General features: G+C 51.4%; 2 protein-coding genes across 2 annotated transcripts; one reads left to right on the forward strand and one right to left on the reverse strand.

The window, feature by feature from the left end:
* The first annotated feature begins 583 nt into the window (after positions 1-583).
* VSX2 (visual system homeobox 2) lies at positions 584-23587 on the forward strand. Its single transcript, XM_061367370.1, has 5 exons — positions 584-1078; positions 2322-2406; positions 5292-5415; positions 20690-20870; positions 21906-23587. Exons 1-5 carry the CDS (start codon positions 649-651, stop codon positions 22235-22237), a joined length of 1152 nt encoding a protein of 383 aa, XP_061223354.1. The 5' UTR covers positions 584-648; the 3' UTR covers positions 22238-23587.
* Positions 23588-28714: 5127 nt separating this feature from the next.
* On the reverse strand, positions 28715-43531 carry ABCD4 (ATP binding cassette subfamily D member 4). The gene is made up of 19 exons (XM_061367369.1): positions 43470-43531; positions 43223-43347; positions 42973-43100; positions 42631-42770; positions 39563-39679; positions 39150-39275; positions 38261-38311; positions 35995-36089; positions 34915-35036; positions 33982-34073; positions 33719-33808; positions 33242-33450; positions 32887-32978; positions 32649-32685; positions 31459-31508; positions 31132-31184; positions 30695-30771; positions 29531-29646; positions 28715-29373 (listed from the first exon to the last, which is right to left on the reverse strand). Exons 1-19 carry the CDS (start codon positions 43514-43516, stop codon positions 29278-29280), a joined length of 1863 nt encoding a protein of 620 aa, XP_061223353.1. The 5' UTR covers positions 43517-43531; the 3' UTR covers positions 28715-29277.
* Positions 43532-50894: the final 7363 nt, after the last annotated feature.

Here is a 50894-nt window from a genome sequence, read left to right on the forward strand (position 1 = left end):
GAAGCCATGCTCGTGGGCAGGAGTGTATAGAGAGTCCAAGACACTTATGTCACCACCCCTGATGGTGTGAAGCCGGATGTTCCTCCAACACCCAGTGCTGCCAGGTCTACATTTTGAAGGAACGCTGCTCGGGTTTAATCTTTGTTTCCTCTGTGCACTCTTGTTTCTCTGCTGCCCATGTATTTACCTCAGGACATAGATGAGCAAGAAAGCTGGGGATGCCAGCATTTCCCTACACAGCTGCTTTGACCATCTTTCATCCAGGCTGGTGCCCTGAGCTGTGCAAGGCCAGGCTGGAGACGGGTTTAAGAAAGCCGCGGGTGCCTCGGTCCTCCCCAACCCCACCTCCCCCCTCACGCTGGAGAAGAAGCGGGGCCGGGACCTGCCCCGCCGGGGCGGCCCTTCTCGGCGCAGGGACGCGCGGCAGCCCCAACCCGCTGATGGGCACAGGCACCGGCCTCAGCCCACCGAGCACCGGCCCCGCCGCCGCCGGTGCCGACTTTTTGGCATCCCTAATCGCGGCTGGCCCCTGTGATTGGCTGCGCGGCTCTGACCCCGCTCGGGCTCCCGGCTGGGCGGATAAAAGGGGCCTGAGCCGGGGGCTCCCAGGCATTCCCGGAGCGGGCACCAGGGACCGCCGGCCGCAGCATGACGGGCAAAGCGGGCGCGGCGCTGGCCCCAAGCCTGCCCGGTAAACCCAAGCTCGACGGCGCGCCCGCCGCCCCGCCGCCTCCTCCGCCGCCCCCCGCGGCAGGGTCCAAGCCTAGCTCCGGGCCCACCCCTCCCCGCTGCACCGGCTTCGGCATCCAGGAGATCCTGGGCTTGAACAAGGAGCCGCCGTCGCATCCTCGGGCCTCCCTGGACTCGCTGCCCGCCGGGCACCTGCTGGCGGCCCGGTCCGTGCTCAGCCCCGCCGGGGTGGGCGGTGTGAGCATGGGGCTGCTGGGGGCCGGCGGCATTCCCGGCTTCTACACCCAGCCGACTTTCCTGGAGGTGCTCTCCGACCCCCAGAGCGTCCACCTGCAGCCCCTGGCCCGGGCCCCCGGGCAGCTGGACAGCAGCCAGACGGCCAGCTCAGGTAGGCACGTTCCCGGTCCCCGGGGACCCGCCGCGCCCCGTCAGCACCGCCAGCCGCTCCCGGCAGCCTCCGGCGCCCGGTGTCCTCCCCGGGAGGACCCATGCCCGGCTGCGGGAGGACGATTTCGTTTCGGTCTCAAAGAGGAGAAGTGCGGGCGGCTGGAAACCGTATTCCCTCGCTGTCCGGGGCTGCAGCTGCTGCATGATGGCGTGGCCGTGGGTGCCCGGCCCGCGGATGCGCGGAGCTCGGCGGAGCGCTTCTCCCGCGGCCCCAACTCGTTGCCGGGAAATAAGGGGCCGCTCGGCACCCCTTTCCTAGACGGCAGCAGCCGCCTGCAACCCTGCCCGCAAGCCCCACTCCCAGGCCGCTTTGGGTCCCACCCGGCGCGGCAGGCAGCAGCGCCTGGCTCCGGGCCCGGCCTCGGCCCCGGGGGACATCCTCAGCTGCCTCCCGGGAGCGGCCGGAGCCTTCCGACGCGGTGCCCAGCCCGGGCGGTGCCCGCCGCCGCCAGCAGCACGGCCTGCCGAGCAGCCCGGCGCCGAGGTAGGGCCAGTGGCGGGGCGCCGCGGGCAGGAACGGGGCCAGAGCCCGGGGCCAGCCTGGGACACCGCGGGGCACAGCGGCGGGCATCGAAATGAAGGTCCTGGTTCTGTCACCCGGAGGCTCCTTCGGGGCTTCCTGCCCCTAACACACCCCGCCCGCGCACCCCCGGAGAGTGGGGAATGGGGACAGACAGCAGCTTGTCCCGGGAGGTTTTTTCCTTCTTTTTTTTCCCGTAGCTCCATAAACCTTAATTTCTCTCTCCCCGCTCCCGTGTTTCTGCGGGGCAATCCGGGATCCCCGGGCTGGGGCAGGCGGTCGCGGTGCCCGGCCACGGGGAGGGAGCTCCAGCTTTCCCCTTTTCCTACGGTTTTCTTGAGCTTCCCGGGTCTGCATTTTAGCAGCGAGACAACAGCAGCCCCAGCAAACGACTCCGGGGAAGAGAGGGGAGTGCGAGAGCCCTGTCCCGGCCCGGAGCCTTCCCTGGCGAGGGCGGATGACCCCGAAGTGGGACCAACATGGGGAGCAGCGCTGGGGCCGGGGCTGGGGCCGCGCCGGGTTGGAAAGAGCGGCCGGCGGCCGGCCCCGTCCGCGGCATCATCGCAACGAAACCTTCGGCCAGAGCCGCCGGAGGGAGCGGAGCCGCCGGGCCCGGCCGTACCCGGGGGCCCCAAGCCCACGGCCGCTGCCTGTCTCTCCGCAGATTCCGAGGATGTCTCCTCCAGCGACCGCAAAATGTCCAAATCCTCCATAAACCAGAGCAAGAAACGAAAGAAGCGGCGGCACAGGTAAGCGAGCGGCCTCTACACTGCCGGGTCCCGCCATCCTCTCCAAGACACCGGGTAGCGGTGAGCCCCGCCGCCTTCCCGCCCCGCTCCGGCCCCGAGTGAAATAGCCCTCCCGCACCTGCCGCCGGAGCGCCCCGGCTTCTTCCCTCGGCCTTTTCCTTTCTTAGTTTCTCCCGGTCCAGAACAGACCGGCTCTGGGCAGCGCCTTTAGGGAGCGGGGCATCGGCTACAGGTGTCTCTTTGTCTAATTTTTCTGGCTGCCGATCCAGGTATCCCGAGCCGCAAACCTGAGCAGCCCGGGAGCCTCTGGGCGGGATGCGGATCACCGGTGTCTGGGGCGGTGGGGGGGGGAATCGTCAAACCTGTCCCCTGCTCCCCATATAACAATCTTAATATTGCCTGTCAGAGAGACAGAATTTCTATCAACGATTTAATTATTTTATTACTTATAAATAAATGTTTTACCAAAAGATTAAGTGGTTGTGAATCAGATGCAGCCTGCAGAGAAGCCAAAGAAGGCTAGAGAATTGGTTAAGGAAACGAAGATCCTCTTTGGATTTCGTTTCCCTCGGGACAGGGCAGAATCCTAGACTTTGCCTGACTTCCCCCACAGCTAGAACGGAGTTACAGTGTCTTATATACATAAACGAAAAATGCCGTGCTGGATTCTGGCACTGCTGCGGCTGGAGAGTCAGGACAAAGGAAGGCCAGACACCAGCCACCGAGGGTATTTAGGAATAATTAAATCAATCCTTCCAGGGTGCAGGAAGGGTGGATTAAAAGATGCCCCAGTGAAAGCTCAGCAGGATGCAGGGTGGAAGGAAACCTAGTGTCCCGGGAGACATCCTCCTTGTGATCTACAGAACGCTTGGTCTGCAGGGCTCATCCCAAATCCGGGGTCGCTCCGCAGGCAGATGCTCCCAGTTTGGGTGCTCTGCGGTAAATAGGGCTTCGTGTTCTTCGTGGGCAGGACAGGGCTGGGTGAAAACACATCAGAGGCTGGTGGAGGGGTCGCGGTCTGGAAGGCAGAGAGGAAAGGAAATCCAGATCTGTTTTCTTCTCAGTTCTAGACAGAAACAGACCTGCAACATCTAGCTGTAATTGTATATTCTGTGCTAAATGGTTAAGACCTCTAGTTGTACCAAGAAAGGGCTGGGACGTGACAGGCCAATAGTCTGAAAATAGCTGCAGGATAGAAACAGCAAAAGGGACAGCGGACTGTGGATCGCAAAAGAGACAGGGACTGAGGTGCTGAAAGGGGGAAACTTCAGCTTCACCCTGCTGCCGGTGAGCCTTGCCGGGCTTCAGTGCTCTTCTCTGAGGAGGGCGAAGGGGAATGCTTGAAATCCAAACGGGATCGAAATTGGGATGATTTTTCCTCTGGTCCCAGATAAAGAAAATACACTCGTTAATGTGCCTCTGCTGTCCCTAGAGTTCACAGATCTGTCGGAGCCAGAGGAAAACTGTTTGAAAAGAGAACGGATTTAGGAGTGAATTCAAAGAAGTGTCTGCTGCAGGCAGGTCCCTTGCATTTGCATGCTGCTTTTGTTAGTAATGTAATCGACCTGGTGGAATTGTTTGGATTCTGAATGGCGGGGGTTATTTCTGTTTATGCCCTCTGGAACTGCAGGGCTTTTCTGAAATTCGGATGCATTTTAGAAACAGGATTTTTCCCCGCTCTTTCCTTCCCCCTTCTGGGAGCTATATATTCTTCAGTCGGATAATCTATTTATATACGTTCTTTGAACAAAGGCTGCAATTCGTTGTTGTTCGGTTTGGTTTGGTTGTTTTTCTGTTTGATTGTTTGGGTTTTTTGGTTTTGTTTGGTTTCTCCGACCTCTGCCCTCAGGAGTGTTGCTGGCTCTTTTATCAAAAATTGCGTTTTGTGAACGGGGGCGGGGGCTGTGTAGGATGGGATTTTTAGCTCTCGGTGGAGTGGAAGCGGTTCGAGACCTCTCATCCATCCCCTGGAGAAGGGTTTTCATCTGTCTCGGCTTTCCAGCTGCTGGGTTTTCAATTTGGTTGTCCTGAGCTGAAAACTGGTTGTGCAGGCGCGGGTTGGGCTGCTGCCCGCCCGGGGCGGTCCAGAAGGATTTTCAGAGGATAATGGGGTAACGCAAACTGGCAGGGAGCAGCTAGTGGGATATCTGTGTGGAAGCAACCAGGGTCAAGGCAGAGGAAAGGAGCTGGCTCTGGCTCTCACAGGGACGGACTGGTGAAAAGCAGTGGGGAGAAGAGTGGTTAAGACCTTTGGAGGATTCAGCAGAGGACCAGGGCTCCAGGGGGGGATAATCTTCTCGTGGAGATTGAAGAGGCTAAGGACCAGCAGCTGGAAAGGGCTCAGTGTCTCTCCAGATGGGATGCTGAGATGCTGCTTTATCTCAATGTGACTACCAAAGGGTTAAGAAACCTCTGGATGCAAGATGGGGGGGGGGGGGGGGGGGCGGGGATGTGGTGGTGGTGTTAAGCCAGGCCAGGGGTGGCTGTACCGTTGTAGGGGGGTGAGGGACAGGGACATCCCCAGGATCCTCACAAGAGGCAGCAGAGTTAGGGGTGTAAAACCAGCTGTCACCGGTGCTGGCTGCAGGTGCTGCTGCTGGAGAGGGACTGTCTCCAGAGGCAAATCCCTAAAAGGGAAGGTGATTTGTAACTGTTTAAAGTGCTGTCTTCTGACATTTTCTCTTTCTGCTTTCACCTTGGCACCTGACCTTTTGCGCACAGAAACGGGGGCAGTGGGGGTGCGTGTGTGTGTGGGGGGGTGTGTGTGGGAAGCTATGCATTAAGTTACCCAGGTTTCTGTAGCTTCTATGTCCATTTCTCTGACTCTTCATCATCTTTGCTGCTGCTTCTTATGTTTTTTGATCAAAGAGTTTTACTCCCCTTAGGACAATCTTCACATCCTACCAATTGGAGGAGCTGGAAAAGGCCTTCAATGAGGCCCACTATCCTGATGTATATGCTAGAGAGATGCTGGCCATGAAAACAGAATTGCCAGAAGACAGAATACAGGTAATCATATTTCTTGGACCCCCTTATCCTGCTCCTCTCAGCCATATTCATCCCTCCCTGAAGATAAGGTAGTGACACAAGAAAGCTGATACTGCTCTGAATAGGCCCCACCAGGCTGTCCACTCCCCTGCTCTTGATGGGTAGGCAGCCAGATCAGCTGTTCTTGGCAGTTTTATGTTCGATGTTTGTATGTCAACATGTGCTGTGCATGGCATGTTGTATCAGTGACCGTGTGTATGGAACGGAGAGAATCCTAAATCATTGAAGGGGAGCTGGTGTGCAAGGAAAGACCGCAGCATTTCGAGGTCTTGGTGGCATAGGCAAGAAGAGAGCCCTCTGCAGATCAGGTCTGGGTGCGCAGTGTGGGAGGGAAAGAGCTCATTTCTCCTTTGGGCAGAGACAGCACAGAGATGCTGTAGGCAGGTCTTACCGCCCTGGGTAGGACGGCAGTGTGGCAGTGACATGGTGAGGTGTTTGCACCATCTCGGCACTTTTGCTGCACTTGCCTCCTCAAGTGAAGCTTCCCTGAAAGTTTCTGGGGATAAGTTTTTGTTAATGACTTTTAATGCTTGAAGTTTAACTGCATGCCAGTCCTGTCATGCCCCTGTGAGGAGGTAGATGGAAGTGGTAGTATCTCACTGGTGAATCCTCTGGTGGTAAGGAACAGCCTCAGGCACTGGACAATCATTACAGCCCCAAAAGCTGAAGACTTAGAGCTGTTGTGGAAGGCACGATTGCTTGGACAGATGTTCACAAGGGTGGACTCCAACAGCTTCTGCTGACTTCCTCCTCCCCTTGCCCTGCTCCCTCCAGTTTGCTGCACAAAACTCAGGGCTGTAAAGGCCAAGCCTTGTGCCCTTTTATTCTGTGCAGATGATGTTTCTTGGCTGGCTGGGGCTTAAACTGGCCTGGAGCCCTGTGCAGTGGCAGGGGCTGCCTCCATGGCTGGTACATAGCAGTTTCTATGAGAAGAATTGGTCTGAGTGCCAGGTGGTGTTGAGAGGGTCCAGGTTTCCCTGGTTCCTCCTTCTACTCAGTCCCTCATGCATGCCCAGCACCCACCAGTCTGTTCCTTCAGTCTGTGCTCTTTCTTTGCTAAAGAGGTGGCCCAGGAGGCTGCTTCTTCCTGAGTTTGGAAACTCTGAGGGCATTCAGAAAGATGATGCTGATGCTGGAAGCTGCTGAGGCATGACCCTGTGTGGGGACAGGGAGATCATCCTGAACAAAAGTGCAGCCCTTTTCCCTCTCAGTCCAGAGCCCCCCTCACCATCTGCATTCTTGTGCTTAATGGAGTGACATTTTTATAAGACCAAGTTGTGCTTCTCCCGTTGCACTGGCAAGACTCCTGTTGACCTAACAGCTTGTAGATAACCTGCCTGCTGACAGGTTTTCCAGTGGTCCTCACAAATAACGGCCCATCATCTGAAGTCCTACCTGATGCATTAGGATCTTGCACTGAGCAACGTGACCTGTTGTTTTGCCTCTAGAGAGAGTAAGCTGGCTGAATGGTCACTTCTCCACTTGTGACCCTGTAGGACATTAAGTCAAGAGGAGAGAGACCTGTCAGGAGTTTAGTGTTTCTTGCACCCACCATCTGATGCTGGACTGAAAAGAAGATCCTTTGATTTCCTATGAAGGACCTTTCCGAGGAAGAGGTTAATCTAGTGGTAGAGTATATGTTGAACTGCAGAGGCACCATTTTCCTGGCCACAGCTGAGGGTGTTCACTATGGGTGAGGTGGAGGGAGATGTTATGACAAAAAAGCAGAGCTGGACGTTACGTGTACGGTTTCAGCATCTGGAGCATCCTTCTAGTGCTGAGACACAGTGTTTTATCTGATCTGGAAGTGAAACAGTGGCTAATATATCTTAGCTATCACTGACTTTCTGCCAACTTGTCATTCTGCAACTGGCTAATGAACGTCTGCCTACTCTTCTTGTACTGCAGAGTTTTTAAACAGGAGTGCTCCTTACTGTGACCTCTCTGCCTTAGAGATCAGGTTAGACTTGGACAGCAGAAGCACTCTGTGGTGTGGCTGTTTTGAACATTAAGTGTTGCTAATGACATCTGTATTCCAGAACAAAGTGCTTGTGAGTAATACTTTTGCTTATCATGAAAGGCTAAATAATGGGAAACAGCAACAATCATTTGTTGTGTGAGAGCATGAGCACCCTGCGGGAGTGAATGAACATCAGGGCCATGTAGGAGTTCCAAGCACCACTGATCTTTTCAATGGGTCACCATCCAATTGTCCCTTACCACATATTCTGTGAAGATTCCTTGTTCATACCTTTTTTTCTTCGGCGTGTCACAAGCTATGACAAGATGATTCCCAACCTTGGATATGCTTCTTGATATTTCACCTCTTGTTACTTTTCAACTTTAGCCCCTTTTGTATGCGCCTAATTCTTTCCCCCTTGTTATGGTGTTCGTACTCTTTAAATAAATCTAAGCTATTTCTTCTCCTGGCTGTCACTTCTGGTTTTCATCATCACTTAAGCAAGCTGTGAAGATCTTTCCTTAAATTATTCTTCATAAATCACACACCAGTCTCTTAATTGTGTGGTTGTTCTGTGAAGACCATCCTGCCTGTCAGCCTTCCTGGAGATAAGGGACCACATGCCCACAGCTGCACACTGGGTTCAGCAGGACCTCTGAGTCCTTGCAGAAACAGCCTCAGATTAGCACCAGTTTACTTGCCTCCATATTTATTCTATTTCTCTAATTCAGTCTCTTCAAGCTTTTTTTAGACAGTTTCCTTTTTTTTTTATCCTGAGGATTTTCCCTTCAGTGTTCTGGTTTTATGCCATTTTATTAACCTTGGCTAACAAGCATAATAACATCCCTAACATGTCTGACACTGGCAAGGGATGGATGTTAGAGTCTGAGAGCAGGAAAGACATCTAGTGATACTTACTGAATACTTGGACAACCTCCTGGGATTTGGAACATGTAAACATCTTTGTATCTTGCAGAAAGAATTTCTGCAGCAAAACTACAGAAAGTAGTTACGAGTGAAGTAACTCTTGCTTAGAATCTATTACCATCACTTAATGCTCCTCATGTAATCTTTGTGCCCCTTCTTGCATGAGTTTCTAACTGCTCAAGAGAGCTCTGTATTTTTGCATTTTAGAATCATAGAATCAATTAGGTTGGAAAAGACCTTTAAGATCATCGAGTTCAACCATTACCCCAAGACTGCCAAGACCACCACTAAACCATATAAACCATTATCATTTTCATTGTAGCTTGCAGTTTCTCCCATCTTTCAACATTTTTTCCCTCTTGTAGGTCATTAATGAAAGTGTTTTCTAAGATTGTTGTGATCATCTCTTGTTGTGGGCTTTCACTGCGTTTCACGTGGGTTCCCACTGGATCCACATCTAAAAGTGATATCTATCCCTTATTTTCATTCATGGGCTTATTTCTCAGGAGGTAGTAGTCAAAAAGAAAGTAATTCACCTATGAAATTCAGTATGAAAGTGAAATTCAAAGAGTGCGTTTGAGAGAATGATATATAGAAACTGTTTGCATGTAAAACCTTTATCAGAACACTACGAATAGCTATCAGAGGCCAAGAAAGTTATTGGTTTGAGAGAACATTGAATTTGGGGAAAAATATTCAAATCCTCTGTTTAAAGACAAGATGAACACGTTTGGTTTTCTTTCAAGGCAGGTCTCTTTCATGTTACATGCATCTTCCTCCTGTGTTGGTAGGAGGAAGGAATATAAGCATCCTCCTGTTGGGAAAAGAATTTAGTTTTCCTAGTGAGACCCTTGGTGTAAGTCAGATCAGATGCCACTGTGGCTATTTTGAAAGATACTTGAAAAAAACTCCATTAATCAGTATATTTGAAAGAATATTCAGAAGGGTTGAAGTGCTGCTATTAGAATAAACCTAGACCATTCTGTAAAATCCGGGAGAGGTAAGTAGATTCCTTTGGGGAAATATATCCTTAATAGACAACTTAAAGTATTCCAAATGGCCTCAAGCTGATAAATATTCTGACACCTGACTTAGATCAGTGTGTTTCTCATAACAGATAACTCTGAAATGCAATGTGTAGATTTTGCATAAGTTATCTCTATTGAATTTATTAATATATGACCATTCTGAACTTTAAATGGCAGTATCTACAATAGCAAAGTTCAGTAACAGTTTGATTTGGGATTATTGAAATGACCGTGTGTGTTTATCATTACAGTTCATCTCCTACCAACCAAACAAATCAGTTCAGTATTTCAAAGAGATAAGATCCTGACTGCCGTTGTAGGGACACTAGAGTCACCTTCTAAGGGAACTAATCAGTCAAAAAAGAGAATAAAAGTGCTAAAAAATCATCCGTTCTTACTATTAAATGATTGCATGGTAATTACGTGGATGAACAATTTTAGGACAAATAAAACCGCTCACGTAAGCAAAAGGAACCCTGAGGAGACACTGGTGTTATGCGTGAGGAGTGGGGATTGTCTGTATCCAGCAAGCTTTGTCAGGCAGCCAAGAGGTCAATTTTGGCTAAAGCCAAAACAATTAGAACTCTAATTGAAAGTGTATTGTTTTAGATGCTTTCAGTACCACTCTGTAGCCCTTTAGGAGTTGAATGGGGATGGAGGAATCGGGATGGGTGGTCATTTGGAAAGAAGCATTTGTACCAACAATATTTTTCCAGAACAAGAGGCTTACTTTGGTTTTGCAAAAATGGTCTGTATTTAGAAGTGAACATAATTTGGAAAGGCCTGAAGAACCTGCATCGAACTGATGAGGGGCTCAGAATAGAACTCATAGAGTCCCCTCAAGAAACATGATAGAAAGTGTGAAGGAAAATGTTTGGTTTATGCAGCTTTAGCAGCCCTGGCTTCTCCCCCATCCATCAGCTTTTGCTGCTTGCTGCAGAGTGTTGAACTGTAGTCCTAATCCCATGGTGCAAGTGTGGAACGGGGATGATTGCTCCATGCAATTGCTGACCTTTCCTTAATCTGTGCCTGGAATGGCTGCCAAGGGATTTCTTAGTGCTGCAGGAAGTAGTGGTGATGTTGGTTTTTATATGTTTGTGCTTGTCACTATTGCTCTCAGTAAGAGAGGAACTGTATATTCTTGCTAAAACTTCGGATGACTCTCTCACTTAGAAGAGAGAAAGGCCAGCATGAGGCACAGTGCCAGTGGGATCCCACCTGTATCTCCGTACAGCTTGTTAAGGACATCATGTAGCTTGAGGGAAATCACCAGAGTGATTAGTATGATTGGAGGTAGATTACCAAGGTGACGGGGAAGCTGAAAGTGTTGCTGCTGTATGAGCCAACCATCTGAATTTCTTAATGTGTCTTTTAAGAACCCTGCAAGTAGTTAATTGTGAGCAGCTAGTGCTAGCTACCTTTGCCAGTAGTTCTGTGCACTGGGGCAAGCCACAGGGCTGTGGTACCAGATAAGTGTCATTAACTTCCCCTACGCTTTTAGGAATGTAGGAAGTGTACAAGGGAGAGTAATAAAACTAATCAAACTTACTGGCTTAGTGAGAATATTATTATGAGTGCTTCTCATGGCGTATGGTGCATCTCTGCCTCCGTGTCTCTAACTGGTATGTGAGGAGTTCATCCACTTTGCTGCCTCTTCAATAACGTGCTTGTTCAGTTGATCTAAATTCATATTAATTTCCATTTTTCAATTAAGAGTTGTTTAATTTGGCCCTTTCTCTAATGGAATGTTTTCATTACCCTTTATCTATGGCCCATTTTTAGTCCATGTGCTAGAACTTTATTTACAAGTTAATTACTAGAGCTGCAAACAGAGGGACTGGGTGATGGGCAAGAGTAAGGGCATAGGCAAGGCTTCCCGAAGGGATTACTGTCTGACAGCCTTGCAACCCACGCCTTTGGACAGAGGAAGAAAGCATGGCAGAAAACAGGAAGGAAAATGGAGGGCTGGGAATATCTCTTCAGCTTACTGTGAAGTGGGGACTCTCCTGCTTGTTGCTGGACTGACTGTGTGGGTTACTTTCTCAGCTCATGGGATTTACCCTGCTACAGCTGGGGCTGTAAATTCAGATTAGAAGATGTTTTTCAGTGCAGAGATGAAGGTACAGAGTTATGAATATTTTGTATGCCAAGGTACAGCTTTATTCCTCTATGTTCAGTCCCTGAGCTACTTCAGCCACTGACCAATTTTCTAAACGGGACAGAAAACCAAATAAACCCAAACTTGCTGTCCTTGCCTTCTGCTCCGTTCCTAGCAAGGTATTTATGGCTGTCACAGCATACAAGACAGTGTGATTTTCATGTGCTCCTCCACAGCATCAGGAGAGAAATGGGGCTTTCCAGTGACAGCTCCTTCCTTGTTCTCTCCATGGTTTGGAGACACCATCACTGAGAGTCAGACACCTTTGAATGCTGGGACTCTTAAGCAACCTGCAAGAGGAAAGACAGGCAGGCAACAAAACGTGTGATAGCGCACTGCTGTGGAATGCCTTGGCAAAGACTTTTCCCATCATGGCTCATCATGGAACAAGGAACGGCTCTACAGGCTTAATGACAGGCTCTGACAACTTTTTTCTGGCATTTATCCCCCTATTTCCTTAGCAACAGGAGGTTAAGGGTAACACTTCTCTGAGCTCAGGCACTGAGGTTCCTTGATCACTTATGCTCTTCTGGAAATGCTATCCTAAACCCTTGTGTTGGGAACACTTGCATTCACTCCTTCAACTTCATTTTTATTTCTTCTGATACTGCTGCACTTTTTCACAACTGATTTTTAGGAAATAGTTAGGCAGCCCGTCAGGTTCAATGGTTAATTCCCCTCCGGCCTTAGGGTGCCTGGCAGAAGGACTAACTGATGGCTGTGTGCTCAGGTTTTCCTTTAATGACCCTTATATAATAAAGTTTTCCTCTGTTTCTGACTTTGAATAGAGATTTTTTTTTTACCAGTTCAATAACACAGGCACTTTAGAGACACAGTTAATTTACACTTCCAGTTATTTCTTAATGGATCTATTTTTCTCTATAGTATTTATCTTTTACCTTGATAGACCTCAGCAAGTTCTTCTGATTATTTGACAGTTCAAACCTCCTCTGCCTTTTCATTGCCCTTCTTTGTGGACGTTCTGCTAGCCACACTTTGCATGGGTCTGTCCAGCATCGAGGAGCCTAGTCCTCAACAGACTAGATGATGAACTAGATGAACAGACACAGGTTATCCTGATCTCTGTATGTGTGAGGCTGACGTGTCCTTGTGTAAAACAGCAAAGAGGAACTGAGTTGGAGAACAAACTTGCTGCAGTATCTTACAGCAGTGGTGGCTTCCAGGGGCCACTTCATCAGAGGCTGTGAGAAACCAATTACGTGTTCTTCTGTCTACTCTGAGTGGCACTGCCCCGGGAGCTGCAAGAGATGTCCAGTTTAGGACCTGCCTTGTGTGAGAAGCACAGTTTGCTCCCTGCCTTCTTTCAGTGGGTTTCTGTTAGGCTTCCAACTGCCTGAGCTAAGGCAGAGCTGAAACTTTGGCTGGCAGTTACTAGAGCTTTTGTGTGGTGGTCAAGGACAGTCTGCTCTTTAGCTCTGCTCTTTAGCTCTTTCACAGACTCAAGTTTTTCTTCACTGGATGAAAGAGGTTGGGTAATTAGATACCTTTTATTGCATGAGGCAAGGAATTGCAAATACTGTTATTACCGTCTCTTCCTAAGGGAAAATCGTAAGGGACTGCAACTGTCTCCTTTTGGTGCCCAGTTCCAGGCTGATGCATGGAAAATTAGTACAACATGTCACAATGTTTTACAATAAGTAACAAGTTTCTGTAGATATCTTTCATCTAATGCTTCAATGAACCAAGAGCTCTCATGCACTTGTGAGCCTCTGCTGTAGCCCTCAGGAGGGACTTTGCAAGCTGTCCCCATGCACACAGGGATGCGCTTGAGCCTTACCTTGGGGAATGGTGGGCACCAGGTGGTGCTGCAAACTTCATCTCCTGCTGGTGCACAGCCTCTGTCTCCTACATTACTTTCTGGAGAAGGCCAGAGCACAGCTTTGCCCTTTGCTCTTTGTGTACTGATAAAGTACAATAGTCAGCTGCTTCTGGCATGCAAGGGGCAGCTCCAGAGCCTGGACAGCACTCCACATCCTCTGAGGAAGGCTGGCATCCCAAGCTCTGATTTTGGTGCTCATTGAAAGGCATCGTGAAGGGGATATGACACTTCCCCTTTGACTGTCCTGAGTCACCTTGCTCTAACATGAAGGTGATAATATGGTGTGTCCTTGCATGTTCAGAGTGCATATGGATGTTTATGAAGACTTAGCTATTATTTCCTCTGTGCCAGAGGGCCTGCAGAGCAATGTTAGAGAGAGAAAATGAGGCAAAATGAAAGTATGCAGTCAGGATAGCATCTTGATTAATGGAGCCAGGCACCGTGAGTACCCAAAGGATGAATGTGCGGTATCACCCTTTGTGACAATGACAAATGTTGCCCTGGGTTTGTGTGGACTAGGATGATGGGCACGCTTTTGCCAGCTTTCCTGTGACTATCATGCACTCATGACCCTTACGTTTTTTCTGGTTTTCAATCAGCATGTTAGGAAAAGAGGAATCTGTGTGTGTATCTGCCATGTCCCTGCATCTGGCAGCCTATATGGAGCTGTAGCTCCCGCTAAGCTGGTGGTCAGCTGGCACTATGGTCTGGCCATGATGAAGTCAATGTCTCAGGGGTGAATTTGCTGAGCAGATGTGTGGCACAGATCAAGTGTGTGCTGAACCACTATTACCTACCATGCACATTGTGTACACATTTGTTTTTCTGTTGCAGAGCTGGTGGCATGGTAACAGCATGCAAATTTTTGCTTGTTGCTGTAGTAAGCCCATATTCAATACATGCCCTGTGCTAGTTAAGCTTAGAGGAGACCCAAGCTTGGATGAACCATCATGTCTTTGCTTGAGAAGGGTGAGTACTGTCTCACAGCCCATCTCAGTACGTCTGGTTGGACTTGTTAGCTGAACGGGCCCAACATGACTCCAGCTATTTTGCCAGGAAGGGCTTTTGCTAGGCTGTGTATGGGAATTGGTCTTTCTAATGTGACCTCAGAAAGCTCTTTCCCAGTGTTTAGTAAGAGGAGGGATGATGAGTCCTGTGATCAGCCATGCAGCCCATGTGCAACTTTTACTGCTCCCATTTAACTTCATACCCACTTTACACCAGCCATAGAAAGTGATGTCGCTATAAACAGTACCAGTAATTTTGACATTACATTTGAAAAGACAGCCATAAACCATTCCCAGGCTTACACAAGTGGTGCAGTCTCCACCAGCAGACTGGGGCAGACTGCGTGAGCACTACAGGGCAGGGATTTGGGGAAGTGCCAGGACCTGGTCAGGCCTTACACTCTGTGGCAATTCATTACAAAGCCTTATGACCCATGAGTGCAGATGGGAACACGTTCCAAGGAAGATACGAGGCTGGTTATTGCAGTGCTCACATGCTCAGACTGAACCCAGCCAGGGCCACCATCCCTGTCCATATGAGGGTGTGGATATCGCTGTTTTTTTTCAGAGGAGGTTTTAATTTTGTCTCTCATTGTAGAGTTTTGGATTGGAAAGGAAAAAGGTAGAAAGTGAGATGTGTAGTTGTCAGGAGGAACTGAGTGCTGAGATGGCAGCCGGGCCACAGGTGTGGAGGTAAGCTGGTACGGTCTGCAGCTGGACCCATCAAAGGGCTTCAACTTTGACTGAAGCAACAGGTATGGTATGGTGCTGGGCACGATTTTAGGAGCAGTTTTCTGTGAAGTGACAGGATCAGTCTGGAGCAGCATGGTGGGGAAAGGGACATAAGCAATTGCAGGGTGCTGGTGTAGATGTCTGGACATTTCCCACAGCAGTAAATGCCACAGAAAGAAGAGATCTGATGGATAAGCATGAGAAATTCAGCTTCTGCACACTTCAGCCTGAAATGGCTGGATCCCCGGGAGGAAAGCATGGTGCTGGATGGACATGAGTGTGTTGGGTCATTAAGCCATCAGCACCGTCACATCAGGTAGGACCATGATAGCAGATTACAACCCAAGGCAATATCACAGAGGTCCAGAAAGCTCCCTGGGCTGGCAGGACAGGGTTTCTCTGCTGTGTCCTCACTTGAAGGACTCAGTACCAGAAACGGCTTCTCCGCAGGGATCATATGGAGCAGCAGTTCAGCTCTCTGAAGCTGAATGTTTGGGCCAGGGAATTGTGAGAGAGTGCAGAAGATAAGTCTGTTAGTCCATGGGTCGGGGAGGAGGTCTCAGCGGTGTTGCTGGGGGGGCTTTTGCCGCTTGCCTGAGTTTCTGGTTTGCCAACAGCCGTGTGCAGTTGCTCCCTGCAGCCTGGCAAAGGCATGCGAGTGCTGGTGTGAGTGTGTGGCTGGGTGCCTGTGCATGCATGGACGTGCATTTGCTTATGGCCATCTAGTGGGCATTTCAGCATGCACTGCTTTGGGCTGGGACCATCTTGTGCTTCATAAAGCTTGTCTCTTGAAAGACCTCTGCTGAAATGCTGTGTTAAAGGCAGTATGTGAGATTTGATGAAGCAAAAATTCCCCATTGTCTAGCCTGGAATTTTCCTTATAGGAGGGATGGAATGCTTGGGCAGTGGAAATAAACAAACAAACAAACAACACAACAAAACCCACAACACTTTCTTATTAGAAAGACAAAAAAGGCCACTACCAGTTCTCCTACCTGTGCACCCAGGATTGGACAGTAGCAGCCAAGAAAATTAGTGTAACAGTGAAAATTTTAGGTTGAAACAATACACAGGAACACCCTAAATGCCTTAAAACAACCGTTTGCTAATTCAGATTCCTGGCTCATGGACAACCTCAGGGAGATTTCTGTCTTTAGCAGACAATGTTTCAGGACCTGATTAGGTAAACAAACTAACTAACATGATGAATGGGGGTAATAAGGATACATTGAGTCTCATGTTCCTTTGCGAAATGAGAGATTCCTCCTACTACAGTTCACTCTTCTGCATCATCAATAGTCTGAAGGAGTATCAGTTATCATTAGTGATTCAGAGGAGGAAACTGGCAGGAATAACTTTGCCAGTCTTGACTCTGAAGCACTGCAACCCTGCAGTCAAGCACAGAGTGCCTCAGCTTTCACTGCTTTGGGCAGTGGGCAGTGAAGGTGAGAATTAGATGATGATTAATGTTAAAAATACCCCCATTTGTAAGGCTTTGCAATACTGCTGATTTTGGTAAGAGGGCCTCAAAAGAAGGATCCAGGAGATGACACTGAGGGTGCTGGCATCTTGGTTCATAGACTGGCTGCTCTTGGAGGGAACAGTGACAGTGTGATGTGCCCAGTGGGGTTAGAGTGTGTGATGCTTGGCTCTGGCCAAATGATAGGGTGGCACTTGTGGATCATCAGGAGCAGCCCAGGAGAGAGGTTTGGGCAGCTAAAAAGCAAACATCCATGCATGAGAGCTGAGCTTAGATGCTAATGTGTTTGGTGGGTAGCAAGACAAACCTGTCCTCTTTACTCTGTTGTCCATTTTTTGAGGATAGGTTCCTGGGACAAGCTTCACAGAGGGTGCTTGTGTGACAATAAATAGCTGTAAATCACCTTAAGGTGTAGCACATTGGTCCAAAAGACATTTCTGTGCACCAGACAGTGATAGCTTTGCACAAACGTCTGAGGTGCTTCAGTCTAAAATTAACCAGGGGTTTTCACCACTGCTTGTGAAGTGTGGAAGCACAAACACAATCTTTTCACCATGCCCTGGGCTGTGCAACGGAGAACCAGATGAAAGCAAGTGAGAAGGAAGGTGCATCATAAACAGCCACAACAATAAGGTATAAATATAAAGTATAAAATAAAGCTGAGCCGATCCATGTGATGGGAAAGGGCAAGAGGAAAATTGGTCAGACCTGAGCATTGCCTGAAGCAGACTGAATTTTACCTAGCTGGAGGAAGCTGAAGAATAGATATCCCCAAGCAAAGATAACAAGCAGCCAAAGAAGATGCAAAATACCAAAATCACAAGTACATGTAAGGGTGAAACCTTCTCCAGGAAAAGTGAGGTGCCAACAATAAATAACTGCATATCTGAAAGTGCCTGAGGTGCCAACAATAAATAACTGCATATCTGAAAGTGCCTGATGTACCAACACAGCTGAAAATACCCCAGAATTACTAAAACTGTTGTGTAACTCAGCTCAGAATCAAGGCATGGGAAAATTTTGGTAACACATCAAGAAATGCAAAGAAAGCAGTGATATCTTCTCCCAGAAAAAAAATCCTGCTGATGGAGCCATCTGAATGAGGACAAATTCCTGAGAACATGCCACAGGGAATCATGCTGCTGATTTGAAATGGCATGGGGCTACCAGGGCTGTGATGGAGCTCTTCTCTCCATGCTCCTCAGGATGGGCTTGTGGCAGAGGTGCTGGGCTGGAGTCTGATCCCAGCAACATTCAGTATTGAGTGCCACTGGTTTCACTTGACTCTATGCCTGAGGCAATGATACATCTCCTGGTATTAAAGCAAGATGGTCAGGCCTCCCAGTTTCTGTTCTTCTAGAAATTCTGGGATTTTAAATGTTCTTTTCCTTTGTAAAAACCAAAATGAAATTCCTACTGAATGGTAAAAAAAAAAGGGGGGGGGAGTTTAGGAAATCTCAGAACGATCTTACTGAAGTGTTGATGTAATTCTGATTTTCCTATTTGGCTTTAAAGCATAAATTTTGTGTGTCTTAGGCAGGCAAGATTAAAATACAGCACTCCAAAGAAAGCCATAGATAATTTTGATTACACTTCCACTGCCCAGATGCATTTTCTCCTGTGCTATTGAATCAGCAGTTTTTGATAGAGAATTTTCCACTGGCTCTAGTCAAAAGTGGTCTGCCAGCTGGCAAAGGTGCTGCTGCTGGCTCCAGCATTTGTACAGCCCTGCCAAGGGAAAGGGGACGCTCCAGGGCAGCAGGTTTAGTGGCAGTGGGCAGTGCTGGGGCAGGCTGAGACCTGGCCAGGGAGGAGGACAGGAGAGTGTGAGGTGTGGGGGTAGAGGCTTGGGGCATCAGGGCAGGAGGGAGGGGAACAGGAGAGGTACTAAAGCATCAGTGAAGATGCACCTGAATAAAGGAGGTTTGAGGAGAGGTTAAGAGTTGCCCACTTGGAAAAACCTGTAACTGGCTGAGGTCCCAAGTGTGGCAACTGGTGACAGAAGCAGCTGTGCAGAGCTGAGCCCTGCAAGCCACTCTGGGTACAGGGAAAGGTGTCACTGCAGCCCCAAACCAAGGCAGTTTTGCAGGTGCTGGCTCTTGAGTTGTGCAGCAATTTCTCCCTGAAACCAAAGGAGGTAAGGGAGGAGCTCTGTGGTGAGAGACCTCATCGCACTGGTTTATCCAGGGTGGAACAGGCAGGATCCCTCCCCTGGTCCTGGGGGTTGAGCTGCCCCCTTGCAGTATGGAAGTGTCGGGAGTGCGCCAGTCCCTACAAGCTCTGCCCGCCAGAGCCTGGGAGTGGGAGGAGCTCATGGTCTGGAATGGGAGGATGATGAGTGCCAGCATCCTGCTCACTGCCGATCAAGCAAACCCATGTGTCAGACGGGCATGGAGGAGCGGGCGGAGAGAGGAAGCTCTGCACTCGTGGGAGTCCTTGCTCAGGCCCCTGTGGATTGGAGCCATCCGTGGTTCCATCTCGGCAGTATGAAAGTGTAAATCAGAGGAGGTGACGTGTGATGAAGCAGCCTGGCTGTAAAATCCCCTCTGGCACACAGAGTGCTTTCTGCTGCGAGAAGCTGGGATCACAGCCACTGGGACCACCACCCCATCCACCCCAAACAGCTCCCTGTGGGGCCAGGCCATCCACCTGCCCTGCAGCTCTGTCCCATGAGGCTTCCTTGCTGGCAAGCTCCCCTCTGCGAGCTCACCTTGCCAGCTGGACACCACTATGCTGCCTCAGCCCCATGGTCCCCACAGCAGAACTGGGGGTCTGCCACAGTGCTCCCCACCGCAGCCCGAGCTCCCCCACGGCTATGGGCGGCGGGGACAAGAGAGGGTTAAGCTGTCAGCTCTGTAATGTTAAACAGGTGTCAAAGGCACCTCCATATATCTGCAGATTGAAATCAAATTCTTTGCAGTATAAAAAGATGAATTACCCAGGCGATTCCCGCCTCGTCCCACTCATCAGCACAGCGCCAGACGGCAAGCAATTTTTTTTTTTAATGTGCTAACGACCTAATCAAGCAATCAAGTTGGAGAAGATTGCGGAGTGACCCCGAGCATCCATCTGCCAGAGAGCCCCCGCCATCCATTCCCGCTCTGCCCTGTGCGTTCCGGGAAAGGCAGGGCAGGAAAAAACAGAAAAGGCAAACCCCCCCCCAATTCCTAAACAAATTAACACCCAATTTTCTGAGAGTCTAATTAGTTAAATGAGGAGGGGTTTGGGGTGTCCGTGGGGAAGAAGGGGCTGCCTCTCCGAGAGGGGCCTGGTAACTCCGTGGCATTAATTAGCGCAGGTCAATGGCGTGGTTCCCTGGGGACCAGCTGCTTTAATTTCCCGTGATATTTCAGTGCCTGAGGCCCATCGATTCAAACTGAAATTAACTTATTTTTCAATCAGGCCCGGGCTGCCCCTGGGGCTGACTCTTCCTTTGCCTCCTTCTGAATAGACCTCGAGCAATTTTTCATCTAAAGCTGATGCCTCTGCTCGGCAGGAATGGAGGGGAGCTGGGGAGGGAGGAGGGTGAGGGAGACAAGAGGAATGGAAATCAGAGAGAGAGAGAGTGCTAATAGATTTCTGTGAGCATCCCCCCCCCCGCCGCCATCGCCACCCGCCTCTGCTCACTGCCCCCCAGGTCACAGCTCAGAGATTATTCTGCCAATTTTCTGAGAAGATGAGGGGCTTTTCAAACTGGGAATTCAGGGCGAAGCACACAGATCAGCTTCCCCCTTCTCCCGCCCCTCCTGAGCGCTCACCCGCAACCCAGCCCTCCCTGCAGGCACCATTGCCCACAGCCCTGCGCCGTAGCTCAGACACACAGTAAATAATGGAAGAAAATCCCAGGCACGAGAGCCAAAAGCTGCTAGAAGATGCCAAATTACATCCTGCAGAGAGGGATGGGATCTGCTCTCAAGTCTCCTGTGAGGGAGGGAGGGAGGGAGAGATACCCAATGGCTGCTGCGTGGGGGGAAGAGGTCACAGTGCTTTTGGGATGAGCATCCATGCGTCTGCCTGCACAAGCACACGTGTTCCCATGCAGGGAGAGGACTGACACACCTTCTGCCCCCACAAACCTATGTTCTTCTTGTTGCCTGCCCCAGGTTTGGTTCCAGAACCGCCGGGCCAAATGGCGGAAGAGGGAGAAGTGCTGGGGCAGAAGCAGTGTGATGGCTGAGTATGGGCTCTATGGTGCCATGGTGCGTCACTCCATCCCACTGCCCGAGTCCATCCTCAAGTCTGCCAAGGACGGCATCATGGAGTCCTGTGCCCCTTGGCTCCTGGGTAAGGAAGCAGTCACCTTTGTGGGGGATTGTGAGTGGGTTCAAAGCGGGGGGGGGGGGTGGGGGGTGTGTGCAAGGAAGAAATTGGAACCATGTCAAAAACATGAGTGGAGGGTGGTGGGGTGAGGTCCCCCTAACCCTGCTGCCCTGTAACCCCCCCAGCTGCCCTTGTCACTCATTCCAAACCCCTTCTGGTCTTGAATCCTGACCTGCACGATGTTGCTGCCCATGCTCAGGCTGGTGGTAGCCTTTGACTCCCATGGTGTGAGCATCCCTTGTGCCCAGCCCTGGCAGGGCAAGGTGTCCAGGGCAAGCCATCCCGGTCTGACTTCCCCTGTCCCATGAGGCTGTGTTGGGTGTCAGGACCCCCCCACACACACACACTCTCCCTGACTCAGGTCTCAGGGGGAACACACTGCTGCCTCCTCCTGCTCTCTGCACCTGGGGAAGCTGCATTTCTGCCTGGTTTCACTTGTTTTCCTGTGCAGACACCGAGGTAGCAGCTTCTCCCTCCTGCTCTTTGCTTGCCTCCTTCTGACCTTTCAGGCTTGTTCTGCCACAAAACTAGTGTCTGACATCTTGAATACAGGCTGTCCTGTCCTTCTGTCTGTGGGAAACTGAGAGAGGCAGAGGGGTGGGCTGGGTGAGGAGCAGGCTGACATGGGACCATGGGCGATTGCCCTCCCCAGCCTCAGTGAAGCTCAGGCAGCCATGCTGCTGTCTGAGACCCGCATTCCCATGTAGGGACAAGTTAGCTTTAGGTTTACAGGCAGAAATGAAGGGGAGAGTAATTATAAGCCTTTGGGGGCAGCTCTGAGGCCATGGATGTTACTGGCAACCCCAGCAGGCAGCTGCCTTGCCTGGGCTGCCCTCGCACGGGGGCCAGAGCGAGTGGCTCGCTGTGACTGCTGCGTGAAGCGAGGGTTTCTGCTTTTCCTTAATTCTGGCCTCTCTTTATCTTTGCTGTTTTCAGTTCAAGATGGCTTTCCCATGCCCAGGCGCTTTTCTAAACCCGAATACCAACAATTCTTTTTAGGGATGCACAAAAAGTCTCTGGAGGCAGCGGCTGAGGCGGGGAGGAAGACGGAGGTGGAGCGCCAGGCCCTGCCCAAGCTTGACAAGGGTGACAAGGAGGAGAGGGGCCCGGATCCCAAAACCACCATTTCGCAGGAGGAACTGAGAGAAAACAGCATTGCCGCCCTCAGGGCCAAAGCTCAGGAGCACAGCACCAAAGTCCTGGGGACCATCGCCGGGGACACCCCGCCCCCGGGCAGGAAGCCGGAGGCCGGGGAGGAGGCAGCAGCGGCAGAGGATGAGAGACAGACGGAGAAGCTGAACTCGTCGCAGAAGGAGGAGAAGCTGATCTAGGAGGGGGCAGAGGCGGTGGAAGCCAGCGCTGAGAGACACTGTGTCCTCAGGGGGCCGCATTCCCCCTCAGACTGACAGCTCCCCCGGCTGCCCCTGCCGGGCCGCGGGGCCCCAGTCCCTGCATTTGGGGCTGCCCCTGCCTGCTCCCCCTGCCCCTCGCTCCTCTGCCCCACTGGGCCTTCCTCACCCCCTCACCCTTCCTGTGGGGCACTGGGAAGTGTCCCGTCTTTGTCACCACCTGAGTGGACACCGAGGCTCTGGTCCCTCTGGCCTCACAACCAGCTCTGGGGGTCCCTCCTTCTGTTGCAGCCCCAGACCCCATCTGTCACCTTGGAGCTAGCCCGTGCCCTGCCACCATGCCCCTCCTTGGTGCATGCCTTTCCCCAGTCTGCCTGGGCCCCTTCCCCCGGCACCCCATCCTGCCATGCCTCAGGCAGACTGCCACCTTCCACCGACCATCACCTCTGCCTCTGGCCCAGGCCACAACAGGACAAGCCCATGGCAGTATTTCCATTAAATGGCGACTCTCCATCCAGGGTGATTGGCACCTTCCACCTGTCTCTCCCTGCCTGGTCTGCTGCGAAGCAGTTGTAGCTTTAGAGAGGTTCAGCTTTGCCACCATTTGGTATGGAGAAGGCAGGCTTAGCCCACGGGCACGACACCCTGGTCCCACCTAGCACCTCAAGGTGACTCCAGCCCATGTTTCTGGCTTTGGCAGGGCTAGCCACCACAGCCAGGTCTGACTCTGCCCCAAACGCCAAAGCCCTGCACCACTGCAGAGGGGCTGAATGGTGAATTTGTTTACTGAATACATTATTCCAGGTGGGACAACAAGATCTGCCCAATGTATCCACTGAATTAAATCTGTCCAGCTCACCCTCTGAGTATTAAAGGGAACGACAGCCATGCACATCCACCCCAATACACCCTGTAACGTGTACATACATCTCCCAGCCAGTCCCAGACAAGCACACGCAGACTCACGTAGCCAAACCCGCTCCATGGTACCGTCACCTTCCCATCCCGGTAAGGCACTATTGTCCCCCCAAAAGCTGTAGGACAGTGACTTCCAGGCAACCCTTTCTGTCCTGCTTTCAGCTGTGAGCAGCCTTTCCCCAGAGCTACTGTTTTTCTTCTGTCAAAGGTTAAGCCCCTCCATCCAGCCCCTGTTTGTCTTTGTCCCCCCGGTCGTTTGACGTGTTAGATGGTAGCCCATGGTGTGTAAATAATGTATATACAGCGAGAAAAGAATTCAGTATTGAGGTGTTTGAGATATGGAGCTGTAACAACTTATCATCCAGCATCTGTGATTTATGTGCCATTTTCTGTAAAGATATGAACAAGAATAAACCTGAACGGGAATACTGTGTATGAGTTCAGTCACCAGTGTTCAAGGAGGGTGAATTCAGCCAAAGCTGAGACATGGCTGGACATCACGACATAGCCAGAGACAAGTGGGAGCTCCAAAGCGCCACACAGAGGTCTGCACCTTCCTCCCACCCAGGCATAGCATCTGATAGAAACGAGGTGTGTGGCATAGGATGAGTGTCTGTGCGCTGTATGGTGTTCATCCTGTTCACCAAACCTATCAGGCCAACAGACCATGAGTGGTGTTGCACTATGAACAGCAAAGAGGAGATCTGCTGATCCTCCCATTCCTGCTGTTGATCCCACTGGGGGCCTGGCTGAGAACAACTCTGCTTGCAGGGAGAGCCTTCTTTTGATCTTGTGTTGTACCCTTAGGACCATAACAGTGGTCAGTGAATGTAGGGAAACCTCCAAGCTCTGCCTTAAAAAGCTCTACCTATATAGGGCCTAAAGGAAAGGAAGGCAGAAAAATGGCTGCTTGGAGGCAGGGAGGCAGCTTAGCTCTGCTACAGTGGGTGGTGGGAGGTCTCACCATGAAGAGATGGACTGCAGTGATTCATGCCAAACCACCTTTCAATGGCCTCACTGAGACCTCCCAGACTACCCTGTGGTACAGCTGGTCACTGGTCAGAAGTGTCTGGGAGCTGAGTCCAACCCAGCTTGCTGTGGGGACAGCTCTGGTAGCCACCCAGCAGGGAGGTGGGAAGGGATAGGATGGGATATCCCCTTCTGCAGCAGGCAGCCACAAGGGGAAACCCTTCCCTGACTCACTGGACACAGCACAGGGTATAGGGATGAGTAAAATGATGAGGGAGGTGACTGGAAGTGAAGCATCTGGGCATGCAGTGCAGATCCAGAAGAGTGGGATCAGGCTGATATAGCCTGGCCCAGGCACTGTCCCCATAGGGAGCCCAGGCACTCACTGAAGCTGACTCATTCAGGAGCAGCTGTCAGGACTCAGATTAGCATGAAGGTTATTTTCAGTCAAGTATTTCTACAGACCACCTCTTTCCCCTCCCTGAAAGGAATTCCATTTCTTTTCCCCTATAGTACTCTGGAAAAGAGGTGAGGAACAAGGCAGAAGAGAAGGGGCACCTGAGCGGGAGAGCTGCTTTGTGTGCAGTCAGCCCAGGGCAATGTAGCCCCAGGTCCCACAGGGGACTGTCTTGCCTGGGTGGGTGTTCTGAGCGAGGGCTCCAGGCAACATCTCCTCAGTGAGAGGCAGGTGCCCTGTGATGATGGCCAGGCTGCTGCTAGTCAGGGCTTGCTGCCACAAAGTCCTTCCTCAGGCTCCCAGATACCCCCCTGGGTCAGCATCTGCCCAAGCCTGGAGCCACAGGCTTCTCATTACCTACATACCTGAACCTGTCACCTTTACCCAGCCATAACACACAGTGAGCCCAGCCTTGGACTGTCACACACCGCTCCGTCGGCAGGCCTGACACCCTCTGTGAGCGCCACGGGCAGCTTGCGTCCAAGGGAAGCAGGCAGCGAGGTTGCTCTTGTGCCCATTATTTGCGGCACACAGTATGGCCAGGCTGCCAGCACAAAGACTGTTCATGAAGAGGTGAGCCCCTGCTGTGTGTTTCTATTAGCTCCCTGCAGCTGCACAGAGGTCTCCCCACCTCTGCTCATCCCATCTGCAAGCAATTAGTACTAGAAAGGTTTCCTGGCATACTTCTGTGCTGGTCAGAGCAGCAGCAGTGTAAAAATAGCTGTCTCTTACTCAGCACGTCTGCTCTGGCTGAGCAGGGTGTTTGCCAGCTCAGCAAGGCTAGAGAGAGTTCAGGCTTGTGAGGAGGGGGAGTGGAGGTGCAGAGGCCAGGTAGACAGTATGGGGGGAGCAGGGTGGCACAGCTCAATTCCGGGAGAGAGGTGTGCAAACAGCAGTAGGGACAACACAGGGAAGCCTGTGAGCCCCCAAGAGAGAACTGCTGTGCTCTCTCCTGCAGGAGACAATGAAGGAGAGCCTGATGTCATGGACAGTGAGGTCATGTTGTTCCTTCTCTACACATCTGGCAATGCTGACAAACCCATGGGTCTGGGTCATTCCCAAGCTGGTTACTTGCTGTTTGTTGCTCTCACACACAAGGTAATGGATCCCAGCCACAGAGCACTCACGAGCCAACACTTCATAGGCAGCGCAGGGAACAGATGTGCTGCCTTACTGCACCATGATCTCATCTATCCAGAGCAAAGTCTCCACAAAGCCGTGCTGGGGCATCAGCCCAATAGAGCACATCTGCCTACAGGTAGTGTGGAAGAGCAACACATGTTCTGGAGCAGGACATCCCAAACTCATGCTCCTCTGAGATACCTTTAGGGCTTTCTTTTTTCTTTCACTGCCCTATTCTAAACTGAATCATTGGATGAAATGCTCAGCCTAGAAAGGGAAATGTTATATTAGAGTGTGAGGAGGAAGAAGCTAAATAGCTTCTAAAACCTCCAGCTTGCTTTCTCTACATGTAACTACCCCACCTCAGGTAGACTGAAGCCAATGCTCTGGGAAGGGTGCACCTGAAGATAGCTGTAAAAGCTGATGAGCGCCCTCAAGACAGTAACACCTAGCATGCCCAAAGCAAACTCTAACAGTGCTGGATGAAAGGGCACTGAGCAGAGCACAGAGGTGGGCTTCCATGCAGGAAGGGTTGCAAGGAACACCCCCTTGTTCTAGAGAGTCCTCTGGAAGAAGCTCCTCTCTGAACAGTCCCTTAGCTTTGGGTCTGGCTCTCCCTGTGTGTGACTGAAGTTCCAGTACCGCCTCAGACCATGCCTCCTATGAGACAACAAGCTGGGGTATTCTCTTGTCAGCCATGGGTGCTGGAGGCCAGACCTCCCATGGCATGTGTGGAAACCTTTAGTTTTGCTGTGAGCTAAGCTGTCTGTACAGCTGTGTCCAGCATGTCTGATGCCCTCCAGACCATCAGGGCTGGTTTGCAAGAGCCAGGGCTGCCACCCAGAATGGCAATGCAGGAGTGAGCAGCATGTAGCCATGTGAGCACTCAGTTGTGGAAACTGCAATACCGGTCTGGCATACTCAGATCTCTCAGTTGGATGGGCACACAGCTGCTGCCATAGTTCACTGTTCATTTAAAAAGAGACAGAGCAAGCAGGGGAAGTTTCCATTTATGAGTACCCTGGAGCAGTTGAGGCCCCAGAGTCTGCAGCTGGCAGCCTCCAGATAGCGAGCTGCAGGAAGAGATGGGAAGATCTAGAACAACAGCTGCCAGAGCAGAAGCTGAGAAGTGTTGGGCTAGTGGGAGAACATCCCCTGGGGAGCTTTCCCGGCTCTAAGTAAAGGAAATGAAGCAGAGTGCTTGAGAAAGCTGGACATATTACTGCCAGGCTTATGGCAATCAGTTCTGCCTGCACAGGGCGGGCATTATTCCCTCACACTCCAGCCTTCCAGCCAAGGGTCTCCTGAGGAATACACGGGTCAGCAGGAAGAGCTTGTTCTGCTGCCTGCCTGTGCCCTCCCAGCTGAGGCAGGGAGGTGCCAAGTCCTTCAAGCTGCGGTCGCTCTGGGCTGAGGCATCTCACAGTCCCTCTTGCTTGCTGCCTCAGTGCTCCTACAATGGTCTCCTTGCTGACCTCAGGGTTTTCCTGAGTGTTTAATGTGTGTTTGGAGCCCACCAGAGCCAGGGGTGGCTCATGGAGGAGCCTACATTGTGCTTGCCTAGAGCTTCTCTCCTTCCATCTGGTCATGTAGGTGCAGAGGGACGAACGTTACCCTCAAAGTTCTCCGGTTTTGACACCACAGGATACTTGGATCAGCTACGGATTACTTAAGAGAGCTACAGCCTTTCCTTCCTTCTGCCCACTTTCCCCCAGGCACTTGCAGCATACACTTGATGCCAGAAGCGGAGATCTGTAAGCCCATCTTTCCTACTCACCTCTGCTACATGGCAACCTTCTTTATTGGAAAGCTACTTACAGTGAAGCTATTCTTCCAGCTAGTGCACAAGTTGTTTTCTAGCTTGCTCTGCCCTGACAAGATGGGCTGTGCTTGGGCTCCCTGGCACATGTCCTTCCAAGCTGAGGAAGCTGGGCAGGGACAGCCAGCCTCCCTGGAGGGGCTCTACATCCCATCACGGTATGGAGGTATTTGCAGACATCTGCTAAGATGCCTGTCCCACTGGAGCTGGGGGACACAGGACTCTCCTCACTGACATTTCCATCACAGGGTTATTAAATAGGCAATGACTAAACATCCCACATACTCTCAGTCACAGTTACTAAAAGATAACTATTTTACAGGGAAATGTCATTTTCCAGAAGGGCAGTTCTGGAGCCCTTTGCATCTCACAAGCCTGCCAGGTATGGCATGAACCATTTACAGTGACCACAAGATTTCTGGAAACTTGACTCAGGTAAGGAAAATGCATACCACATCACTGCAGAGCTGTCTGGTTGGGTATGTCTGTGTCTACTTGCTGGTTTTCTGCATGGAGGCAGAGCTCAGGAGAGCTTGTACTGGTCTTATTCTTTCAGTGTTGAGGCCCTTCATATCCCCCTGCCAAATACCTTCAGCACTGCCCTGGGAATGTGTCTCTCTCTCCAGCCTTACCCCTTGGATCATATGTGGTTTTAGGGCAGTGGATTTCTTCTTCTGCTCTCAGACCCCTCCAGCACAGAAAGGCCTGCCAGCAGCCACCTCCTGCTCCTCTACTCCAGAACTGGGGCCACATCCAGAAATATCACTAAGCAACTGGGGACCAGCAAGTGCTCAGAGATGGTACCTCCACTGCAGTCTCAGAGTGACCAACACAGAGACCCTCAAAACCTCTGCCTCCGCACACAGGAGGCAGGGGAGAAAACATGATTCATCACAGGCAGAACAGCAAGAGGAGGTGAGCTCCATTTCCTCCCTTATAAGCAGAGGACCAAAAGCCCTCCTTGGAGGCCCTTGAGCCTTACAGTAGCTGCAGAGGTAGCTGCAGGGCAGGATGCCCAGTCCTGGGAAAGTATATTACTCCTACCCCTGCTCTGCTCTTCAGCAGTAGTCTAGTCTAGGTCCACTGCCAGTATGCAAGCACCTCATCCACAGCAAACCCCAGAGGAAAAGATGCAGCTGTCTAGTTAACAAATACTGACACTTTTCCATAAAAATCATTGGAAAACAGGCCCCAGATTTTAATACAAAAATGTTCCTTTGCCCAGTAAGTCTGTATCATAAGGTGAGCAGAGACATGCCCTTTCTCTGTGCCAGCACTGTCCTGCCCTCACAGTGCATCCCTTGGCTTCTGCTGGGGACCACAACCCTCAACTGAGCCACAGGTACAGATGTCTGTTCTGCAATGCTGTGTATCAAAGAGACAGAGGACCCACCAAGGCACAGAGGACAGAAGAGGAGGCTGCGTCCCAGTCTTGTATCACTGCATCCTTGACAAGTGGAGGTTCCTCTGGCCATTACTTCTTCAAGCCCCATGAGACAGCATCTTCTCTTTAGGCAGCTTAGCAGCTCAGCCCTTTCCCCCATGAGGGACAGGGAGGCAAGAGAAAAGGGCAGGGAGACGGATGGCATAGAGTGTCTGCTCCAGGCAGAACCCTGCCTGGTCTTGCACTGGACGAATCCCTTTTTGACAGGTGCTGGCTCAGCAACTCCATGTCTGCTTTCAGAGCTCTCTCATGTGTGCGCAGGGTCTGCAGCTGGCCAGACAAGTGCGTGTCTTTCAACATCCTTCCCCAGCTGGGAGCCGCTTCATCTTCTCGCATCGAGTGAGCTCCCATCTTCCCTCCCCATGAAGTTTCAAAATCCAGCTGTGGAACTGCAATTCAACAACACGATGACTAAGGGATGTCTCTATGAGGGCATGTCCTCCCACACGGAGGCTCTCCAGCCTCAGTCACTTCCCTCTGCTCACCAGGGACCCCTCCACCTCCCCTGTCTTGCCATCCCCGTGGAGGTGTGAAGTGCCATCTCACCTTTTCCAGGCTGGCCCTGTGTCCCACGCTGATCAGTGTCATGCCCAGCTGAAGACACACACGGTACAGTTCATGCTCCACCTCTTCTGTGAGGGCGCTGGTGGCTTCATCTAGCACTGAGAGAAAAGTTGTAAGCCCCACAGATCCTTTCCTGACCAGTCATCTCCCCCTAGGCAAGAGCAGCAAATGCCGAGAGCATTTCACACGTTAAACAGAGTTCACGGAGACCAGCTGCAGAAGGCAACTGAGGAGAAGCCTAAGGACTCTGATTTTCCTCTGGCACAGCTGGTGTCAGTCAGCTGGAAAAGCTGCCCTTCCCTGCAAGCCCTAGAATCCATTCAAAGAGCACTGCTCACCTTGTTTCTCTCCCTCAACAGCTATCAACCGCTGCCAGGTCCCCACTGTTGTGAAAGCCAAGGCATAACCTTCTCAAGGCAGGCTGTGTGCCACATTGTTGGGCTGAGCAGCAGCCTGTGCACCCCTCTGGCCCAGACCTACCTGGAGCATCCAGGATGGTCAGAGGCACCTTCTTGTTAGTTAAGGATACATACTATAGATCTGGAGCAGATAAATTCAGTTTGGTTTACATCATCTCTGCAGCTTTTAGTTTGCAATCCAGAGGTTCCTTCTGCCCAAACAGCATTGAGCCATACCATAGGCTTCATGGGGAGAGGTACTTGCTACTGACACCAGTTCTGTTCACCCACATCTACCCTGGCCCTCATGACTTCATTACTGCTGAATTTCCCACATTGCTTCCACAACCTTACAGAGGTTCACAAGCTTCAGATATAGCAGCTGACACTATGCTCCCTAGCATGCATGCTTCTTTACGTGCAACTGGTGAGCATACTGAGAGGGGACTTCTTCAGGTGTCACTGGACCTGAAGTGAAAACACAGAAACCTGTACATGAATCACTGCTTCCCTAAGAGAATGCTGGATATACAGCCTCTTGATTTTCCACCCTCCAAACAGACCATGACACATTTTCACCCTGAATCCTGTGTGCTGTGCTGCTAAAATAATGGTCAAGATGAAGCATATTCCTAGCAAAGAAAGGATTTAATAAGCTGTCTGTGTACCAGCTTCTCTTTACACCAAAGGCCCTCCCTTTGCACACAGACACTCACCCACCCCTTTTCTTTGGCAGTCATTCACTCACCTGCGTATTTTGGCTGGAGGTAGAAAAGCCTTGCAAATGACAGCCTCTGCATCTCCCCTGGGGAAAGGATGTCGTACCTGCAGCAGGGTTGAGATTCAAAATCTCCCTCAACAAAAAGAGTTTCTTTACTAAAGAGCTTATGGCTGCTGCTATTTGAGACCCCAGCAAGCAACTGTCCCTGTGCTGTCCCGTGTCCCCTCTGCTCTGGGCCTGGGTCTGCACCCCTACGCACAGTTGGCTGCCTGCAGAGCAGCATGGCCTGTGATTGTTGGCACTGATGCTTGGGGCACAAAGGCTTTGCCCCTGTATGCTGCCCACCTCCCACAGGACACAGCTGAGCACATATGTTCCAAAGTCCGGCAGCAATGTACATCTGCTTAGAAGTGTTCCCACCCAGAGGGATCACCCAACTTCACATGGATGGCAAGCTCCCTTACCAGTTCCAGTCCACCTGCTCATCCAGTCCTCCAGCCCTTGCCAGCAAGTCAGTCTGCAAAGAGCACAGCAGTCTTGTGAACACAGACCCCAACACTGTCAGCCCATGGCCCTGAGCATAACCATCCCCTTCCTGCTATTCTTGCTTTTCCCGCTTGAGCTGAAGCTGTTCTGTGTCCCTCCTCCTCTGCCTGTCCCATGGACAGTCCCATCTAACAATGTGCTCACGTGTCCAGCACACAGTCATGCTGTGCTGCCACAAAACTTCATCCCCTTCTTCCCCCACTGGCAGTACCAGGAAAGAAGGCAGCAGCACTACAGGGACTCACCAGCCCAGCCAGCTCCAGGAATCGCACAATTCTCTCATCATCTGCAGAGCCTAGGGGAGAAAGCAGCAAAGCATTAAGCAGAAGCAATGTGTGCTGGGGTCACAGCTGCAAGGAGGAGTTAGTGGGGCAGGAGAGCAGGACTGAAGGATCTGCCGAGTTCCAGTGTGACTCAAACATTTAATTATACCAGCTCCTGAGCTGTGGCGTGGAATGCTCCCAAAGACTGACCTTCCTCAAAAATGTTAACCCTGCCTCTCAGCAGCATGCCAGGAGGTAGCTGGGCTCCACAAATACACCTGGGACTTGGCTCAGTCCACGGCCACAGATGGACACGGCCAAAAACACAAGGATCCAGGATTCAGTTGCCATGGCCCTGTCCACCAGCTGCTCTCTTATGGCTGACTGCCCACTGTACCCTGCAGGTGGGAGCAGGGCTCAGGTAACAGCCAGCAAAAACAACCTATGTGGGATGGTAAAAACTTCTGTGGAGCAGAGCATACACTTGAGACGGAGCAGTCAGCAGCTATGGAAGCTTGAGTAGAAGGGCTGTGCATCTCCCATGTGAAGAGCCACAACAGTAGCTGATGGCTGCAGTTACTCTGCAAGACTGTGACTCCCAAGTGTTTGAAACCATCACGTAACACTGCCTCACTCAGAAACTTAAACCTGGACATCTGCAAGCTGCAGCAGACCACATGTGGTCTGGCTTCAGAAGAGGGCAGGGGAAAGAAAGAACCCATGTGGTCTGACCTCAACAGCATGCAAGGCCCTGGACATCATTTGAAAAAGAGGAACAGTAAAAGATGGAGGTGGATGGAAAATGAGATGAAGGCAACATGGCTTGTGAGAGGCAGATTATACCAGACAGATATACCCCATCAGCAAGGTGCCTTAACATGTCTAGCACAACATGCAGAGCATGGCCAGCTTGTCCCTACTGCATCAAGAGAGTATCTTCTTACCAAGAGGGTATGTTTCCTACCAAAAGGGAGGGAACACAGAGCTGACCTTAACCTACACTAAGGTAAATCTTCCAGGGAAAAGCAGAGAACAGCAAAAGTAAAATGGATAATTGTTCCTGATGGGGCATAGTAGGGGAAAAGCTGCATTGGGCACAGGACAGTGAGCTCACATCAGAGGGTTGGCCAACTGGGATTTCCACATGAATTTCCTAATGAATTTCCACATACCTGAAACTGGATAGATCTCCTTCAGGGGATAGATCACCTGTTCAACACAGCAAAACAAGCTACATCAGAGGAAGTCCATCACAGATGCAGTGGCAGTGGCGTGAACTCTGGTACGAGGGAAGGAGCAGCTACAGGCATCCTCCCTCTTGCAGGCCTTTCTGCAGCACACAGGTGCGCAGGGCACGACCCGACCTGGGAGCAGAGCTGAGGACAGAGTAGAGGCAGTGCCCGGGCTCACCTGCTCACGCAGACTTCCGTCGGTGAAGAAGGGCTGCTGTGGCAGGAACACCACTCCCTGGGGGCCAAAGCAGGTCAGCATCTTGATGCTCCCTGCACAGAGACACACTCATGCCAAGCCTGTAGTGCCAGCCAGCAACTACCCACCGCCCCCCTGCTGTAGCAAACAAGTCTCCAAAAAGGCGTATTTGCAACACAGGGCAAAGCAATGAGAGCCAGAGCAAAGTATGCAATAGAGATGGATGGCTCCAATGCACATTCACCATCACAAGCCTCACAACCCCACACTGCTACCTTTCAAACTCAGGGCAGCCCTGGTTGAGAAAGAGAAGGCTGTGGCAAGCAGCAGTCCTTACCCTGCGTGCTCTCCCAGAGTCCCCCAAGGACCCTCAGGAGAGATGTCTTCCCTGTGCCAGTGTTCCCCACAATCATCACACTGTTTCCTTGTGAGATCCTGAGGCTCAAGTCCTTGATGAGCAGCTTGCCCGAGGATGGCACCGAGAGCGTCACTCGCTCCAGAAGGAAAGCTGTGTCCCTTGGCAGTGGGTCCTCCCCAGACTGGCTGCTGGGCCACCACCAAGATAAAGGAGGAGAGATCTGGGGGTAAGCGATCATACTGAGACTGGCAAAGATCAGGCACCTTAAGCCTCCTGTGCCTTTGTGACAGCAGCCCTGCCCCATGTGCAACAGGAATGATAAATCACAGTGAGCACTGCCTTCTCCAACCAAATGCATGCAGCAGGCTGTGACACCAACAGGTACCTTCATCCCATGACAGTCACACATCCTGGCACACAAGCTGCAAACCAGCCAGCTGCTGATGGGAGACTCACCTGTCCGAATCCCAGCTGGCTTTGGCTTCTGAGTGGTTACCACTTTTTTTCCTGCCAAGGCTCAGCAAGGTCTCCTGCAGTTCACCAATCCTAGACAAACAAGAGGTTGTGTGAATGCCAGGCACAACTCAGCAGCCTCTGCACAATATCCAAACTTGTCTGTGCTTGCTCACAGGCAACTGTTTCTTATTTATTTAGCACAGACATGGGCAGAACCTTGTCCCACACCTCCCTTTCCTGCAGAGACCTGCCGCAGAGCTCACCTGTGCGTGTAGCCAGCTACATCAGTCACGGAACGGGAGAGATCTATGAGCTGGCTGAAGCAGCCAATGAGGTAGATGGAAACAAAGGCATTCTAGGGAGAGATCACATGCCACAGCAAGGGTCAGCATTGAGCTCCCTCCTCCATGTTGCGAGGAGGCAGCGAAGGAGTCCAGGTAACAGGCCATGTCAGCAGTCCCAGCAGGAGGCGGGGAGAAGTCACCCAGGGTGGTGGGAGTGAAGAAGTCATTTGGATGGAGCAGGGCCTCCCTACTCAGTACAGCAGATTTTGCCAGGTGCATACATCTTCTGCCACCCAAGGATGCTGTTTGTAGGGTGCCTGCTAGCCAGCCCAGGGCCCATCATACTCGCACTAAGTCACATAGATCCATGCCAATCAGCCCTGCCCCAGCACCATACATGGCTCAGAGCAGGATGCCTCAGCCTACTGTGCCCACTTCACTATTTTTATCTCTGCATTCTCTATCACAAGCCAGTTTTGAGTATTTGGGAATGAGTCAGGTCAGGAAGGTGAACACAAGCCACCTCAACCTTGCAGGTAGCCAGGCTCTCTGCAGGCAGCAGCCCAGGGCATGACCCAGACCCACAGCACTTCACGGACACAATTCCAACCCACACCACTAAAGACAGAGGCTTTCTGATCTCCCATTTATTTAGACACAAAGGTCTGTGTCTAACAGCTAGAAAACACTTACGTAGATGTGTCCTTGACAACTCTCACTCGCATGTTAATCATACACTGAGAGCTGGCTCCAAGCTCCCATTTCCATGCCACCATGGGCAGGGATGGTCTAACCTGAAGGTCAGCTGCTGCAGATTATCCAGCACCAATGCCACTAGCCCCACATGAAACCTCTATTTTCAGTGCCCACTCACCCTCTACAATGAGGTCTGGAAGATCACCCTTAGCTCACCTTGCTGACGAGGGCACTGAGCTCTGATGGACTCAGGTCACCGTAGACCCCAGAAAAGATGGGAATGGCAATGGCCACATAGCTCAGGATGCTGCCCAGGTAGTCAAAGGTGTTGATTCCAACTGGGCAGAGCACATTGAGAGAAAAGAGCGAGTTAGGTTGGAAATCTGTCCCAGCCAGGCTCAAGTGCAGCCCATGAGCCCGGTCAGACAAAGGCTCTTGCTCTTGCCTCAGGCCTTCATGATACACCAGTGCAGAACCACTCAACTCACAGGACAGCACAAGCACCAGGATGAAAATCCATTTGCCAAACAAAGGGCACTTTCAGACAGGCCCCTCAGCAGAGAAATATCACATCCAGACTCACAGCTCAGGAATCACCAGGCAAAAGCACTTTGCCTGCTTGCTTCTATTCTTCAGAGGCCTGAATGACTCACAAGAAACAGGAGGGAGGACAGAAAGGAAGCTCTGGGTTGAAATGATCGGTCATGAAGTCTGTCTTGGAGCACAGGACAGGCAGAAAAACTTAAAAGCCCAGCTTCCACAGAGATACCTGTGTTCAGAGCTCTCCCTCCTTTAGCTTCTGAGCTCAGAAACTCACTATGCTGATGCGACAAGGAAGAGCAGTCTTTACAATGGTCATTTAACACCCAAACCTGGACCCAGTGACAATGGGAGAAGAGAGATTCTCAGGGGACACTGGTGCTCAAGAAACAGGCTCTACAGGAAAGGATTTTCCACAGCTCATAGCCACATACAGAGTCTTCTCCTTCCCTGAGGCTCAAGCCTTTCCCTCTCTTCCTCGACTATTGAACACCTGCCCCACAAAGAGCACAGATTCCACTTTTGAGGCTTGCGTTCTCTGACTTAGCCAGGTCCTCCATAACTGTGCTCTCTACAAAGCTTTTTCACAACAGGATTCTCATGCAGGGCTGCAGGAGGCACCCTCTGCTCACGCTCGACTTCAGTGCATCAGCAAGAGGCAGAAGAGGGAAAACCAGCACTGCTGCTCTAGCAGTAGGGCTCCGAAGCCTGTGGGCTACCACATGCCCCACTTCATGCCCCAAACTCCCCACTCACTGTAAAGCCAGAGCTCCTTCCCTATCAGCTCCCTCTGTGTCTGCAGCAGGCTCTGCAGCCTCCGGTCTGTGCGCATATGTTCCACTCGCCCGGCCCTGTAAAATAAGATTGCAACATGCCACAGACAACGAGGTCAAAGCACTGGCTTCAGGACTGAGGCTTGGAAAGGGTCTGGTACTGCTCCCGCGGCCAGGCTGAGCCAGCAGCAAGGAGGCTCACCTGGGCTCTAAAACAGCACCTTCAGCAAGCCTGGCAGTGTCTTCTGCTTCTTTGCAAGGGCTGGGCTGCCCTCAGGTGGCAAAAAGCAGAGAGAGCTCCATGCCTCGCTCCAGACCCCCACCTGCCACACCAGTTATTGCCCCTACCATCCAACATACACTTGTGCCCAGCACACACCCCACCACAGTCCACGTAACAGGGGAGTCACTAGAGCCCGGGAAGATAGGGTCAGGAACTGCATAAACAAACCACAGATCAAGGGTTTTGAGGAGTCTCTGTTCTAAAGATTCTCAGTTTTTAGTAAAATAAATATTTGTTCCCCAAAATACACCCAGTTAGAATTCAGTGTGGCATTACTGCCCTGTAACCCATCACAGGTAACTACTGAGCTGCAATCTTTGCTGCTGAGCATTCAGGACGGACAAAGCCTTGGACACAAGTTAAAGGCGAGGAAGGCACCAGCGACCTGAGCTATGACTTCTTTTGCAAATGGAAGATTGCTGTATTGTTTTGGCTTTTCCTCCCATTCAGTTCACTTCTAAAGCAAGTTTGCCAAAGGCTTAGAAACCAAAGAAGTAAAAAGGTGACAGTGCTCTGTTGTCTCTTCCTTTACCAAAACAGTGGTCAAGGAGGTGCAAGAGGACAAGATCTAACATCTGCTGCAAGCTAAAGAAGTCCACCAATCAAAATCAGTCATGCACGACGTGCTCCTCCTATTGCAGGACTCTATAAATACAACCTTTCACACAATTCCTGCATTTTCATTAAGATTCCATGAAAATGACTGTTTTTTTGCAATTCAATTAAATTTTAGTTTCCCATCAAGTGAAGCTTTTCTACTAATGAACTGTACTGAAGCAAAACACTCCATTTCTGCTGTAATAATTCACTTTCCATTTTCTACTTCATAATGGAATAAAAAACTTCAAAATTGTGAGGAAAAGTACTGCAGCTTAAACAAGTGCATGTAATTTAAGAGTATCTGGTCCATTAAGAAAAAATTAACATCAACCAATAAGAATCAACCAGTCCACAAAGAAATAACTCAAACTTGCCAATGCAAACCAAGATTGATTTCAGTTATTTAAATCAGAGTTTCATGCCTGTCAATACAGACCTTTATGAAATCAGTGATGCTGAATCAAACCACTTTGGGGACAGCACCACAACACTCAAAATGCTCACTCATTGCAGCATGAAGGAGCCAAACAGTGATCACAAGCAGGAAGACCAGAAACTAAACAGCTGCTGCTCGCTTCAATTCCTGGAAGTGTGATTTCACAACGTGCAGGACAAAGGCACATATGTGACAAGAGAGGCACAATGACCTCCTGCTATTAAACAGGCACCACAGCACAAGCTAGAGTAAAATTGTGGCCCTTTTCCTGGGTTCTAGCCATTTTTGGGAAACGCCTTAAAGGCTCCAAGCAGCAGCTCAACAGACTCCAGAGCATTACTAAGAGGGGAGGTGCTGCCAGGCTCCTGACTGTGTGCTCAGCTCTGGGGTAAATGGTAATCAGCAAATTCAGAATAGCAGTACAGTGCTGGGAGGGTCAGGGCATAGACTGACCTAGAGGAGCAGCAGAGGTAAGGATACCAGGCAACAACTAGCATACCCACAGAGACACACAAATCAGCAGCAGCAGCAGGATGAGGCCAGAAGCAACCTGTAACAAGCCCCCAGAGGAACATCCTGACAAAGTGCAATAAGACTTTGAGCAATCTTCCAGGTAAAGACCTAACAAAATATCAGCAACGGTCTGTCTTGAAGCCAGCACCAAATCTCTATCAGGCTTCTGTGGATGCTAGAAGGGAGGCAGAGAAAAAAATGATTGTTTCCAGCTGCTTTGGAGTATTTCTGCAGCTGATGAGCAGAATGCAAAAAAAAACCAAAACCAGACTGTATGACTCTGCAGCAGGATGGAGGGAACGGAAAGCTCAGGCTGCAGCAACACAACTTGGACTCCTCTGGGATACATAAATACAAGAAGAATGTCCCAAGCTGGGAGGATCCTCATGAGAACATAAAGAAATGAATGCTACCGACCTGTAGAAAGCAGCTGGTTCTGCATTGACACGAATCTGCATGTGCTTGAACCTGAACAATCCAAAACAAAAGGTCATCACAACTGTGCACAAATGCCCAGTGAATTATGTAGCCAACACCCCTGCTAGAGGAAACTCATCTTGCATCTGTGATGCAGCAGTGATCTGAGGCATCTCGACACACATATTCAACAGGCTCAAAAGCACCAGAGGATTTAACACAAGGTAACATCATTCTGGGCCAACTCACTGGTATATTTCTTTGATCCAACTCTCCTGTACATCTTCTCAGTGCTTGGGTCTCCCACTTGCTAGCCTGGAATCTCCACTATACAGAATCATCACAACCAACTGGTCTAGTCTGCACTCCCTGTGCCATACCAGCTTCTGCTGTCCCTGGACGCCCTGAGCCCCAGGGAAAGCTGTAAAGCCTCTATCACACACACAGACAACGCCACAGGAGAAGGGGAGGAGATGAGTTACACAGCATATGGAAAGACTGTGCTGCTTTGGGCACTTCAAGAAGGTGGTGGGGAAGCAGAAACCTGATTTATGTCAGCAGATGCAGCTCATCTGCACCCAAGGAAGTGCCATGTTCACTTTTTTTCCCCAACACAACTAATGCCCTAGCAGAGGCGACAGAAATAACAAGGCAAGCAGCCTGGAGACTGGGCAGGGCACTGCCTGCCATGACACAGGGCAGTGAAAGGGGTGGACAAGGGTTCAGTACACACACTCTGGGGCAGCACTGTACAGGTAGGTTTCCCTGAGTGTGTGGAAAGTCGTGAGCAAGAGAAGCAGCTGCTTACACAGCACTGAATGGGGACAAAAATGCAGCTTTCATAGGAGCTGCCAAGAGGTAGTGAAAAGGCTGCTCTGCTGGGACTCACCTGAAATCCCCTTCCAGTTTTTCCTGCTGAACAAGTTTAGCTACAATTGGGCTCATCAGTATCTTGTTGATGATTGTCCCAATGATGAAATATCCAAAGATGCTCACTGGGCCTAGCCAGCCTGTGCTATAGAGAAGAAAGAGAGGTCAGCTAATAATCCAAGCAAAAGGACATCCCAGCACCCTCAGGCTCTAGCAGTCAGAGCCCTCAAATATCACCTCTCTTGGTTTTCACAGAGGTTTGGGGGCCAGCACTGCACACCCCAGCACCCCCAGGGCAGAATTCCCTTTGGAGTGCAGAGACCACTCATCCATATGTGCAATTATCCATCTGGGCAGTTGTAATATGGGTGTCAGGCTTCAAAAAAGGGCATAGGAAAGAGGTGAGAAAGCAAGGCAAGGATAGGTCCTTACCTGTGGAAGCACTGGTACGTGTAGTAGGCCAGCGTGAAGGGCGAGATGATGAGCTTGCTGGTCATGGAGCTGAGCTGCCTGCAGAACCTCTCCACATCCTGGCTGATGCGCTGGTCCCTGATCAACACAAAGAGCCACTGACACTGTTGAAGCCCAGGAGCAAGAACCAGTACTAACTCCCTAACAGGACACAAGCCAGGCTGTTTCACTGCCTGAACTTAGGACAGGGTGCAGGTAAACAGCCCTCATGGGAGGGACCTACAGCTGTGACTCCTGTTCCCCAGCAGAAGACAATTTCCATGGCCTAGCAGGACTCACACAAGGACCTTCCTGACACCCGGAAAGAGCAGCTCCTGCTATGACTTTTGCCCTGTTCCTTGTATTAACTCCTTGTTCCACTTTCAACAACATTGTCCAACTCTGTGCTGTCCTCTACTCCTCTCCTGAACCCACCCCTCTACTACCAAAAACTCCTGCAGGACTGGTGCTGCATCTTAGGCACTCAAGCTACCAGAACTGGCTACAGCATGGGCCAGGCCTTCACCAGTTGTTAGTTATCTGCAAACGCTTCCACCAAAGTCACCTTCCACAGTAGCTGGTCCCTTTACTCTACATGGAATGCCCTCTGGTCATTTTGCTGCAAGGAAGCTACCACCCACCTCCATCCCACAAGAGCAGACAGCAGCATACCAAGCCTCCTCAACCTCTGCACACAGGTAACAGACCCTCAAGTCCTATCCATCCCACTGCTGAACAGGAATTGTGATTGGGGTAACTTCAGCACTTCCTCTCTCAGCATCTCATCTGTCCAGAGCACGTGGATGAGGGTTTTGGTCTCATGTACTAAGCACTGGTGGAAAGGCCATGACTGTGAATGCTAAGAGTTCAGTATGAAGAGCAAGGCTGGATTCCTGCTTAGCCATCAGTGCAGAAGCAATTACAAGGACATTAATCTCTCAATTCTTTTGCAGTCCTGGAACAGCAATGGACTTAATTTTGGGGCAGCTCTCACCCTGACTGACCTTAGAGTCACCATTTTCCCTTTTCCTCAGACTGTAACTGTTCCCATAACTTTATAATTTAAGTTTTGCTATGCACTCATAGCATGATATTGTTTCATACGGCCTGTTAAGCAACACGTAATAACACATAACCATCAACTGAAGTGCCTTGCTAGGAGCCACAAGTGTTTGTACGCCACTTGGAACCCACACTCCAATCCTTCTAGAGGGATGATACCATGCATCTAACACTCAGTTTGATTTGCACTGCATAACACGAGGTCACTATTGCTCTAGTTCACTAAGTACCCTGCCAAGAGAAAACAATCTCATCAAGGAATTGCAAGACAAAGAGAATTTTTGTAGCAAGATAAAGAAAACTAAACAATAAAATTGGAAGTTTGAGCAGAAGTAACATAGTAATGAAGAATACTCCACAGCAATCCTTCATATTTGGTCTGCTAAGATCAGGACAGCTGGTTCTGGGTCAGACTGACCCAGTTATCTCATGCATTTCACTGCACAATGTGAACACATTCCCTGGTTAAAAATAAACCTGAGCAGGACAGTGTCATGTGGTGAGGCGCCTCTGTCCTCCCCTCCCTGCCCTCCTCAAAGGGAATGACAGGCCATGGCCAATGTGCTACACTGCCTGGGAAGCACTGCATTCCTTGGTAACAGACACGGCTTTTTAACCTCTCCTTGCAACTCCACACAACTGCAAAACAGTATCAGAAACTAACTTTTAACAAGGGTGGGAGTAACCCCCACAGCTGCTGCAAAGTGCATCAGCATCATAAAGCTGTGATTGCACATCTGGCAGTATGGTTGTCTGACCCAAGCCAAGCCCCTCCTTGCCTGCTACACCCCCTGTGCACATCTGGTTGCTCTTACTCCAGTTGTCTCCCAGCACTGGGCAGCAGAAGCAGAGGCTGCTTCAATTCCTCGAGGTCACCACTATTAGCAACTGCCCCTGCAAGCTCAACCATTTCTCACTGGGAGCCTGGGCTTGGTCTCCTCTCGTGCCATCAATGTGGGAGATGGCACCAGTGCAGCATTTAGACCAGGAGTCTTCTCCAGGAGAGGACAACTTAGGGTCTTAAAACAACTGTATAAAGCCACACAGTTGTGAAAAGGTTATTCCCTGGTTTTCAGTTTTTCAGCAAGTATTTAATAACAACTTACTCAAACTCTGGAGGACAAAAAAAGCTTGCACTTCTCATATGTAATCTAACGTAGAATCTTTAACTCTTCAGAGTCCATAACCATGACTGCAGTGTTCTGCATGCAAGGACATGCAGAACACTGTCCCTGGAAGGCCAGGGTCATCAGGTACTCATGAGGAAGGGAGGCAATGCACCTGTGCTGCACAGCCCCAGCAGATCAGCAGCTCTGCAGTAAGCAGGATAGTGGACAAAGCAAACTGGAAGGGGATCTCAGGGTGGGCTGGGATAAGCAAGGAGGAACTGAATGCTGCTCCCTCTCTCATATTTCAAGTCACCCTTGACATTTCCTTCTTAAGAACAGGAAAGGGGAAATGCAATCCTCATATACAGTGTGAAACAAAGCCTGCCCTGGACATGGCTCCCATGGGTTATATCAAAACCACTAAAAACCCAACGAAGCAGGACTGTGTTCGGCTGGAGACTCTGGTGGTTGAAGTTCAAACAGAAAAACAGGGGCTGTCCTAATGCGCTGACCGTGTGAAAGCAGGGAAAAGCAGTGCTCTTCAACTCCAGCCAGGCCCTCTGCAACGTCACACTGAGTGTCAAGGGTTGACTTTCCAGACAGCATGTTTTACAGCAGCAGTAGATCCCTGTTCTGCTGGGCCTCCATTTTCCTAAAAACAGAAACATCCTACCCCTAAAACCATCATGACCAGCAGTCATGGCAGTGCCCAGCAACAGGTACCACTTCCCACCCAGGGCAGGAGACAGCATTCAGGCCCATATGGCAAAAGCCTGTAGGGCTCAGCCCCTACCCAGAGACACAGGAAAGTCAGGAAAAGGTGTGGAGCAGCCCAGGAGAAGCTAAGCAAGAGGCTGAAAGAAGCCACAGGCAGCCTACGGGTTATCGATGTCCTCGCGCAGCATGTGCAGGCTGTAGTAGACCTGGCCTTGGAAGTAGCAGCTGTGCAGGTATTCAGTGAGGGACTTCCTCCAGCTCACATACATCATGTTGCAGATAAACTGATCGAAGCTTTTTAGCTGGAACAAGAGCAAGGAGACAGAGAAGAGTGAGAAGAACAAGCATTTCCCAAAATTAAACAAAACCCAGTACCAGTGATCTGTCCCACAGCCAGACATCTATTTGCAGAAGGGCAGATCTAGATCCTTAATCACCAGGATCAAACTGGGAGCCACGAGCAGCTTTCCCTCCCAAGACACGGAAACCTGCGGTCTGTCTTACCGTGGAGTTCACTACGATCAGAGTCAGGGCAACGGCTGTCAATGTTTTGAACCCGGAGAAGTCCTTGTTCCCTAGAACCTCATAGTACTGGCTGGGGATGATGCCAACCTGGTAAATAACCAGCTGCTCTGGAGGAAAGAGGCAAGCATGGGGAGGAAATGAAGGACAGCGGCGACAATGTAACTGGGGGTAGAAGGCCACAGGGGAAGGGGGAGCAGACGCGGGACGCAGCCCATCCCAGGCGGCTCACCCAGCAAGGCGACACAGAGCAGCGTCAGGAACATCAGGGCGCTCGGGGACGGCCACCCGGGGAACAGCACAGCCTGCAGCCGCAGGAACCGCCGCACGAACAGCCCGTCGAGCCGGGGGGCAGGCCTGCAAAGGAGGAAGCAGCGAGCTCTCGGGGGTGCCCACCGGCCCCGCCGCGACCCTGTCGCAGAGGCACTCCCGGCCCGGCCCGGCCCGGCCCAGCCTGGCCCGCCCGGTCCCATCCTCACCGGCCGCCAGCCCCGGCGCCCCGCGCCCTGACGCTGCCTCCCCTCATCCGCGCACAGCAGAACCCGTCCCGGCGAGTCCCCGCCCCGCGGTCGCTACGACACCAATATCCACCACCTCTCCTCGCCCTGCATGAGCCCCGCGCCGCCCGCCGCAGCCCAGCACTTCCGGGTTGGGCGGCACCATAGAGCCCCCGCCCGCCCGCAACGCCTCTCCCGCAAGTGGCCGCGCGGCAGCGCCCCCTGGGGAGTCGCAGCGCTGCCCTCGGGACACAGCGCCCTCTGGCGGCGCCGGGCAGAAGGCGCCGCTCCCGGCCCCGCGGCCCCTCCGCGAGGGTCCAGGCGGGTAGCCCAGGGGTGCGGGGGGTGCCCGCGTCCCCCATGGCCTCCTCACAGCCTGCCTAGGCTGGTTGAGCTGCAGTGCTCCCCCGCAGCGCCAGCGGGGCAGGGGCCCGGGGGCCGTGGCTTGGCTCCAGGGCTGATCCGCGTCCTGACTGCCACAGGCAACAAGGCTGGAGTGACAGCGCGCTGCCGCCTCTCCGCCTTGAGGAAGGAGCTGGGCAAGCGCAATCTGCTCCCTCTGGGAGCCCAAAGGCTGAGGGATGGTCAACGTGGGCAGCGGGCTTGGCCCTCTTCTCACAGCGGACACAGGAAAGAAGGATGAGGGTTGATTCCTGCATGTGTTGGGTTATTTTGGGGCTGGCAAGGAAGTTCCAGGTGGCTTTGACAGAGCGCAGCACTTGTGGTGGCCACCACGGGGGGAATTTCTTCATCTGGGACCAAGGGACAATGCAGGGATCCCCAGTGTGATGGTGCATGGCAGCATGCGCTCCCTGCTGTGCTGCACTACGCATGTGGGGCAGTGCAAAGCCTGGGCAGAGGATAGTGAGGAGTGTTGGGAAAGCACTGGTGAGCTGTGCTGGTGAATTGACCCCCTCTGCCTTCTCAGTGATTCCACATTTAATACAGACACCAACTATTATTATTTTCCACATTTGGGTAGTAACCTGAAGTCTGGGTTACGAAATGTTTCAGCACAAGTAAATTTCTGGACAGGCCTAATGATAAGAGATGAGGGATCCTATGAGCCGGAGTTCCTTCCTTCCCCATGGGTCTCTCACCTACCACCCTGTTGATGTCATTTCTTCTGCAGAGCCTTTGGGCTTCTGCACATATCTCATGGGTCCCTCCTCCCATACACAAGTAGCTTCATTCTCCTATCAGTTCCCTGCCTCCCAGCCCTCTTTGTCTTCCCTCATCTCCCCTGCCTTTGTTCTTCTGCTACCTGCTCAGGGGTCCAGGCACTGCAAAACACAAAATCAAGGTATATGCGCTCAGGGATGAAAGAAGGCAGATCAGTCTGTTCCCTCAGCAAATGGCCCTGTCCATAAGCAGTGTCCCCTTCTCCTTGCTCTCATCTTATTCTCCTCGATTCTTTTACTGCTGGAATTCACAATGCTATGAGTCATACCTAAAGGTTAAGTTCCAAAGGGCAAAGATCACCCCTCTGAAAACCTGACCTCAGTGATGACTAATTTTTATGTTAAAAAGATCGGGTTTTTCTCAGTTGTTGCATCAGACCTGGGTGCTGGTTGCTCCTAGGCAGTCACATCCTCTCACAGTACAATACTGCAGCTGTGGCAATTGTGTGTGTGTCACCTTGTCAGTGGTTACAGGGACTGAAGTGACTCCTTTGCTCCCTCACCCACCTCACAGTGAGAGGATTCCTCCCTTCCCTTCCCTTCCCTGCTGATGAGATGGCTTCCCAGCACCGAGGGAGCCAGGGGATACAACACAGATGAGGCAGCGACAATTGTCTCTCCCAAACCCTTCTTTCTCCTCCCTCCCCACTGTCCTGTTCCTGTCCCCCCACGACTACCACCTGAGAAAAGCACATGAGCTCCCTTCAGTGAGTCAGCTCCAGGATTATTCCTGGGACCCCTCCTAAAGCAGCCAAGATCAAGAACAAAAGAGAAGTGCCTCCTGGGTGCCTCTCCATCCCCCCGCCCAGACTGTGCCCTAGACACTCGGAGCCGCTCTCGCACAGGAGCATTTACATCTTTTACAGCACTCCGGCTCTCCTTCTCACGTTTCTCCTCCAGCAAACACCGTGGCCGTTTCAGAGTGTGCCTGGGGGCAGGGCTTGGGGAAGGACTGGGGAGTCACAGCTTGAGCAGGGGTTTATGGCTCTGTTTACACTGCAGGGCCGTATCTCAGCTCCCTGACTAGCTACAGACCCAAGAGAAACCACCTCTGTATTGCTAACCCGTCACTGAACAGGCTGCCGTGGGTCCAGAGAAGAGAGAGCAGGGCATGCCTTGCCGAGTCCCGGCTCTGTGGCAGCGCAAGTTAATTCCTCGGGGCGTTTAACCCCAGGCCATCTGCTACGGCTTGCTAGGCGTGAAACACTCCATCCCCCATCCTCCCTTGCCTGCTGCCCCATGCGTTTTGCCCCTGCCCGGGACCGGTGGGGAAAGCCCCATCCGGATCCTCCCAGCTCCTGCCTCCTGCAGTCTCTGTGCTGCCATTTCCCTGTGGTCCCTCTTTACCCGCTGGCCTCCAGCTGGAATGTAGGGAACAGCCTGACAAACCCATCTTGTCGTGCCTGTGGGGGTCAGTGGCCCTGGGTGCTCTCTGAAACAAGCAGCAGCTGCCGTAACCACCAAAAGAAACGCAGAACTGCAGCCTTGACTCCGCAGTTTGCTTTCCCTCGAGTTTCCCATCCTGGCTCTTTCTTAATGCTGCTGGCTCTGTGCGATGTTGTGTAATGAAACACTGATAGATAAGTGTCACCTTCCAGGGCTTTCCAAAACTGAATCTGCCATTTCCTGCCCATGCTTCCAATCTCCAGTCTGTCCTTACTGTATCTTGCATCTTCCTTTTGGGATCACCTGCAAGCTTAACCCCACTCTGTGATCGTCAGTAAGGAAGGGGTAATGGAGACTCCCATCCTGAGTTTCAGCTCTGTCTGTATTAGGGTATGATCTAAACCAACTTATTTTCAGCTGGAACAGCCACCTGAACTGACTGACAGAGCCCCCCACACTCTTGTGCCTCCCCAGAGTGGAGGGTGGGAATGGAGAACCAAGAGGGAGCGAACAGCAGAGGCCAGGCTCAGTGTGGCTTAAACCTCCATGGAGCCGCATCACCAGCTCCTGCTGTGATACCTTAATGATTCTGCCTTTTCCTCCTCCATGCTCTGTGCCTTAATTAGTCTTTCCCCCTCCTGTGGGCCAAACTGCTCTTCCTTTTCAATCCTCCTTCCTCGTGCTTTGCTTCTCACACTGTCTTTCTACTGTACACTTCAAAGGCTTTGCTCCCTGCATGTCCCTGGTGCTGGGTGCTGGCATCAACTGGTGACACCCCAAAGAAGCCAGGTCTGCCATGAACTCACAGTCATTGAAACGGCTCCAGGCCCTTTGGATCTGGGCAAGGAGCAGGCGTGGGGGAGGAGGGGTGGAAGGATTTTCACCACTTCACCTCTGAGAAGAGTTATTAGTGACACAGGAAAAGCGAGAGGGAAAGCAGCCCCCTCCTCCACCCACCGTCCCCAGCGGAGAGCCTGCTGAGGGCAGAGTGCTTTCATGTGCAAGTGGGAGGGAAGGAGAGTGTTAGGGCTTCAGAGGGAAACGCTTTGATCTTGACTTTGAATCTCCTGCAGTTCCCAGCTCTCACCCACCTCACCCACCTATGGGCAGGACCCCAGAATGTGGCCAACACTCCTGGTCCTCACCCGGCACTGTGGTATTGCACTTGGTGCTTCCCATTTAATTTCCAGCCTTGTGCCTGAGAGCATCAGGGAGCCTTGGGGGGCAAGGGCACAGTGCCAACACCAAGTTCAAACCTTCCCTCCAATCTCAGAGCCAGAAGGAAGAGGGAACCCAGATGGACAGAAACCAAATGGGGAAAGAGAACTGAGCCGAGCAGAGGAGAGCTGGAGATGGGATCTACTGTCACACTCCACTACCCCAGTGCAGGGCGCGAGCAGATCTGGCCCTCCTGTGCATTACACTAGTCAGTCCTGAACATCACGCAGGTTGGAACTAGATGATTTTAAGGTCATTTCCAACCCTAACTGTTCTATTCTAAGATGAACTCCGAGGCAGCCACCATTAGAAGAGGGACAGGGAGACAGCACTGAGGTCACTTGGTCCCACCAGGAGGGATCTTAAGTCACAGAGAGAACTGCAATGGGGGCCCTTGGTGTTCTCTACAGAATGGGAAGGAGGTGGCACTGAGGAGCGCTGGAGGAAAGGGAACAACCCCTTTGAGTCACTGCAGAGGAAGAGGGTGGTAGGGTGTGGAAGAGCCTTAGGAGCCTCCGATATCTTGTCCAACATGGGACCTAGTGGTCTGGTCAGCTCCCCACTTTCCTTGAGAAATTAAACTCCTGTCTGGGCCTTGCCACCAAAGTGTCCTAAACTTCAGGCCACATTCTTCATTCCTCTGTGCCATTCCTCTGTCCTTCCTGTCACACAGCTGAAGTCACCTCCCTCAACTGCCCTCACTTGCTGAGGATGATGGACTTGGATGTCCCTGCCCACCAGTTCTCACTTCAGCACCATTAAATAGATTTTACTCCTTGCATCATCTCCTATAATTCAATCACTCCAGCTCTGTTGAGCCTGGCAGAAAACTCCCTGTAGTTTGTCACTCTCTCTCTCAGAGTGATGTGAGCAGAACTGAACAAAATCATCTGTCTGCTGGTGCCCAGCATGATTCCAGGGCATGCACAGGCAGGAGGGTGCTGCACAGGACCTTTCTGCAGAGCTCAGTAGCCTGTCTGAGCATCCCTTCCAGGGCTCCAGCACAGGCATACGGCAGTGGGCTCAGAGATGGTTTCAGGGGTGGGAATGAGAAGTACCAGACAAAACAAGACTTAGATCACTCAGTTTGAACAAGTTATTACAAAAATTGAGGCAAAGTCCATGTTTTCTGTGTCCCTGTTGGGCACAGTCACACCAGAACAACTTGACCTTCCTTTTCCCAAACACTGGTGGGCAGGCTGCAGCTGCAGCAACCCTGTTTCTGTTGCCAACTCAGGCTGCAAGCTCTGCTCATTGCTTTTTCCTCGTGGAGCAATGCAAGGCACAAGGGAGAAACTCAGCCAAGGCAGCAGACACTTAGGACACTTAGAACCCTCCTGGAAGCCTCCATGCTCTCAGTCCTGCCAGCCCCTCAGCAATCCCAGCTCCCCTGATTCCCCAGAGGGGTGACAGTGCCTGGATTCAGACTCCTCAGTGCTCTGGAGAGAGAAAGATGGGAAAAACAGAAGCCAGGGCACCAGAAATGTCTTTAAAGGAATGAACATGTCAATTATAGACCACCGATTATGGATCATAGAATGGTTTGGCTCAACCAGTTCCATTTCCAGAGGTGGTTTTGGCAACCGGTCCCCAGTCTGACCTGCCTTGAATGGTATTTGGCTGCCCCAGGCACTTCAGCTGTACTCCATCCTATCTGAATGATCTCTTCTAGTACAGTCATGGACAGTGCTGCAGTGGGTAGGGTGCTCTGACCCCCTCCACTCCTGGGGCTCCCCTGGGTGGGAAAGGAGGTGGGACGGGGGAGATTTCCTGCTGGGGGGGATAAATGAGTGTTTGAATGTTGTCTCCATGTGTGGCACTGTCTGGATTGTCACGTTCCAGTGACAGAGCTAGAAGAAGCCATACCTTATACAAGAACGCATCACCTTGTCCTTGGGACACCCTTCCTCACAAGGTTCAAACCAATGAGAGTTTTATCTCCTGAGCATGGAGGTTGCTCTTACTCTGGGAGAAGACTCCGTGCCCAAACTTCGAGCAGTAGAACCTGCCTTCCAGCCTGGCTGGAAACACGGTACCCTGAGACCATGTGCAGCCCACATCTCTGCACCTTTGCTCTGGGCCTTGTCTGAGAGATTATGGGGCTGCAGCAGGCAGGATAAAGCACAACAGTCAGTTTAGCCAGAGCTAAACTGCAAAGGTCTCCATTGCCTACAGTCATGCTGAAGCATCCTGCACCAAATCAGGGAGTACTCTGGTCCCCCACTGAACTCCTCCAAGGAACATAAAAATGCAAACTACTTGTTTATATGCTGGAAGCTGGTGTGTGCAGTCATCTGCATAACAGAACTACCCAGGCTGTCTCTTTGTGTGTTTTCCAGCTCCTATGTTAATCACTGACCCTGCTGACTCTGGCATTTGCCAGTGTCTCACTGCCCTGTGAGCACCGCTTTGCATTTGCAACCAAAGAAGTTAAAAGGATGAAGGATGAGAAGGGGAGCTCAGCAGCTGTGGATATGTACACCAGCCTGCTGGGGAAAAGATCCAGGACTGGCCAGATTGATAGCGAGAGTGGAGCTGGCTTTTGAGATACAAAGATTGCCTGAGAGGGTAAAAAGCTCACTGGGAGATGGTTTAGGTCTCTTTTCCTTGCACTGTAGCTTTTCTGTGTCCAGTGAGAGTGACCCCTGTGAGCACCGAAGGCAGGGGCTGTCAGCTGGGCTGGTGTCTCCTAATTGATGCAGGAGGGACTCACAAGTAGCCAGTCCACAACTTCCAGAGAGCCCACCCTGCTGTCAAACCCTCCTCACTCAGCCTCCCCCTTCTCTCCTGGTCTCAGTTGTGCAAGAAGAAAAGTAGGGAAAAACGCTCTGGGGTGTGTGCTTGTGGGGGAGATAGGAAAAACGGAATGTGTGCTTTGATGTGTGCTGTGATGCTTGCTCCCAAACTAACATGGAAGGGAGGGTAGCAGGAAAGAGAACTGGACGCATTTCCCCTCTGTGAAAAGTCCATGTTTAGATTTCTCCCTGAATTGCACAAGAAGCCTGTATGTAGTGTCTCCACGGGTCCTCCTGCCCTTTCACTGCCAAACGCTGCAGCAGAAATGAGTACCACACAGGTTCCCCACAGGTGGTGACATGTAGTGAAGGAAGCCCTTGCCATCTTTGACATCAGGAGCTACTTTGTGCCCCTCCCTAGGTGGAGGGATGGGGCTGGGTCTCAGACTGGTCCCTAAAGGGTAAGCGGAGGAAAACAAACTAGATGTTTGCAACCAGAGCTACACCAACACAGGGAACATGAAGTACTGAGACCAGTTGGTGAAGAGCCCAGCTGTTCCCTGTTGACCGATTTGTGCCCCCCATCATTAAAACACACGCAGCTCTCACAACCAAGAGCAGATGGGCTCCTCAGAGCCCCATTTTGGGGTGGTGTAGGTTGAGGTGAGGCAGGTCCTGGATGAATCTCTAGGGGGGGTTCTGGACTTGTGAGGATGATGTGGGGTGGAGCTGGCATTGGCAGTTCAGTGATGCTGGAGCGAGGTGCCTGGCATGCGGGCTTGTTTGCACAGCCTCACGTGATGATCGAGGGACAGGATGAACCCATTGTATGAGCGGGAGTTAAGGACAGGGAATCTCAGCCTGAGATTAGGCTGGGGAGGCAGCAG

Source organism: Neopsephotus bourkii, unplaced genomic scaffold (assembly GCF_033783945.1).
Source record: "Neopsephotus bourkii isolate Nb327-2 ecotype Australia unplaced genomic scaffold, CSIRO-AGI_Nbou_v1 NB_1376, whole genome shotgun sequence".
Classification (NCBI taxonomy): Eukaryota; Metazoa; Chordata; class Aves; order Psittaciformes; family Psittacidae; genus Neopsephotus; species Neopsephotus bourkii.

Coding starts and splice junctions, on each gene's coding strand:
- VSX2 (XM_061367370.1), top strand. CDS start 649: ATGACGGGCAAAGCGGGCGCGGCGCTGGCCCCAAGCCTGCCCGGTAAA. Junction 5,416..20,689: donor TGCCAGAAGACAGAATACAG/GTAATCATATTT, acceptor TGCCTGCCCCAG/GTTTGGTTCCAGAACCGCCG. Junction 20,871..21,905: donor CTGTGCCCCTTGGCTCCTGG/GTAAGGAAGCAG, acceptor AATTCTTTTTAG/GGATGCACAAAAAGTCTCTG.
- ABCD4 (XM_061367369.1), bottom strand. CDS start 43,516: ATGAGGGGAGGCAGCGTCAGGGCGCGGGGCGCCGGGGCTGGCGGCCG. Junction 32,686..32,886: donor ACGGAAGTCTGCGTGAGCAG/GTGAGCCCGGGC, acceptor TGTGTTGAACAG/GTGATCTATCCCCTGAAGGA. Junction 29,374..29,530: donor ACAGGGCCAGCCTGGAAAAG/GTGAGATGGCAC, acceptor GTTGAATTGCAG/TTCCACAGCTGGATTTTGAA.